Source organism: Hordeum vulgare, chromosome 7H (assembly GCF_904849725.1).
Source record: "Hordeum vulgare subsp. vulgare chromosome 7H, MorexV3_pseudomolecules_assembly, whole genome shotgun sequence".
NCBI classification, from domain to species: domain Eukaryota; kingdom Viridiplantae; phylum Streptophyta; class Magnoliopsida; order Poales; family Poaceae; genus Hordeum; species Hordeum vulgare.
In genome coordinates this window covers 31,921,791-31,993,879 of record NC_058524.1, presented here as the reverse complement: position 1 = coordinate 31,993,879, position 72,089 = coordinate 31,921,791, and the positions used below count along the sequence as shown (strand labels likewise).

The following is a 72,089-nucleotide window of genomic DNA, read 5'->3' as shown; positions in this document are numbered from 1 at the left end:
CCCCGACAGTGGCATCATGAGCTAGGTTCATGCGTAGATGTCTTCTCGAGTAGAACACAAAAGTTTTTATGGGCGGTGATGTGCGTCTTGCTGCCCTCCTTAGTCTTTTCTTGATTCCGCGGTATAGTTGGATCGAAGCGGCTCGGACCGAAATTACTCGTACGCTTACAAGAGACTGGTTTCATCGCTACGAGTAACTCCGTTGCTCAAAGATGACTGGCAGGTGTCGGTTTCTCCAACTTTAGTTGAATCGGAATTGACCAAGGAGGTCCTTGGATGAGGTTAAATAGCAATTCATATATCTCCGTTGTGGTGTTTGCGTAAGTAAGATGCGATCCTACTAGATACCCATGGTCACCACGTAAAACATGCAACAACAATAAGAGGACGTCTAACTTGTTTTTGCAGGGTATGCTTGTGATGTGATATGGCCAACGATGTGATGTGATATATTGGATGTATGAGATGATCATGTTGTAATAGTTAATATCGACTTGCACGTCGATGGTACGGCAACCGGCAGGAGCCATAGGGTTGTCTTTAAACTAACGTTTGTGCTTGCAGATGCGTTTACTATATTGCTAGGACGTAGCTTTAATAGTAATAGCATGAGTAGCACGACAACCCCGATGGCGACACGTTGATGGAGATCATGATGATGGAGATCATGGTGTGACGCCGGTGACAAGAAGATCGTGCCGGTGCTTTGGTGATGGAGATCAAGAAGCACGTGATGATGGCCATATCATGTCACTTATGAATTGCATGTGATGTTAATCCTTTATGCACCTTATCTTGCTTAGAACGACGGTAGCATTATGAGGTGATCTCTCACTAAAATTTCAAGACGAAATTGTGTTCTCCCCGAATGTGCACCGTTGCGACAGTTCTTCGTTTCGAGACACCACGTGATGATCGGGTGTGATAGACTCAACGTTCACATACAACGGGTGCAAAACAGTTGCACACGCGGAACACTCGGGTTAAGCTTGACGAGCCTAGCATGTGCAGACATGGCCTCGGAACACATGAGACCGAAAGGTCGAGCATGAATCGTATAGTTGATATGATTAGCATGCTTACCACTGAAACTATTCTCGACTCACGTGATGATCGGACTTGAGATAGTGGATTTGGATCATGTACCACTCAAATGACTGGAGAGATGTACTTTTTGAGTGGGAGTTCTTAAGTAATATGATTAATTGAACTAATTGTCATGAACATAGTCTAATGATCTTTGCGAATTACGATGTAGCTTGCGTTATAGCTCTACTGTTTTTATATGTTCCTAGAGAAAATTTAGTTGAAAATTAATAGTAGCAAACTTTGCAGACTAAGTCTGTAAAACCGAGGATTGTCCTCGTTGCTGCGCAGAAGGCTTATGTCCTTAATGCACCACTCGGTGTGTTGCACCTCGAGCGTCGTCTGTGGATGCTGTGAACATCCGACATACACGTTTCTGATGACTACACGATAGTTCAGTGCAAAATACTTAATGGCTTAGAAGCAAGGTGTCGAAAACATTTTGAAACGTCACGGAACATAAGTGATGTTCTAAAGAGATGAAATTTTGATTTCATGATTGTGCCCTTGTTAAGAGGTACGAGACCTCCAACAAGATTCTTTGTCCACGAAGTAAAGGAGAAAAGCTCAATCGTTGAGCGTGTGCTCAGATTGTCTGAGTACGACAATCGCTTGAATCAAGTGGGAGTTAATCTTCCAGATGAGATAGTGATGGTTCTCCAAAGTCACTGCCACCAAGCTGTGAGAGCTTCGTGATTAACTATAACATATCAAGGATAGATACAATGATCTTTGAGGGATTCGCGATGTTTGACACTGCGAAAGTAGAAATCAAGAAGGAGCATCAATAGTTGATGGTTAGTAAAACCACTAAGTTTCGAGAAAGCAAGGGCTAGAAGGGATACTTCGTGAAACGGCAGAACAGTCGCTGCACTAATGAAGAGACCCAAGATTAAACCCAAACCAGAGACTAAGTGCTTCTGTAATGAGGGGAATAGTCACTGAGGCGGAGCAACTCTAGATACTTGGTAGATAAGAAGGCTGGCAAAAGTCGAAAGAAGTATATTTGATATACATGATGTTGATGTGTACTTTACTAGTACTCCTAGTAGCACGAGGGTATTGTATACCGGTTCGGTTGCTAAGTGATTAGTAACACGAAATGAAAGCTACCGCATAAATGGAGACTAGCTAAAGGCAAGGTGACGATACGTGTTGGAAGTGTTTCCAAGGTTGATATGATCAAACGTCGCACGCTCCCTCTACCATCAGGATTGGTGTTAAACCTAAATAATTGTTATTTGGTGCTTGCGTTAAGCATGAACATGATTGGATCGTGTTTATTGTAATACTATTATTCATTTAAAGAGAATAATGGTTACTCTATTTGCTTGAATAATCACCTTCAATGGTTTATTGAATCTCGATCATAGTGTTACACATGTTCATGATATTGGTGCCAAAAGATACGAGGTAATGATGATAGTACTACTTACTTGGGCACTGCCGCTTGAGTCATGTTGGTATAAATTGCATGAAGAGGCTCCATGCTGATGGATCTTTATACTCACTTGATTTTGAATCACTAGTGACATGCAAATCATACCACATGAGCAAGGCCTTGTTTTCATTGAGATGAAACGAGATAGTAACTTTTTGGAAGTGATACATTTTGATGTATGCAATCCAATGGGTGCTGAGGCACACAGTGGATATCATTATGTTCTTACTTCAATGACGATTTGAGTAGATACAAGAGTATTTACTTAATGAATCACAAGTCTGAAATATTGAAAAGTTCAATTCTGTTTCAGAGTGAAGTTCGTCGTAACAAGAGGATAAACTGTCTACCATATGATCATAGAAATGAATATCTGAGTTACGAGTTTTGGTACGCAGTTAAGACAATGTGGAAATTGTTTCGCAGTTCATGCCACCTGGAACATCATAGTGTGATGATGTGTCTGAACGTCATAGCCACGCACTATTTGGTATGGTGCATGCTATGATGTCTCTTATCGAATTACCACTATCGTTTATGGGTTATGCATTAGAGACAACCGCATTCACTTTAAATAGGGCACCGTGTATTTCCGTTGAAATGACACAGTATAGACTGAGGTTTAGAGAAATCTAAACTGTCGTTTCTTGAAAGTTTGGGGCTTCGACACTTATGTGAAAAAGTTTCATTCTGATAAGCTCGAACCCAAAGCGGATAAATGCATCTTCATAGGATATCCAAAACAGTTGGGTACATCTCCTATCTCAGATCCGAAAGCAAAATGTTTGTTTCTAGAAACGGATCCTTCCTCGAGGAAAAGTTTCTCTCGAAAGAATTGAGTGGGAGGGTGGTAGAACTTGATGAGGTTATTAAACCATCACTTCAACCAGTGTGTAGCAGGGCGCAGGAAGTTGTTCCTGTGGCGCCTACACCAATTGAAATGAAAGTTGATGATGGTGATCATCGAGCATCGGATCAAGTTACTACAAACCTCGTAGGTTGACAAGGTCGCATACTACTGCAGAGTGGTACGGTAACCCTGTCTTGGAGGTCATGTTGTTGAGCAATAGTGAACCTACGAGTTATGAAGAAGGCAATGGTGGGCCCGCATTCCGACAAATGGCTGGAGGCCATGAAATCCGAGAGAGGATCCATGTATGAAAACAAAGTGTAGACTTTGGAGGAACTACTTGATGGTCATAGGACTATTGAGTAAAGATGGATCTTTAAAAGGAACACAGACGATGATGTTGAAAAATCACCATTAAGAAAAGCTCGACTTGTCGCAAAGATGTTTCCGACAAGATCAAACGATTGACTATGATGAGACTTTCTCACTCGTAGCGATGCTAAAAGTCTGTTAGAGTTATGTTAGTAGTTGATGCATTGTTTATGAAATATTGCACGTAGGATGTCAAAACATTGTTTCCTCGACGGTTTCCTTGAGCAAACATTGTATGTGATACAAGCGGAAGGTTTTGTCGATCCTAAAGATAATAACAAGTATGCAAGCTCCAGCGATCCTTCAATGGACTGGTGCAAGCATCTTGGAGTTGGAATATACACTTTGATGAGATGATCAAAGATTTTGGGTTTGTACAAGGTTTATGAGAAACTTGTATTTCCAAAGAAGTGAGTGGGAGCACTATAGAATTTCTGATGAGTATATGTGGTTGACATATTGTGGATCAGAAGTAATGTAGAATTTCTGTAAAGCATACAAGGTTGTTTGAAAGGAGTTTTCAAAGGAATACCTGGATTGAGCTACTTGAACGTTGAGCATCAAAGATCTATGGAGATAGATCGAAAGCGCTTAATGGAAGTTTCAACAAGATGCATGCCTTAACAAGTTTTTGAAGGAGTTCAAAATAGATCAGCAAAGAAGGAGTTCTTGGTTGCGTTGTAAGGTGTGAATTTGAGTAAGACTCAAAACCCGACCACGGCAGAATAAAGAGAATAGACGAAGGTCGTCTTCTATGCCTTAGCCGTAGAATCTAAAGTATGCCATGCTGAGTACCGCACCTGATATGTGCCTTGCAGCAAGTCTGTTAAGAGGTACACAGAGTGATCCAGGATTGAATCACTGATCAGCGGTCAAAGTTATCCTTAGTAACTAAATAGGCTAAGGAATTTTTCTCGATTATGGAGGTGGTTAAAGAGTTCGTCGTAAAAGGTTACGTCAATGCAAGCTTTGACACTAATCCGAATAACTATGAGTAGTGAAACAGATTCGTATAGTAGAGTAGATATTTGGAGCATTTCCGAATAGCACATAGTAGCAGCATCTATAAGATGACATAAATGTTTGTAAAGAACACACCGATCTGAAAGTTTCTGAACCGTTGACTAAAACCTCTCTCACGAGCAAGACGTGATCAGACCCCATAACTATATGGGTGTTGGATTCGTTGAAATCACATGGTGATGTGAACTAGATTATTGACTCTAGTGCAAGTGGGAGACTGTTGGAAATATGCCCTAGAGGCAATAATAAATTAGTTATTATTATATTTCTTAGTTCATGATAATCTTTTATTATCCATGCTATAATTGTATTGATTGGAAACAAAGTGCATGTGTGGATACATAGACAAAACACTGTCCCTAGTAAGCCTCTAGTTGACTAGCTCGTTGATCAAAGATGGTCAAGGTTTCCTGACCATAGGCAAGTGTTGTCACTTGATAACGGGATCACATCATTAGGAGAATCATGTGATGGACTAGACCCAAACTAATAGACGTAGCATGTTGATCGTGTCATTTTGTTGCTACTGTTTTCTGCGTGTCAAGTATTTCTTCCTATGACCATGAGATCGTATAACTCACTGACACCGGAGGAATGCTTTGTGTGTATCAAACGTCGCAACGTAACTGGGTGACTATAAAGATGCTCTACAGGTATCTCCGAAGGTGTTCGTTGAGTTAGTATGGATCGAGACTGGGATTTGTCACTCCGTGTGACGGAGAGGTATCTCGGGGCCCACTCGGTAATACAACATCACACACAAGCCTTGCAAGCAATGTGACTTAGTGTAAGTTGCGGGATCTTGTATTACGGAACGAGTAAAGAGACTTGCGGGTAAACGAGATTGAAATAGGTATGCGGATACTGACGATTGAATCTCGGGCAAGTAACATACCGAAGGACAAAGGGAATGACATACGGGATTATATGAATCCTTGGCACTGAGGTTCAAACGATAAGATCTTCGTAGAATATGTAGGATCCAATATGGGCATCCAGGTCCCGCTATTGGATATTGACCGAGGAGTCACTCGGGTCATGTCTACATAGTTCTCGAACCCGTAGGGTCTGCACACTTAAGGTTCGACGTTGTTTTATGCGTATTTGAGTTATATGGTTGGTTACCGAATGTTGTTCGGAGTCCCGGATGAGATCACGGACATCACGAGGGTTTCCGGAATGGTCCGGAAACGAAGATTGATATATAGATGACCTCATTTGATTACCGGAAGGTTTTCAGAGTTACCGGGAATGTACCGGGAATGACGAATGGGTTCCGGGTGTTCACCGGGGGGGCAACCCACCCCAGGGAAGCCCATAGGCCTTGGGGGTGGCGCACCAGCCCTTAGTGGGCTAGTGGGACAGCCCAAGAAGGCCCTATGCGCCATAGAAGAAAATCAAAGAGAAAAAGAAAAAAAAAGGAGGAGGTGGGAAAAAGGGGAAGGACTCCACCTTCCAAACCTAGTTGGATTCGGTTTGGAAGGGGAGGACTCCCCCCCTTGGCTCGGCCGACCCCCTTGGGGCTCCTTGAGCCTCAAGGCAAGGCTCCCCCTCTCCCACTGAAATATACGGAGGTTTTAGGGCTGATTTGAGACAACTTTGCCACGGCAGCCCGACCACTTATCTCCACGGTTTTACCTCTAGATCGCGTTTCTGCGGAGCTCGGGCGGAGCCCTGCTGAGATTAGATCACCACCAACCTCCGGAGTGCCGTCACGCTGCCGGAGAACTCATCTACCTCTCCGTCTCTCTTGCTGGATCAAGAAGGCCCTGATCATCGTCGAGTTGTACGTGTGCTGAACGCGGAGGTGCCGTCCATTCGGCACTAGATCGTGGGACGGATCGCAGGACGGTTCGCGGGGCGGATCGAGGGACGTGAGGACGTTCCACTACATCAACCGCGTTTCTTAACGCTTCTGTTGTGCGACCTACAAGGGTACGTAGATCGGAAATCCCCTCTCGTAGATGGACATCACCATGATAGGTCTTCGTGCGCGTAGGAAAATTTTTGTTTCCCATGCGACGTTCCCCAACAACACACTCAAAGACTTCCAGCCAATCTTGCTACTCCATAGCCTAATTAAGATCTTCACCAAAATTCTCGCAACCACAATGGCACCAAAGCTATCAAATCTAGTAGACCAATGCCAAAGCGCATTCATCAAAAAATGCAGCATACAGGAAAATTTCCTGTATATTCAGAGCATGATGAGGAAGTTGCATAAGGCGAGGAAGCCTTCAATTCTTCTAAAGCTAGATATCGGCAAGGCCTTTGACTCGCTTTGTTGGCCTTAGATACTTGACATGCTTCAGGCGCGAGGCTTCGGCGCACATTGGCGGAACTGGATTACCATGTTGTTTCGGTCGTCAACTTCTTGGATGATCATCAATGGAGAGCTAACAGATGCCATCCAGCATCGGCAGGGGCTGCGGCAGGGTGACTCGCTATCCGCTTCCTCTTCATGCTTGCAATGGACCCGCTCCAATGGATGTTCAGTATTGCAACCGCATGAGGCTTGCTCACTAAAATTCCGAGGCGCATCCCAATGATACGATGCTCCTTCTACGTTGTCGATGTTGCCATGTTCATGAACCCAAATGCGAAGGACGCAAGAATGACACAGCTGCTCCTCGATTGCTTTGCTCTAGTATCGGCGTTGAAGGTTAATGCGGATAAGAGCATGGCCTTGCCAATTAGGTGTGCATCTATCAATCTCCAATCCGTCCTAGCACCCCTTCCTGGTCATCTACTTGGTATGCCACTGTCCCGAAAAATCCTAACCAAGGTGGACCTGGATCCATTTCTCACAAAATTCATAAATAAAACGACATCATGGAAGGGTGGTAGGATGGCCAAGAGAGGATGCTTGGTTCTACTAAAATCAGAACTCATTGCACTTGCATATACTTGATGACAATTCACAAGTTGCCTGCATGTGCCATTAAAAGACTAATGCAATTTTGTCGCTCTTGGCTCTGGAAGCGGTGAGGACAAGTGCAGTGGGGGCAAGTGCAGAGTGGGATGGAATTGGATTTATTGCCCGAAGAACCTTGGAGGACTTGGGATACTAGACTTGCGTCAGTTCGGAACGACTTTGAGGCTTAGATGGTTGTGGATGGCCTGGCAGGAACCCCCTCATCCATGGGCGCGATCACCGGTGCCATGCGATGACAAGGAGAGCATCTTCTTTGCCATGCCAATCGAGATCAAGCTCGGGAATGGGCAAATAAATAGCTTCTGACCTGATCGGTTGCTCGGGCGACAGTGCCCCAAAACAATTGTGCCCTCCCTATATACCGCGTCCGCTAGGAAAAAGCGCACGGTGCATGAAGGGATGATAGGACACTCCTGGTTGGCAAACCTTGCAAATGGGCTGATGGATGACTTCATACGTGAGCTAAATAGTCTTGCAGAAAACTGGACAATGTAGTGCTACGGCCAAACCGGTCACATTAAGTTGAATGGCGGTTCACACGAAACCACGAGTACTCTGCTCACTCGGCACATATGTTACAGTTCGAAGGCTCGGTGGCCCAGGAGGGTTACAACCTGATCTGGAAGGGTTGGGCACCTCGCAAATGTCGCTTCTTCTTGTGGACAGCCGTGTTTAGGCCTGGGCGTAAAAACCGAAGACCTAACCGACACCAAAACCGAATAAACCAAAGTTTTGGTTTTTAATGTTAGTTTAGAGAAATTCGGTTTCTAGCTTTGTGAACTGAACTTAATTCACTCGGTTCGATTTTAGCACGGTAACCGAACAACAAAATTGAACGTGTACATACAACCAAGAGGAACGCCTACATATGCGAACTAACCCATGGTTGGAAGGTTAGGAGGACTATGGTATCCCGTATTCACAAAGAGTTCAAAACCCAGATTTGACATTGGTGCTTGCATTTTTCTTGGATTTATTCCAGCTCTTCTGGCGATGTGCATTCCGTGGGAGGAGACGTTCCCCTTGACTACGAAGGCGTTTATGATGACTTCGTCAATCTCAAGTTGATGTGTCGGCTTAGTCTCTCGAAGGTGTTCATAAGGGTAGGATGTACGTGCATGCGTTCATAGTGATGAATATATGCTTATGTATGTGAGCGATTTCGATTGTACTCTGCTAAAAACACTAGTAGAAAAGGGCCTTTAGTCCCGGTTCGGTTGGGTCATTAGTCCCGGTTCGCGAACCGGCACTAATCAACCGGGACTAATGTTGGCCCCGGTTCGGCCCCGAACCGGGGCTAATGGCCTTCCATGTGGCGGGGCTGGGAGCGAGGGGGGAGGGGAATTAGTCCCGGTTCGTATTACGAACCGGGGCTATTTCTTCGCTGTTTTTTGAGCAATTTTTGGGTTTAGGGTTTTGCACTAAATTGGATGGGCTATTTTGCTGCCCCCTATTTTCCCACTTATTTGTTATATATATATTTTACATCGTCACGAATATATTACACCATCTCATCTATCCTGCTTTGTCGAACATATTTACAAAATGTAGACACGAGTTACATGCACATATATGCTTCTTTTTTACACTATATTATTTCATATCATTTCCGTCGAATGGCAATAGTATTCTTCTCGATCATCTAACAACTCATCATCATCTTAATCATATACCAAGTTATCATATGATACACATAAAATAAAACAGAGAAACATCATAATATATAGTCACCATATGCATGCAGCCTAATCGATCATGTAAAGTAATAATATAAACGAGAATAACTTGTCTCTCATCAGACCTAGTCCTCGCTCTTAGGTATAATGTCATAAAACATAATAACACTTATGTCTCCATGATGAAGCACAGAGATCCAACGGTCTTCAATTTGTGGCTTGCGAACCTTCTTTATTTCTCTTCATGCTTCAATTTGGAGACTTTTTATCTTGATTTGAGGTTACTCGAGTATGGAGCATCGAACTCAGCCCTCAGCGGGCTTCTAATTTTCATTTCACCTTCTGGGAGCATCATCAGAGGCACTACATCATGTGACAGTTGTTGTTGAAGCACATAATAATAACCTAGTTAGTAATGTAATCAACACCATTTATGCAATAGTAGAGTGTACTTAATTAGGAAACTCTTATCAAGATATTTCGGCGAATGTCATCCGGCCTCAACCTATGCACTAGTGGCATGTAAAATGTATAATTTTGGCCAGTTCCAAAATTATACGGGAAGGTATCCCTAGAAACCAGAGCACCAGCAACAAGAAAGTGGAGAAGAACATCCTTCTCCTCCCAAGTTAGATGTGATCCATACGTGCAGTGTGTCGTGTCAATTAATTTCCGTAATTCAGTCGAAGAAACGGAATAAGCTGTAAATTATAATTTAACAAATTTAGTATATGGATGAACACCAACTATTTCTAAATATAAATGCAAATTACTTGGCAAATATGGTTGAGACACTCACATGGAGGTAAAACAGGAAGCATATCATCGACAACCACCCAAATGTCGATGTTGCCTGGCATATTATCTTTAGGACGAAGATTGAAGGTTATTTCCATACCCTCCTGATATCCATATGCCTTACAAATATCTTCCCACTTTGGGCACCCAAATCAAGTTTGAAAAACTGAATTAAATACTTTGATAACAAATGTGTGACCATGTATAGTCCTCAGGTTAGCGCTCCTCGTCTCAATTCTCTCGTGGTCTTCGAAACCGAGCCTCTCCAACACATATCTTCTTGCATGGCAAGGGAGGACCAAATATCCATTCTCGTCAAGCTTCATGCTAAAGAACCTATCGTCTCGCAGGTAAGGCGTGTCACACATACCCCGACAGACGTCGCAATACTCACACTCCCAATATTCATCGTCAGACATTTCCTGTTTTAATGTGGTAAATGTATAAACAACAATCGTGACACTATATCGAAAGAATTGAACATCTATATATAAACATAGCAGTAGGCACTGAAATTATCATTGAAGAACACTCTCTTATAATAATTCAATTTATGGAATACTATTTGTAACTATATACCATATGTAGTAGGCACTAGAATTATCATTGAAGAACACTCTGTTATAATAGTTCAGTTTATGCAATACTATTTGATGCTATATACATTATCTTAAAAAAATGCTAGCCCATATTTTATAAGCTTGTGATTCACACTTTGTCAAGTAGTAAGTGAGTGTATGTGCATATTTCAACCAACTTATATTGAGGGGTACCATATAAGCTACCATGTGGATAGAATTCTTATGTATTTTTTTCTAAGTCAAGCAGACGTGTATATACCTAGCCATAAGGATCGAATTAATACACATTTTGTCCGGTCCTTCCTTCTTAGGTGGGTGAAAATTCACAATATGTACTTCTCACAATGATGGGAAGGATTCATTTCTATCAATTATGGTAGATTCTGCCAAATAAACAGAAAATGGAGGTAGTACGTCTAATCATGAAGCCTACCAATAAAGGTGTTTATATTGCGTTATCATTGTTTGAATACCAAAGAATTTGTTCTTCAATATGTTGTTTGCAATTTATAATATTGCATATATTTTACATGTTATTAGAGTTGTGTTAATAATTCCGTATCCATATAATATCTAGGCCATGCTGACGCACGGGTTTATGACTAGTATAGGCCACTTGGACATTCCGGCAAAACTTAGCACAACTAATTAGCAAGCAAAAGTGAGTAACTAACTACTGTTTTATGCATTAACACCAACAAAAGGATGATATTTGTAGGTTGGTGAAATATGTATGTGCCCTTTTTTTCCTCTCCAAAGTTTAAATAAGTTGTTTGAAATCATTGGTTGTCTAATTCAAACCTAATGTGCCTACTTACGTGAAATTTAAAAACATGATTTTTTTCCTTCTTTCTAGTTAGTCCACCAAAAGATCTTCAACAAACATGTCTTGATTTTCTTATTAACATATATGCATCTGAAGATGACATGCATCTTCAACCGATCGGTGGCCCTAAAATCAAAATGACAGCAGCCAGGTGCCTAGAGCAGGAGGGGAGGGGGGAGGCGGCGCCTGGAGGGCGGTGGGCTTACCGGAGCGGGATGGGGCCGGCTTACCGGAGAGGGGAAGGGGGCTTGACGGTCGGGAGGGCAGGGGGCGGCGGCGACGGCGAGGGAGGCGGTGGCGACTACGACGACGACGACGGCGAGGGAGGCGGCGGGGAGGAGCGCGGAGATGGCGACAGCGTCGGGGAAGATCGAGTCGCGCGGCCTCACGGCGTCGAGGGCGTCTCCGTCGCGAGGACGAAGAATAGATCGAAACCGCGATTTGGACATCACGAAATTCCAACTCCCGCTTATATAGACGGAGCTTTGGTCCCGGGTCGTGGCTCGAACCGGGACTAAAGACCACCTTTAGTCCCGGGTAGAGCCACGACCAGGGACTAAAGACCGCTTTTCGGCACGCGGAGTGGCGGGAAACGAGGGTCTTTAGTCCCGGGTCGTGGCTCGACCCGGGACTAAAGGGGGGTCTTTAGTCCCCGTTCGAGCCACGACCCGGGACTAAAGGCCTGGGGTGGCTCCGGCGTGACGCAGTGCAAACCTTCAGTCCCACTCGCCTAGTGAGGAGCGCCCGCAGTGCTTTACAAGCACCGCTACGCGTGCTATTTCGAGCTCCTCTCTAAAGTAGGCTTATGGGCCTAAACGCACTCTAAATTTAAAAAAAGAAATATATGTGAAATTAAAGACAAATTTCAACCTAAATTCAAATCACTTTGAATTTGGGTTGAAGTTTCTCTATAAATTCACATATAATTTCAATTTTTTCCATTATTTTTTATTTGTTCTTTGCTTTATTTATTTTGTTTTTTTCAACTTACACCTAAAATTTAGTTTTCAAATTTTAATTCTTTAGGTTGATTTTTTTTCTCTTCTATTTTATTTTTCTGTTAAAGATTTTAACCAAAAAACTTTATGAAAATTCTTTTGAGTTGATCTTTTTTTTTATTTCTTTTTAGTTAATGTTTTACTTCATTCTTTTTAACAAATAAGCACTTTGATAATTTTAGTTGATTATTTTTAATTCATTCATTTTAGTTAATGTTTTAGTTGATTCTTTTTAGTTGCTCTTTCTTTTTGTTTCCTATTAAATATTTTAACAAATTTTCAAAAATTTGTGACTTCATTTGGTAATTTTCGTGCATTTACTTTTTTTTTGAGCTAGTTGACCCTGAAATTGAAAAGCACTACAAATGAACTTTGAAAATGTTGAAATTGGCATGGTATCATCGTTTCACCCACATAGCATGTGCTAAAAAGTTGAGAGGGTTACGACAAAAACTGGATGCACTTCGTGTACAAAACGGACAATCTCTCTCGAAGTATCACGATTTCGAACGAGAACTCATATGTTACAAAGGGATTTCATTTTTTGTAACTTATTTGAAATCCATGCTTTTTGTGTGTTCAAAATGCACCATTCAAAGGCACATCACAAAATTTTCAATATTTTCTGACTTCATGTGGTATTTTTCGTGCATTTACTTATTTTTTGAGCTATATGACCATGAAATTGAAAAGCACTACAAATTAACTCTGAAAATATTGAAAGTTAGCATGTTATCATCATTTCACCCACATAGCATGTGCTAAAAAGTTGTAAGGGTTACGACAAAAACTGGATGCACCTCGTGTACAAAACGGACAATCTCTATCACGGTTTCGAGCAAGAACTCATGTGTTACAAAGGGATTTTATTTTTTAAAACTTATTTGAAATCCATACTTTTAGTGCGTTCAAAACGCACCATTCAAAGGCACATCACAAATTTTCAACAATTTCTGACTTCATTTGGTATTTTTCGTGCATTTACTTATTTGTTTTGAGCTAGTTTACCGTGAAATTGAAAATCACTACAAATGAACTCTGAAAATGTTGAAAGTTGGCATGGTATCATAATTTCACCCACATAGCATGTGCTAAAAAGTTGAGAGGGATACGACAAAAACTGGATGCACTTCACGTACAAAACGGGCAATCTCTCTCGAAGTATCACGGTTTTGAACTATAACTCGTATGTTACAAAGGGATTTCATTTTTTTGAACTTATTTGAACTCCATACTTTTTGTGTGTTCAAAATGCACCATTCAAAGGCACATCACAAATTTTCAACAATTTCTGACTTCATCTGGTATTTTTCGTGCATTTATTTATTTTTTAAGCTAGTTGACCCTGAAATTGAAAAGCACTACAAATGAACTCTGAAAATGTTGAAAGTTGGCATGATATGATCATTTCACCCACATAGCATGTGCTAAATAGTTGAGAGGGTTATGACAAAAACAGGATGCACTTCGTCTACAAAACGGACAATCTCTCTGAGTATTAGAGTTTCGAACGAGAACTCATCTGTTACAAAGGGATTTCATTTTTTTGAACTTATTTGAACTCCATATTTTTGTGTGCTCAAAATGCACCATTCAAAGGCACATCACAAATTTTCAACAATTTCTGACTTTAGTTGGTATTTTTGGTGCATTTACTTATTCGTTTTGAGCTAGTTTACCCAGAAATTGAAAATCACTACAAATGAACTCTGAATATGTTAAAAGTTGGCATTATATAATCATTTCACCCACATAACATGTGCTAAAAAGTTGATAGGGTTATGACAAAAACTGAATGCACTTCGTGTACAAAACGGACAATCTCTCTTGAAGTATCAGGGTTTCGAACGATAACTCATCTGTTACAAAGGGATTTCATTTTTTGAACTTATTTGAACTCCATACTTTTTGTGTGTTCAAACTGCACCATTCAAAGGCACATTACAAATTTTCAACAATTTCTGACTTCATTTGGTATTTTTCATGCATTTACTTATTTGTTTTGAGCTGGTTGACCCTGAAATTGATGGAGAATTAGGAGAAGCGACGCCCACAACAACAATCGGCATTCTTCTTCTCTCATATATGGTGGACACTCCCTCACCTGATTTTTCGACTGTCGATGACGGTCGCTACTCCTACTTCTCCTAGTGCATAACAAATATCTAGCACAAGGAGAAGAAGGAGAAGCGACCCCCACAACAACAGTCGGCATTCTTCTTCTTTCATATATGGTGGACACTCCCTCACCTGATTTTTCGATCATCGATGGTGGTCGCTACTCCTACTTCCCCTAGTTCATAACAAATATCTAGCACAAGGAGAAGAAGGAGAAGCGACCCCCACAACAACAGTCGGCACTCTTTTTCTCTCATATATGGTGGACACTCCTCAACTGATTTTTCGACCATCGATGATGGTCGCTACTCCTACTTCCCGTAGTGCATATCAAATATCTAGCACAAGAAGAAGAAGGAGAAACGACCCCACAACAGCAGTCGGCATTTTTCTTCTCTCATATACGAGTTGTTCCCGCACTAGGCAACCTTGAGCATGCGTGTTCGCTTCAAAAAAATCATGGGCCAGCCGGCCAGGCCGCATGCGTGTACACGAGGCCCAAGCTGGCAAGCTGTTGCGGCTTGCTTTTCTGGCCAGCTTGTACGTGTATACGAGGCGCTGCCGGTTGGTGCTTGATGTTTAAGTCCCACCTCGGCCAGTTACAAACAATGGGATGGATAGTTAGTCTATATAATAGTCTAGATGAAGAGAATGCAAGCCACACAGTTAATTTGTTGGTATATTTGGTGAATACGATATAAACTGATTACCAAACCGAAGAGCTTGGTTAACCGAATTTTCAATTTTCTATTTTGTGTTTACTTTTTCAGTTTCATTTTTGCAAATTGAAGTTTCAAAAAAATCAAATGATATAATCCTAAGTTTTGGTTTATACTGAATGCCCAAGTGTGGCCTAGCTGTGTTAGGCAGAATCTTGACTGCGGATGGGCTGGGAGAAAAATCATTTCTGCCCACTTTGTGCAAGGAACCTAGAAACATCGACCAACCTTCTAATAGAGTGCCCACAACCAATAGCTAATAGCTGGCTCACGGCATGTCAAGGCAAGGCTGGGGACTGTTAATGTCGTGGATCTACTAGGCATAGATAGATCCGGTACAAACCCGTGTATTTACCTTGTCCTGAGTCGGATGAGCTTGCACCGGTCTTCATTTGTGTGGTAGCGACGGCGGTGATGGAGAAGAAGGGTTAGGCGTAGGTGGAGCTTCCCGTGAGCATCACGCTTAACCTAGATCGGATAGGTATGTCGCTAGGGGTGTGACCGCGGCGAATCTCGTAGTTCGTGCCCCGGCACCCCATCGTCCTTTATATAGCGCGGGTCACACGGGCCCACCAACCATAATGGGTTGGGTGCCCCCGATCAGGGCACATAGATCAAGGCCCGGTGGGCCGTTGGGCCCACGCAGTGAGAGATCAATCTAACATTCCCCCCCTTGATCTTGACTTTTACTTTTGACTTTATACCTTTTATTTGTTCCATCACATATAGGCATGTAGAGTATGTCTCATCGTCACAGCTTAATTGTCGATAGAATTATACAGCTACAACACACTTTTGCTTTGAAACAAATTCATTTACTTTTGGGCCTCTTATGATCCAGGAATCATAGGCTTTCCATCAAACCCATGCCGGCTAAGTGTTCCTTGAACACAGTGGGTGGTAAGCCTTTCGTTAGCGGATCCGCAAGCATATACTTTGTACTTATAGGCTCGAGACTTATAGTTTGAGCCTGGTATTATCTTTCACAACATAATACTTTATAACTATTGTCTTGGAAGCATTACTAGACTTGTTGTTCTGAGCATAAAATACTGCGGGCTGGTTGTCACAGTATATCTTTAGTGGCTTGTGAATACAATCTACCACTTTCAAGTCGGGTATGAACTTCTTTAACCATATCACCTGCCCGGTGGCTTGAAAACATGCTATGAACTCTACTTGCATCGTGGATGATGAAACTATGGTCTGTTTGGAGCTTTTCCATGAAATAGCTCCCCTTGCGAGAGTGAACACGTACCCACACGTGGATTTTCTATCATCTCTATCTCCCGCAAAATATGCGTCTGAGTACCCTTTTATCTCTAGGGACTCAGATCTCCTATATGTTAGCATGCTTTCTTTTATGCCTTGCACATAACGCAAAGCTTTCTTTGCCATCTTCCAGTGCTCTTGGCCTGGATTTGCTTGATATCTACCGTGTACCCCGGTGATAAATGCCATGTCAGGGCGTGTGCACACTTGTGCATAATGTAGACTTCCAACAGCCGAAGTATACGATACTGTTTTCATTTCTTCGAGCTCGTACTTATTCTTGGGACATTGGTGATTCCCAAAACTATCGCCCTTTATTATTGGAGCAGGTGTGGCTTTACACTTATGCATATTATACTTTTGGAGAACTTTCTCTAAATATGCTTTCTGTGAGATTCCTAAGACTCCACTTTTTTCTGTCTCGGTGAATTTCAATGCCCAAAACATATCATGCATTACCAAGGTCTTTCATGTCAAAGTTCGAGGATAAAAACTTATTTGTCTCTTGTAGTAGACTAATACCATTGCTTGCAAGCAAGATATCATCCACATACAAGATTAGGAAAATATATTTCCCATGTTTAAACTTTGCATAAATGCAGTTATCCTCAACATTTTCTTGAAATCCAAACCTTTTAATAGTATCATTAAACTTTATGTACCACTGCCTAGAGGCTTGCCTTAGCCCATAATTGGATTTCTTTAGGTGGCATCCCATATTTTCCTTGCCTTCCATGATAAAACCCTTGGGTTGTTTCATGTAGACATCTTCCACTAAATCTCCGTTTACAAATGTCGTCTTTACATCCATTTGATGAAGCTCTAAATCAAAATGAGCAGCTAGTGCCATTATGATTCGGAAGGAATCCTTACAAGAGACTGGAGAAAAAGTCTCATTGTACTCTATCCCTTCTCTTTGCGTGAATCCTTTTGCCACAAGTCGTGCTTTATACTTATCTACATTCCCATTAGAGTCATACTTTGTTTTGTAGACCCATTTGCAGCCTACTGTCTTTGCTCCTTTAGGAATTATCTCTAAGTCCCAAACATTATTGGAACTCATCGATTTCATCTCATCTTCCATTGCCTCTAGCCATTTTGATGAGTGAGGGCCTTTAATGGATTCTTCGTATGTGGTGGGATCACCTTCCATATGAACCATTTCTGTGTTATAGACTTTATAAATAGTAGAAATAGGAGGTCTTATTTTTCTATTAGACCTGCTAAGTGCCTCATTGTGTGGCACACTTTCTACTATTTCTTGCTGCACTTCCCTTCCATGATCAACAATGGGTTTAGTCGGTTCCTGAAGGACAGGTTCCAGGTCTTCTCCCATAGTTGTCATCGTTGGAGTTACAACGGGTAGCGAGAAAAATGGCTCTTGAATCATTAGAATCGGTGCATGCACCCTTTTCTCCTCAAGATCAATTTTCTGAGTTACCATGCCCCCCTCATCATTTCGTCCTCTAAGAAGACAGCATGTCTCGTTTCCACAAACTTTGTGTATCTGTCCGGATAGTAGAAACGAAAACCTTTTGATCTATCAGGGTAGCCAATGAAAAGGCAACTCACTGTCTTTGGGTCTAACTTACCAATGTTTGGATTAAACATTTTGGCCTCAGCTGGACATCCCCACACCCTGAAGTGTTCCAGGGATGGCACTCTTCCTGTCCATAGCTCGTGCGGGATTTTGGGCACCGACTTTCTTGGTACTCTGTTGAGAATGTGAATGGCGGTTTTAAGCGCCTCGATCCACAATCCCAATGGCATGTCGGAATAGCTCATCATGCTGCGCACCATATCCATGAGGGTACGGTTACGCCTTTCAGCTACTCCATTTTGCAGAGGCTCGCCTGGCATTGAATACTGGGCGACAATGCCAGTCTCCTGCAAGAACTTTGCAAAAGGTCCAGGGACTTGGCCATATGGTGTGTGTCGACCGTAGTACTCCCCCCCATGGTCTGACCTCACAATCTTAATCTTTTTATCAAGCTGATTTTCAAATTCAGCTTTGAATATCTTGAATTTATCCAATGCATCATTTCTTTCTTTGATTGGATAAATGTAACTGAAGCGGGAGTAATCGTCTATGAATGTTATGAATGAATCATAACCATCCACACTTTTCATCGGAAACGGTCCACAAATACTAGTGTGGATAATTTCCAGTGGTCCTATGCTTCGGTTTGCACCTTTCTTTATCTATTTTACATATTTTCCTTTAATGCAATCTACGCATTGTTCTAAGTCAGAGAACTCCAACTTTGGAAGAATTTCGCTTTTGATTAATCTTTCCATTCTCCCCCTGGAAATATGGTCCAATCGACAGTGCCATAGTTTCGACGAGTCGTGAGTTCTCTTTCTTTTCTTTTGTTCGTTGTTCGATGAAGAACTTTGCACATTCACATTATTTGCATAATTCACTTTGTCACGAATTGATAACAAATAAAGCTCATCATGAATAAAGGCATTGCCTACATAATCATTATTGTACCACACGGTACTTTTACCATGTCCAAAAACACATTGATAATTTTCTTTGTCTAAGCATGAACACTTATTAAGTTCCTATTACATGAAGGCACAAAAAGTACATCTCTAAGCAAAAGCTTGAATCCTTTGATTAGCTCCAAGGATACGTCACCTACACCTTCAACTTCTGCTTGGACACCATTTGCGACTTCAATACTTCTTTCTTTTTGGCACATGGTCCTCGTCGAACTGAACCCCTGTAAAGAGTTTGCAACATGAACAATTGCACCTAAGTCAATCCACCAAGTAGATTTGGAAAACTTTACATACAGAGATTCATTTACTAAGGAAACAATATAGTTACCTCTCTTTGCCATGAAGACCTTTAGCCAGGCAGCACAATCCTTCTTGTATTGCCCTTTCTCCTTGTAGTACATGCAAGTGTCCTTGTCTACTGTTATTGGCTTCGGCTGATAATGAGCGGGAGCCTTGCCTTGAAGTTTGCCTTGTGGCTTTGAGGGAGAATTCTGCTTAGGTGGGAAAACCTTTTTCTTTTCCTTCACATAGTTAAGGGAGCCATCATGTGAAGCCTTGATCATCTCCTCTTCTTGTGAGCACATTGCGATGACCTTTTCTATATCCCATGTCTCGGGTTGCATGTTGTAGTTTACTACAAAGGTCTCACATTCTTTAGGCAGCGAAGCCATCACGAGGTGGACGAGGAGAGCTGGTTTGATCTCCAGATCCGCATCCATGGGCTTAAGCTTGGCTGTCGTGTTGCTCATCCTAAGGATGTGCTCCCTTATGCCATGGCCACCTCCATTATAGCTCTCTGTCACCAGTTATTTGATCAACTGGGTGGCATAGGTCTTAGAAGAGCGAGTCAACTTACTCTTTATCTTGTTGAGCATCTCCTTTGCAGTAGGGCACTCTGCTATCGAGCCCACGATGGTGGTCTCAATGGTGTTCTTAATAAACGCCAAACATTTCTTGTTGGCATTTATCCATAACCTGTTATGTATGGAGTAGGACATCTCCTCTTTGCCACAATCCCATTGCTTTTTCTCCCAGCTCTCATCATCCTCGTCAGCATCTCTAACTGGTTCTGAGGGTGCAACTGGCTGTGGTTCCTCCATAACCCAGTCCACCTCAGCAATGCAAAAAGCCATGTCAACCTTCTTCCTCCACTCAGAGTAATTATCCCCTCTGAGTGTAGGAACGTCCTTGAGGCAACTCATCAGGTGAAAACTTCCTGAAATCACCATATAAGCGAAGTCAGTACGACAATTATATGCATTAAATAAGGTTGGTTAAAATAATCATACAATTGTCTATGCAAATTAATCTACATTACTGTTGGGCAAATGATAGAAATAAATGCACCTTTTGCAATATGCAACATGATCATGTTACTAAAACAACGTTGGTCAGAATAATAGCATGACCACATTTCATATTTTACTTAGCAGCAAAAAATGTGAAATTAAAATTTCATATGCCTTTTAACTTTGCAGAAAATAATGTTGTCATTCAATATAAAATTCGTGAACTTTATTAATGCTTTTATAAAGATCATGAACTTTTCCTTTTCTGAGAAAACTATTTTATTCTCAGAAATCTTTTTTACTTTTATTTTTAGAAAAATAATATAACAATTCTGCCTAAATTAACAGAAACTTTGAACATTTTTATTTCCTCTTTTCTAAACATATTTTCACAGAAAAAATGCATAGAAAACCATTTTTAAATCTGCCTTAAATAGACAGAAATAAAAATTCAATAAATAACAGCAAATGGCCGACTAGGCCGGCTTGTTGCTTTCTCCTTTGGGCCGGCTTTGGAATGGGCCAGCGCCCTCTTGTGTCCAAGCGCTGGCGCCCCTTCGGCCTGGACTGGGCCGGCTTGCCTCTCGCCGGCCTCGCACGGCTAGTGGCCTGGAAGCCTCGGCGCAGTGCGGCTTCGGCCCAAGAGGCCCACCCGCCCTAGGGTTTTCGGCGGAGGGGTGATCTTCTTGGACTTATGCCCTAGAGGCAATGATAAATAAGTTATTATTATAATTCCTCTATAAAGATAATCGTTTATTATCCATACTATAATTGTATTGAATGAAGTCTTAGATACATGTATGGATACATAGACAAAACACTGTCCCTAGCAAGCCTCTAGTTGGCTAGCCAGTTGATCAAGGATAGTCAAGGTCTTCTGACTATGTACAAGGTGTTGTTGCTTGATAACTGGATCACATCATTGGGTGAATCATGTTATGGACTAGACCCAAACTAATGAATGTAGCATGTTGATCGTGTCATTTTGTTGGTACTGTTTTCTACATGTCAAGTATTTATTCCTATGACCATGAGATCATATAACTCACTGGCACTGGAGGAATGCCTTGTGTGTATCAAACGTCACAACGTAACTGGGTGACTATAAAGATGCTCTACAGGTATCTCTAAAGGTGCCCGTTGAGTTAGTATGGATCAAGACTGGGATTTGTCACTCCGTGTGACGGAGAGGTATCTCAGGGCCCACTCGATAATACAACATCACACACAAGCCTTGCAAGCAATGTGACTTAGTGTAAGTCACGGGATCTTATATTACGGAACGAGTAAAGAGATTTGCCGGTAAACGAGATTGAAATAGGTATGCGGATACTGACGATCGAATCTCGGGCAAGTAACATACCGAAGGACAAAGGGAATGACATACGGGATTATATGAATCCTTGACACTGAGGTTCAATCGATAAGATCTTCGTAGAATATGTAGGATCCAATATGGGCATCCAGGTCCCGTTGTTGGATATTAACCGAGGAGTCCCTCGGGTCATGTCTACATAGTTCTCGAACCCGCAGGGTATGCACACTTAAGGTCCGGCGATATTAACCGAGGAGATGTTCAAGGAGTTGAAGTTTATCTTTCAGAAGAACGCTCGGATCGAGAGGTATGAGACCTCCGATAAATTCTATGCTTGCAAGATGAAGGAGAATTCGTTTGTCAGTGAACATGTGCTCAAAATGTCTGGGTACTCAAACAGTCTAGTTGAGCTGGGGATTGAACTCCCGCAAGAGGCTATCACTGACAGAATTCTTCAATCACTGCCACCAAGCTATAAGGGCTTTGTGTTGAACTATAACATGCAAGGGATGAACAAGTCACCCGGCGAGTTATTCGCGATGCTAAAAGTCGCAGATTCAGAACTCCGTAAAGAGCATCCAGTGTTGATGGTGAATAAGACCACTAGTTTCAAGAGAAACGGCAAAGGAAAGAAGGGTAATTCAAAGAAGAGCGGCAAGCCTGTTGCCAATCCGACGAAGAAGCCCAAAGCTGGACCTAAGCCTGAAACGGAGTGCTATTATTGCAAGGGTATGGGTCACTGGAAGCGCAACTGCCCCAAGTATCTGGCTGATAATAAGGCGGCCAAAGAAAAATCAGGTATATTTTATATACATGTTATTGATGTGTACTTAACCAGCTCTCGTAGTAGTGCCTGGGTATTCGATACCGGTTCTGTTGCTCATATTTGCAACTCGAAATAGGAGCTGCGGAATAAGCGAAGGCTGGCGAAGGATGAAGTGACGATGCGTGTGGGAAATGGTTCTAAGGTTGATGCAATCGCCGTCGGCACAGTTTCGCTTCAGTTACTATCAGGATTAGTTATGAACTTAAATAAATGTTATTTACTACGTGCGTTAAGCATGAACATTATATATGGATCTTGTTTATTGCGAGACGGTTACTCGTTTAAGTCAGAAAATAATGGTTGTTCTATTTCTATGAGTAATATCTTTTATGGTCATGCACCCATTGTGAGAGATTTGTTCATATTGAATCTTGATATTGATAATACACATATACATAACATTGAGACCAAAAGAGTTAGAGTTAACAATGTTAGCGCCATGTTTTTATGGCACTGCCGCTTAGATCATATTGGTGTAAAGCGCATGAAGAAACTCCATATCGATGGACTTTTGGAGTCACTTGACTTTGATTCACTTGACATGTGCGAACCATGCCTCATGGGCAAGATGACTAAAACTCCATTCTCCCGAACAATGGAGCGTGCAAGTGACTTGTTGGAAATCATACATACCGATGTGTGTGGTCCGATGAGTGTGGAGGCACGCGACGGATATCATTATTTTCTCACCTTCACTGACGATTTGAGTAGATATGGTTATGTCTACTTGATGAAGCACAAGTCTGAAACATTTGAAAAGTTCAAGGAATTTCAGAGTGAAGTTGAAAATCATCGTAACAAGAAGATCAAGTTCCTACGGTCTGATCGTGGGGGTGAATATCTGAGTTTCGAGTTTGGTGCTCACTTAAGACAATGTGGAATTGTTTCACAGTTGACACCGCGTGGAACACCACAGCGTAATGGTGTGTCCGAACGTCGTAATCGTAATTTATTAGAGATGGTGTGATCTATGATGTCTCTTATCGATTTACCGTTATTCTTTTGGGGTTATGCATTAGAAACAGTTGCATTCACTTTAAATTGGGCACCATCGAAATCCGTTGAGATGACACCATATCAGCTGTGGTATGGCAAAAGACCAAAGTTGTCGTTTCTTAAAGTTTGGGGATGTGATGCTTATGTCAAAAAACTTCAGCCTGAAAAGCTGGAACCCAAAGCGGAAAAGTGTGTCTTCATAGGTTACCCAAAAGAGATAGTTGGGTATACCTTCTATCTCAAATCCGAGGGCAAAGTGTTTGTTGCTAAGAACGGAGCTTTTCTTGAGAAGGAGTTTCTCCCGAGTGAATTGAGTGGGAGGAAGATAGAACTTGATGATATTGTCGAACCTCTCATCCCTCTGGATGGTGGCGCAGGGCAAGGGGAAACCCCTGTCGTTGCAACGCCGGTTGAGGAGGAAGTTAATGATGATGATCATGAAACTCCGGATCAAGTTTCTGTCGGACCTCGCAGGTCGATGAGACCACGTACTACTCCAGAGTGGTACGGTAATCCCGTCTTATCAATGATGTTGTTGGACAACAATGAGCCTGCGAATTATGAAGAAGAAATGGTGGGCCCGGATTCCAACAAATGGCTGGAGGCCATGAAGTCCGAGATGGGATCTATGTATGAAAACAAAGTTTGGACTTTGGAAGTACTACCTGAAGGCCGCAGGGCTATTCAGAACAAATAGATCTTTAAGAAGAAGACGGACGCTGACGGTAATGTGACCGTTTATAAAGCTCGACTTGTGGCAATGGGTTTTTCACAAGTTCAAGGAATTGACTACGATGAGACATTCTCATCGGTAGCGATGCTTAAGTCCGTACAAATCATGTTAGCAATAGCTGCATTTTTCGATAATGAAATCTGGCAGATGGATGTCAAAACAGCGTTCCTTAACGGTTTCCTTAAGGAAGAGTTGTATATGAAGCAACCCGAAGGTTTTGTCGATCCCAAAGTTGCTAACAAAGTGTGCAAGATCCAGTGATCCATTTATGGACTGGTGCAAGCATCTCGGAGTTGGAATAAACGTTTTGATGAGGTGATCAAAGCATTTGGGTTTATACAGGTGGTTGGAGAATCCTGTATTTACAAGAATGTGAGTGGGAGCTCTGTGGCATTTCTAATATTATCTGTGGATGACATATTGTTGATTGGAAACAACGTGGAGCTTTTGGAGAGCATAAAAGGTTACTTGAATAAAAGTTTCTCTATGAAGGACCTAGGAAAAGCTGCTTACATTCTAGGCATTAAGATCTATAGGGATAGATCGAAACGCGTGATAGGACTTTCACAAAGCACATACCTTGATGAAGTTTTGAAGAAGTTCAAAATGGATCGGTCCAAGAAAGGGTTCTTGCCAGTATTACAAGGTATAAAATTGAGTAAGACTCAGTGCCCAGCAACTGAGGAAGATAGAAAGACAATGAGTTCCGTCCCCTACGCTTCAGCCGTAGGTTCTATCATGTATGCAATGCTGTGCACTAGACCGGACGTTAGCCTGGCCATAAGTATGGCGGGCAGGTTCCAGAGTAATCCAGGAGTGGATCACTGGACGGCGGTCAAGAATATCCTGAAGTACCTGAAAAGGACTAAGGAGATGTCTCTCGTATATGGAGGTGACGAAGAGCTCGCCGTAAAACATTACGTCGATGCAAGCTTTGACACAGATCCGGACGACTCTAAGTCGCAGACCGGATACGTATTTATTCTTAATGGGGGTGCGATAAGCTCGTGCAGTTCCAAGCAAAGCGTCGTAGCTGATTCTACATGTGAAGCGGAGTACATGGCTGCCTCGGAGGCAGCTAAGGAGGGTGTCTGGATGAAGCAGTTCATGACGGATCTTGGAGTAGTGCCGAGCGCACTGAATCCAATAACCCTGTTTTGTGACAACACGGGTGCCATTGCCTTAGCAAAGGAACTGCGGTTTCACAAGAAGACCAGACACATCAAACGACGCTTCAACCTCATCCGCGACTACGTCGAGGAGGAGGACGTGAATATCTGCAAAGTGCACACGGATCTGAATGTGGCAGACCCGCTGACTAAACCTCTTCCACGGGCAAAGCATGATCAACACCAGAATTGTATGGGTGTTACATTTATTACAATGTAATTCGCATGACGATGTGAGGACTAGATTATTGACTCTAGTGCAAGTGGGAGACTGTTGGAATTATGCCCTAGAGGCAATGATAAATAAGTTATTATTATAATTCCTGTATCAAGATAATCGTTTATTATCCATGCTATAATTGTATTGAGTGAAGTCTTAGATACATGTGTGGATACATAGACAAAACACTGTCCCTAGCAAGCCTCTAGTTGGCTAGCCAGTTGATCAAGGATAGTCAAGGTCTTCTGACTATGTACAAGGTGTTGTTGCTTGATAACTGGATCACATCATTGGATGAATCATGTGATGAACTAGACCCAAACTAATGAACATAGCATGTTGATCGTGTCATTTTGTTGCTACTGTTTTCTGCGTGTCAAGTATTTATTCCTATGACCATGAGATCATATAACTCACTGGCACCGGAGGAATGCCTTGTGTGTATGAAACATCACAACGTAACTGGGTAACTATAAAGATGCTCTACAGGTATCTCCGAAGGTGCCCGTTGAGTTAGTATGGATCAAGACTGGGATTTGTCACTTCGTGTGACGGAGAGGTATCTCGGGGCCCACTCGGTAATACAACATCACACAGAAGCCTTGCAAGCAATGTGACTTAGTGTAAGTCACGGGATCTTGTATTATGGAACGAGTAAAGAGACTTGCCGGTAAACGAGATTGAAATAGGTATGCGGATACTGACGATCGAATCTCGGGCAAGTAACATACCGAAGGACAAAGGGAATGACATATGGGATTATATGAATCCTTGGCACTGAGGTTCAATCGATAAGATCTTTGTAGAATATGTAGGATCCAATATGGGCATCCAGGTACCGCTGTTGGATATTGACTGAGGAGTCCCTCGGATCATGTCTACATAGTTCTCGAACCCGCAGGGTCTGCACGCTTAAGGTTCGGAGATGTTTTATGCGTATTTGAGTTATATGGTTGGTTTCCGAATGTTGTTCGGAGTCCCGGATGAGATCACGGACGTCACGAGGGTTTCCGGAATGGTCCAGAGACGAAGATTGATATATAGGTTTGCCTCATTTGATTACCGGAAAGTTTTTGGCATTACCGGGAATGTACCGGGAGTGACGAATGGGTTCCGGATGTTCACCAGGGGTGCAGCCCACCCGGGGGAAGCCCATAGGCCTTAGGGGTGCCGCACCAGCCCTTAGTGGGCTGGTGGGACAGCCCAAGAGGCCCTATGCGCAGGAGAAGAAAAAAGCAAAGGAAAAAAGAAAAAAGGGGGAAGTGGGAAGGAAGGGAAGGACTCCACCTTCCAATCCTAGTTGGACTAGGATTGGAGGAGGAGGACTCCTCCCCCCCTTCGGCCGACCCCTTGGGGCTCTCTTGAGCCTCAAGGCAAGGCCCTCCCCCTCCCTCCTACATATACTGAGGTATTAGGGCTGATTTGAGACAACTTTGCCATGGCAGCCCGACCACATACCTCCACGGTTTTTCCTCTAGATCGTATTTCTGGAGAGCTCGGGCGGAGCCCTGCTGAGATAGATCATCACCAACATCCGGAGCGCCGTCACGCTGTCGGAGAACTCATCTACCTCTTCGTCTCTCTTGCTGGATCAAGAAGGCCGAGATCATCGTCGAGCTGTATGTGTGCTGAACGCGGAGGTGCCGTCCGTTCGGCACTAGATCGGAGCGGATTGTGGGACGGTTCGCGGGGCGGATCGAGGGACGTGAGGACGTTCCACTACATCAACTGCGTTTCTTAACGCTTCCTGTTGTGCGATCTACAAGGGTACGTAGATCCAAATGCCCTCTCGTAGATGGACATCACCATGATAGGTCTTCGTGCGCGTAGGAATTTTTTTTGTTTCCCATGCGACGTTCACCAACAGATCTGTCCTTGATCTTGATCTGACGGCTCCCCTCAGGGATCGGGGAAACAAAAAGGGGCAATCGAGCCGGCTGCAGCCCTAATCCTCTCATCCCCCCCCCCTTTAGCCCGCCGCTCTCTATGCCCGACGGCTCCTCTCGCGCGGGGGCGTTGCAGTCCCACCGAGGAGATGGGGATCGCCGCTGGCAGTGGTGACCGAAGGTCCAGTGCCACGCGCGTTGGCTTTCCCCTCCCTGGAGTCGTGGCCCGCCTCTCGTGGGCTGCGCACACGCCTTTCGGTGGGTGCGCCGCCATCAAGCGGTCGGTTGCTGTTCCACTTTTCCTCCTTTTTCTTTTACCTTAGACCACCACAACCGAGAACCATGGCCCAGGTTGCGTGACTCTACGACGCCGCCTCCGTCCCCTTCGCTGGCGGCGCGAGCACCTCTAGCGTGAACGTGCCGCCGTCAAACGGCTCAGTGTTGGCGCCCTTTGCCCCGGGAGGCCTTACTTTGTCTTTTGTCGTGTCTTGGCTTGTTCCTCTCCCCCTTTTTTTTGCCTTTTCCGGATCTGATCCATTTTTTCTTTGTTTTCTTGTTGGATCTTGATCCGTTCTTAGCCTCCGAGGAAGTAGGTTCTTCTTCCCCACACCTCGGCTTGTCGATGCGTGTGGGGATCGAGAGGAACAGGCACGACCTTGTGGCGGCGCTTCTTTTCCGACGAGGCCCTAGGCCATCTTCGGTACCTTGCCCATCTAGGGTACATGTTGGGGTGGGGAAAAAGGAACTTGCTTTTCGATTTCATTCAACCGAATAAATATGTCGCCTAGTGGCTCATGATACTGTTGTTAATGTCGTGGATCTACTAGGCATAGATAGATCCGGTACAAACCAGTGTATTTACCTTGTCCTGAGCCGGATGAGCTCACACCGGTCTCCATCGGTGTGGTAGAGACAACGGTGATGGAGAAGAAGGGTTAGGCGTAGGTGGAGCTCCCCGTAAGCACCGCGCTTAACCTAGATCGGATAGGTATGTCGGTAGGGGTGTGACGGCGGCAAATTTCGTAGTTCGTGCCTCGGTACCCCACAGTCATTTATATAGCTCGGATTACAGGGGCCCACCAACCATAATGGGTTGGGCGCCCCCGATCAGGGCGCATAGATCAAGGCCCGGTGGGGCGGTTGGGCCCACGCGGTGAGAGATCAATCTAACAGGGACAACAGTAAGAAAGGGACCATATCCATCACATAGCTCATGACATGGGAGATTTTGAAGGAAAGGAATAGACATTTTTCAGAAAGAACACTTGGGCTGGGAGAGTTTCATGCAAAATACTCCCTCCGTTCCAAAATATAAGACATTTTAGGTATTTTACTAGAAGACTACATACGGAACAAAATGAGTGAATCTATACTTTAAAATATGTCTATGTACATCCGTATGTAGTTTATAGTACAATCTTTAAAAGGTGTTATATTTAAGAACGCAGGAAGTATAAGAGAGGAAATCATTCTCTGGAACATGGCAGGAGCTGGAAATCCGTTCGACCCAGGCGGAGTCTCCGGCGATGTTACATTCCTTTTCCTTTCCTTTCTTCCCTTCTTTTTTGTTAGCTGGTTGTTTTCTTTTGCCTTGGGTTTTCCTGAGCCCACTAGCTGTATAATCATCTTGTGTACGCTTGTAGCTCGTTGTTTCTCTATCTAATCAAAGAATTTGGTAACAAGAAGCTATCAACATTAGTAAAAAAAAATGCATGTGGCAGAGTACAGTCACTTTCATGGAGAGCAAAGCAAGCTACCCAAAGCTCATCGCAGCTGCCATGCATGGTGCCAAAAGCACGCATCTGTTATTGGTGGTGGTGCAATGGTATAATTGTTTCTGATGATTTAATTACGTCATGACATTCCGGCGGGACAATCTCATGCAAAGAAAAACACACACTGGATGATACCGAATAAAGCAACCAACAATGACACGGCTAGCTAGCTACCCACATAGTACTACTGCTTTGTCTGAAATTAATTGTCGTACAAATTAATAAAAATAGATGTATCTAAAACTAAAATACATATATTCTTATAACAAGTATTTTAAAACAGAGGAAGTACTAGATTAGAAAGTACTCCCTCCGGTCCTTTTTATTCCGCATATTAGAATTGTATCAAGTCAAACTTTATAAAGTTTGACCAAATATATATTAAAAAATATCGACATCTACAATACCAAATACACATTTCGTGAAACTACATTTCGTAATGAATCTGACAGTATTAATTTGGCATTGTGAATGTTGATATATGTTTCTATAAATTTGATCAAAGTAAAGATACTTTGATTACGCATAAAGTTAATATGCAGAATAAAAAGGACCGAAGGAAGTAGGTATAGGTAGATCAGAATGAGGCTGAGCGTTCCCGCATGCATGCATGTGCATGCCGCCTGCATGGGTGGTGGCATGGCCATCGGCCCACCACCTGCTGCGTGACTTTTGTGGCACCAGGGCCCACTAGCCAATCCCGTTCCGTGGTTGTTTGTATGGCCTGTAAGGCAACGTCTGCCGCCTGGTTATGTGGCGGCAGGGGCTGCCGTCTCCTTTGGGGGTGGCAGGTGTCACGTGTCGGTTGACGCGTCTGCCGTCACAGTTCAGGTGGTCTTTTTTGGCAGTCTGATTCGGAAGTGATCATTTTTGTTAATTTTACTCGCTAGGTGGTCCTTTTGGACTAAAATTCTTGCGACGGTGTGTGTGTGAAAAAGTGGAGACGGAGGGTTCGGGGGGATACGGAGCTCGGTTGTCGCAGGCCAGTGGCACTACACATGGTCTGCGAGTCTCGGGAAAACCTGAGATCCATCTGGACCCGTCGATGGTGGCGCTTCATGCGTCGCTCCCCTCAGAGGTATCGTTTTGAGAGCCCCTCTGCTTGTCGGTTTGTTCACATTGTTGAGGGTCAGGTAGATTGTATGTGGTGGTGTGATTGCTCTTCTTCACTGGTGGCTCCTTTTTCGGGTGTGGTTCGGTGGTGCCAAAGTTTTCCTTCTACTATCACAATGGTCGATGAGCATGATGAAGTGATTCGGGTGTAGACTAGACTCCTTGATACCCTCCATTTTCGTGAATATGCAAAGATTGCATATCTTTTCATTGATAGAAGTGGAGTTTTGTAGCAAGGGATTACATTCGTTCACACGGCCATTTACGCATAAAACATGATAGTGATTGATGCAGCGGAATAGAGAACAAGGGGGGTGCTCGGCCCCGATGGCTAGTAGGTCTACGTCTCGGGTAGTATGATCTTTAGCCGATTGGCGCCAGCCTTAGCCCATTGGTGCGACTCATCCTTGATGCCTGAATATATGCCGGTAATGGATGGTTGGTCCCCATCGAAGATGCATCCATTGTGGTGTTTTCAAAGCCACCGCGCCGTGAGGATCATGAGGGAGGGTAAGCCCTTGCGACATAAAGTAGGGGCGTGGCTGCACGATGTTGGCCACGAGGATTGGAACTCCATGGCACCATCGGGTAGATTGGCCGTAGCCCTCACCCAACTCAGGATCTGATGCCATACCTCTCGAGAGAAGGGACAGCCTGCGTTAAGGTGGCGCATGGTTTCTGGCACTTGGTCTCAAAGTGTGCAGATGGTGTTGTCAAGGGGGGTGTCATGCCGCATGAACCTGTCCGACATCCAACATCGCTCTTGCATGGCGAGCCACATGAAGAACTTGGTTTTGAGCGGCGCCCATGGTCGCCAAGTGAGCTTCCAGTGGGGTTCATCACACGAGCCGATGAATAGTGCCTTGTAGCACGAGCGGGCTGAGTATGTCATCGATGTGGTCCAATGCCAGATTAGGGTATCGAGCTCTCCTGTAAGCTTTATGTGGCGAACTCGCCTCTAAAGGTCTATGTATTGAACCATAGCCTCGAGCCCGAGTGCTCGTGGAATGTCATGCATCCATGATTCAAGATGAAGTCCTGCTTGGACGGTGCGCTCCTTGCGGCAGCGTCATGGGACAAATGCGAATATAAGCGGGGCAAGCTCGGCCACTAATCTCCCGACGATCTAGTGGTCTGTCAAGAATATGCTTGTTGTCGCCGCGGCTGACGTTCCAAGTGGTGGAGGACCTGAAGATGGCGCTCGTGCTCGAGTCATGGGTGATGTGAAGGTGGCTCTATGGGTGACTAGCATCCGTGTGCTATAGCCATAACCATCTGGTATAGAGAGCGATGCCACCACATTCAATATCTATGATGCTGAGGCCTCCAAGTGAAGTGGGCGACATACCCTCTTCTAGTTCACAAGGCATTGGCCACCAATGGCCTCCTTGCTCTCGGCCCAAAGGAAGCCATGGATAATCCGGTTCACCTTTTTGAGAATGGATTGGTTGAAGGCGATCGCGATGAGGAGATGCGTCAGAATGGCGCATAGGACATGTCGCACCAATGCGAGGCGATCTCCCTTGGAGAGCATAGAGACTCGCCAAGTGGACAGCTTTCGCTTGAGCTTCTTGACTAAGGGTAGGAGACTAGCGGTAGAGGCCTTCCGAATGGAGAGGGGCGGACCAAGGTATGTGATGGGGAATTGGGTCACCGGGCAGCGCATTTTGACCGCGATTGTTGGGATCTGCTCGTCAGTGTACTGGTTGGGGTGGTAGAGCATTTGTCGAAGTTCGTGTGGAGACTGGAAGCCTTCCCTAACAGACAGAGAAGCTCGCACACAATATAGGTGTCACGCCGCACTAGTGGAAAACAGGCTTCAGTCCCGGTTCTAGAGGGCCTTTAGTCCCGGTTCTGCAACCGGGACTAAACAATCGGGACAAAAGGCCAAAACTTTTAGTTCTGGTTGTGTTACGAACCGGACCTAAAGGTGCTTCATGTGGCCGATGTGGAGTGCGAGGAAGGAGGACCTTTAGTCCCGGTTGGTGTTACCAACCAGGACTAAAAGGCAGCCACGCGACAGCAGCTGCGAGATGCTGGATTTTTTGTTTTTTTGTGAAAGGAGGGGTTTATGGGTTTCATATTGTGTTCCACCCTTTTCTTTTTGTGTTTACCCTTCAATTTTTTCACATTTAGGGTTTCATTTTTATTTTATATTGTTCATTCAACTTGACGCTAGCTACTACATATAGCAATGAAGGGACCATTAATTACACAACATCGTGAACATATATAGAGAGAAGTGACCTCCCTTTCTCCGTGCTTGGTCAAACAACTCGACCCTACTACATATAGTACAGGATCATGCATATATACAATATATAACATCTCTTGCCATCTCTAACTAGCTAATATCTATCCACCAAGATCGATAAGGAAATCCTGATGATATTCTCTATCTATAGGTATGGCATGCCCAACAATGAATCCCGCCAATTCCTCTTGAATTGCTCGTATGTGGTCAGTTGTTAGGAGGTCTTCCGGCATCCGCATGATCTAATTTATATATATATATATATATATATATATATATATATATATATATATATATATATATATATATATATATATATATATATATATATATATGAAATTCAACACAATTGATGGTAATAAAATAAAAATGTGAATATTGTTTACATGCTTCAAGTTTTTTAAAAGATCTGCCCTTCTCAGAGGTCGTCTAGTGAATCCACTCACAAACGTAGTATGCACATAAATTATTCCCGGATCCCTGCCTCGGGCAGTACTTTACGAGAATAGAATTCAATCAAAATAATAATCAAGCATGATAATGGTATTGAAACTAGAATGAATGAGAGATACGCGAAACTAGCTAGTACTACTTACTTTGTGAAGGAAAATCACAGCTCCTTATTCCATTCACCCCTAGCGGTGCGGGTGAACTTTTTCCAAACCCTGCACGACAAAGAAAATGATTACTTGATATCAGGAAATGAAAGAAAGCTATGGATATGGTGCGATAATGATTGAACTTACTTCTGGAGCATTTCCATAATCGACGCCAACTCTGTAGGGTCTTTACGTAATGAGTCCAAGATAATTACTAGTCCCTCATCAAGCCTAATGATTAGCAGAACAAAGTGAAACCTACACATATCGACGGTTTGTGTGATTTCCTTCTGAACATATGGTATCGTGCTCTGATGGTTCATGTCACTTTCCATGCAGGGCGCCGACGGGTTTTATATCGACCCATTTGGAGTTTGAAAAAACATTCTTAGCATCAACTGACCCGCTGAAGAAAAAGGTTTCTGTATATGCTAAGTAAGACTTGGGAAACGATCAACGTTGTATGTCATTTGTAAATACAAGGCTAATATAGACGCAACACGAACATAATCACTTGTTGTTTTTGCGAAATACATCATTCAGATAGTTTGCCTAAGTTCTCTATTGCATTTGTATTTTCGCCTTTGCGGGTCATTCATAGACTATGTTGTTCACAAGTTACTCCGATTCTTGGATCCAGTCGGTCTTTGCACCAAGGGCACAATGGTCATCTATTCTTATTCATGTTGATGCGCTTTGGGATGATTTATAAAACAAACATTTATTTGACGTCTTGTTCATGGCTTGCTTAACTTCCTGGTCATAGTTCTACTTTGCGCCAATGGCGCAACCGATCATCTAGTGTTGTTAAGAATTAATAGAGGCGGAGGCGTGTAGCTTAAGGCATAACAGACTTTACATGTGAGATTTTCAAGAGGCCCAAGTTAGCTGATTTTTTAACCCCAAAACTTCTCCAAATTTTAGGCTACAAGCATGATAGTGGATATCTTAGAATTTGGCCCTAAAATCCAAATGGAGGAAGTAGCTCGTTGTCAAGTTGCAATTATTGTTTTCACAACATATCATGTATTATATGACCAGTTCTAGATGGCATGGTTCCTAGTAGAGGATTTGCATGTAACCATGTTGATCATTAAATTGTTTAAATGTAATCATTATATGATTTTAAATATAATAAATGGTTCCTAAAGGATTTGGCTGCAATTAATAATCAAAAGGATGTATTTGTAATTGTGTCATGCATTGAAATAAAACTATATTAGATTTAATCCTTATTAATTGCTCAATGCTCTTGGGTGAGAATGTGGATGTGCTCACATAGGCGTGATTTAATGATTCTAATTTTCTAATTTGTTTGGAAGTGTGTTAATGGTTCTAAATAAGGATGTGAATACATGCATATAGCAAACCATATAATTATCGGTTCCAAAAGAGATGTTAATGTCCTCATATATGAATAGTTTGGTTAACAATCAATATTATATAAAATTATCATCTTTAAAAATTATGTATGTTACTATTTACTAAAGATTTGCATGGCCCAGTGATGCTTAAATAGCAACGGTTATGTATCAATTGCTACTAAATTTTGATATATGGATAAGGATGAACTTTAATATCTTCCATGTCACGCAAAAAATTATCGAGCACCAAAGTTTCTTGTACATCTAAATGTGTCTCTGACAATTGGACCTAACATGACTATACATAGATGAAACTCTTTTGAGTGAACTTTGTAGTATTAGTCAGACCCTTTCTGGAAAATGGACAAGTTTTATGGTCCTTGGGGTGATAATTTTGTTTATAAATGCCCACTTCTATATAAGGCAGGTACATCTCCACATATCTCCCACTAATATGTCATTAGCCAACGGTTTCAGTAAATCTTGTAGGTACTTTTGATTCCTACTTATAGTAGTAAATTTACTTGTCGTTATAGGATTTGCCATGCCAAGGAGGGGTAGGCGGACGGGTGTCGCTTACGTCCATGATGACAAAGAGCGTGATGTCACCTTCTTCAAGCGGCGTCGTGGTCTCTTCAAGAGCGCTTCTGACCTCAATGTCATCACCGGTGCTAGGGTTGCTGTCATCCTGGAGACAGGAAATAAGAAGATGCACTCATTCGGGACGCCATCAGCTGGCCCCATTGTAGATGCTTTTTTGTCAGGAGCTCCGCTAGGAAATCGACTCACTGACAGTGAGACGAGTGCCAAGATTGCCCGACTACAAAGTGAGGTGGCTCAACTTGATATGGAGCACGGGGTGGAGGATAAGAGAAACCAACTCTCCATCCAGCATGCGAAACAGATCCAAGAACAGTACCCAGGTATGGTGGCAAACCTTATCTTCTCGAAGGAACAAGATATCAACCTTGAAGATGCTAAAAAGCTCTTCAATGAACTCTGTCGTGTCCATGAGGACACTAGACATCGGCTTCCTCAGTTGCATCATAGCTACAAAGCCATAACCGGTGGTGTAAGCGTGATTCAAGACATGCTACCATCAAGTGGTCCACTGGCGAAGAGCTTGAAGACCATCCCTTCATCAGGTCACTCAATGCAGGCTTACCATCTTCCCCAACACCATATGCCTTCTGCTCCAATACCATCACCACCAGAACACAATGTGGAACCACTTTTTCCTCAGGTACCACAAATGTGCCATGTTGCATCAGTAGCTTCAGCCTCACAGCTTGCTCTCGGGCTACAAGCCATACCTAATCAGGTACAGGATCTACCTCCAACCGATTTGCATGTCGAGGACTATATAAGCCCTTGCGACACAGTGCACCCACAACAAAACTATGCAAGCCCGATCTCAACAACTGAGCATAATATGGCCTCTCCAATGTTGGTCTACTCAAGTAGCAATGATTTTGTTGTGGATGACCCATTTGGCCATGATCAATGGGGTTTTGCTCTTCCAGAACAACAATCCTACAATAGATTTCTAGAAATGGATGGTTACTTGGACTATAATGGTACCGATGTAGGACAATCTACTATGGGTAATGGTGGATGGGTTGATGCTCCGCCGGAATCTACTTCTGTCAAGCAAGATGTTGATGATCGTAACAAGTATGGAGGATTTCCTTAGATGCTAATTAGCACTTAAATTTTAGTGCTATATTGAAATAAAATCTATTTCTATTTCTATTTGGAAAATTGGCAACATTTGGACAATTTACTCAGGCCCATTCGAGGCAATAATGCGCATGTACGTGTTCCTTGTCTCAAATAATGAAGATTATTTTATCTCTGTGTATCTTAGTGTTTTCATAATAATCAAACATTTTATTTTTCTTGTTGAGATGCTATGCATCATATGGACGACAGAAGAGGAACATGGATATAGAATAAATATTTTCTTCAAATATTGTTATCCAACCATTAGTAAAGATGGCAATGAATCGGGTTTGGATCAGGCTGAATAATATAAAATCCATATCCAAATTCATATCCATGAAGACAGTTTCTGCCCGCCCAGGAAAAAACCATCGACGAAAAATTGTATCTTAACTCCATGGATATTCATTGGGTCCTCTCAAAACGTATACATAAGACATAACACAACGTTCATATAAACACTTCACCTCATGGCAGGCTAGACTTCACTTATGGAAATCAACGTCTACTAATAACCTAACCTCATTTTGTATTTTCTTCCTTTTGGGAACAAGGTAGACCTTTCCAGACTGCAAAGTTTCATTGAATCTTAATCCTTCACGTCCCTCTTGATTCACATTAAGTGATATGACAAAACATAATTACTAATTACATTGCATATATACAGATCATGTCATGTGTCCAAAAGTGAATTGTTACTCCCTCCGTTACAGTTTAAAAGGTATACATTCAAAATCGTTGGGATTAAGAAGGTGTTTGTTTCCAGGGACTTTTTGGTGTAGGGACTAAAAAAGTCCCTTTTAATCTCATGTGAAACAAACATGATGGACTTTTAGGGACTAAAAAGGGGTATTTTGGACTAAAGGAAGAAGTCCCTATGGAAGGGTCTTTTTGGCACTTTTTTCAACAGTGCCCCTACTTTTAGCATGTCATTTAATAACTTCTAGTACATTAGTAGGGGTAACATGGTCTTTTTTGCATGTCATTTAATGACCTCTAGTCCCTGTTTAGTCCATGAAAACAAAGGGGTAGGGACTAAAAACTTTTTAGTTGGGACTAAAAAAGTCCTGGGACTTTTGAAACAAACAGGGCCCAAGCTGATTTGTAATTGGCTCAGTTTTCTTTTGTTGATGACTAAAAACTAGCAACGTATTAATACCACCTAATTAGCTGAGAATTTAATGCACAATTAATCATTCACTAGTAAACGTCTCTCCTCATGCATGCAGCTATGAAGACCGATTCATATTATGCATGCAGCTAAGAGTACTAGTACTAATTAGCTAAGAGTAAATGTAATCGTTTTAATCTTATCTATTATGAAAACACACGTAAATTTAACTATGTTTTCTAAACTGTGATGGAGGGAGTACTGATTTTGCAAATGATAAGAAAAGGTCCATTTTTCTACTGCCACCAACCAACCAACGAATTGCCCACCTCTATAAATCAACGCTCCAATTACTTACACATAATTGCAGGAAATACTTGTAAAAACTCACGAACAAGCATGTGTTGAACATCCGTGTAACAAAAAACAATATCGCCAGTGTGCCTCCACGCTCTGCACAACGTGTGCTCCGGTTGCCGTACCTGCTCACTGCCCTGCATTGTAGAGTTGCACACTGCCCTGCATTGTAGAGTTGCAGTTCACAGCCTTGCGTCATCCCGCTGCTGCACCTTTGCGACTCATCCCGCTGCTGCATCTTTGCGACGGGAATTTTTTTTCCCAAAAACCACGTGTACAATGCAATTGACAGAAAAAATCATCCTAAATTAAATTGTTAAAAAAGTTCACCTAAGCCGTGACGACAAGCGCGCCAGCCGACACGTGGCATCTACCGCCACGCATGGAGGCGGCAGCACCTGCCGTCACAGGATCAGGCAGCACGCGTTGCGTTAGGCATAATGGACATAATTGACCTGTGGACGATAGTATTTTACAAACTTAATCGTGTCTGGAAAAATTTCATCCAGATGAGGGTGGGGTGGCCCTGGGCGCCACACATTACTGGGGGATGGGGTCGGTCTGCCACGAGGCGCCAACGTAGCCGAGGGTGTGGCATCTTTGTCTTAAGCGCCACGTAATGTAGTGTGACGCATGAATGTTGGGCGCCACACGAAAGGATCAGTTGAATGAACTATTTTCAAACTCGGTTCAGCTTGTGAAATACTATCATTCACGGGTTAATTGTGTTCATTTTGCCGCTGCATTACAGACCCACGCAAAGGCCGACAGAATAGGATCGATTGGTGCACCCTGTCGCCACACAACCAGGCGACATGTAGTGGGCCGGTGGGTCATGCCACCACGCACCAGGGCGACATGCACCTGCATGCGGCGATGCTCATTCTGGGTCACGCAGCCGGGCTGCATGAGAGCTGGGAGACAACGACGCTGCACCGGGGCCCTTGCTGGCTGCATGAGAGCTGGGAGACAACGACGCTGCACTGGGGCCAGGCTCAACTCAACAGCCAATGTTGGGAGCCCGACTGTGCAACCGGACCGGACGTCTTTGGGCCCGGTGTTACGGCAGCTCACATGCAACCGATGCACATACAAGCCTCGGAGCATATCCCATCAGTGGAAGAAACTAGAGCGAGGAATGCTTTGACGGAAGCAAATCTGTTCGTGCGGGACTCCTAACAGCCATCACTGCCAAGGTCTTTGAACTGCAGAATGATAAAGAGCAAGCCTTCATCAGCAAGATTGCTCCGCTGCTCTCCGACTCGCTGCTAGGGGCACCAAACACGATGTCACGACCACTCAAGCAGCGCCTTCTTGGTGTCATAAAGAGCTCAAGGCAGAGTGCCAGGCTGTCAAGGCAGCGCTCCGACTTCTTGTCTTCAAGGCGCTCACACGCAGCGATCTGTGTCAGGCTCGGCTTCATCACACGTGTGGGGGACTTCACCGACGACACGCTGCTCCAATACCTCCACTTCTTCCGCACACCGATGCCCTCGGAGAACGTGGAGAAGTTAGCTGAGATTGTCGGGCTAACCTCCCCGGCGCAGTTGCACCTTCTAGAAGATGAGCACCAGGCCATCCTAGAAGAGCACGCTGAGTAGTGCATTTGTTAGCGTTTTATCCATCGAGTCTGTTAGTTCCTATGATTAGTTGTATTCCGAACCTGATCAGCTTCGAGCGCACGTGTGCCCCCGGAGGGCTGCCCAGCAGCCGTTCGCTGCTAGTTGTACCCGGCCTGCCGTGGCAAAGTATGCCTTGCAGACGATTATGCATGTCCTTAGTGTTTCCCTATGAATGAACAGCTCTCTTTGATTAACTGGAATGTGAGAGGTCTGAATGATAGAGCACGTCGTGCGGCTATGCGGGCCATGATCGTGTACCAGGTGTTCCATCCTATGTATCCAGGAGTCCAAACTCTTCGCCACCTCCGTCAAGGATCGCAGAGAGATTGTTGGCCCGAGTTTTGACGACCACGCGGCACTAGATTCTGACGGACCGAGAGTAGGGATACTTTTGTGTTAGCGATCCAACCGTTTCAGAGTCTGCAACATCGCGCTGAGAAATTTATCAATCATTGCAACTTTCATGCCAGAGGTAGGAGGTCCGGCAAGGTGCTAGACCATGGTCTACGGACCACATGATGATGCCCGGAAAAAGGTATTCCTAGCTGAACTAGCAGCTATTCATAACTCCATGAATGAACCATGGATGGTTATTGAAGACTTCAACCTAATTAGAGACCCCCAAGACAAAAAAAACGGTAGGATTAACCGTACATGGATGAAGAAATTCCGTCGCGCCCTCAATAGTTTGAGCTTGCATGAGATACCACTCATTGGACGTCATGTCACTTGGAGAAACGAGCAAGACTCACCAACCCTTGTTAGACTAGACTGTGTGTTCTGCAATCTAGATTGGGAGTTACTCTTCCCTGGCGCAAACTTACTACCACAATCTCCATCGGTCTTCGATCACTGTCACTTGCTCCTTGTCAATGACATGATCATCAAGACAAACAAGAGATTCCATTTCGAGGCATATTGGCAGCACATCCAAGGGTTCCTCGAGGTGGTCGCTCAATCCTGGAATCGGCAGGTGCGGAACAACTCCGCAATCATGAGACTAAACTTCAAACTACATCGGCTCAGTAATGATCTGAGAGCCTGGAGCAAATCGCTAATAGGAGATATACACAAACAACTGCTGATGGCGAACAAAATCATCTTGCAACTGGACACGGCTAAGGACCTTAGACCACTTACACCGGCTCAGAAGGACCTGAGAGTTAAGCTCAAAACTAGAAGATTGGGGTTGGCTGTACTGCTCAGAATAAAGCTCAGGCAGAGAAGCAGAGTGCAGTGGCTAAAGGCCGGCGATGCTAACACCAAAAAAATTCAGAGGAAAAGGAGTTCACGCTTGAGGAGATTAAACATGCAATCAACGACTTCCTGGTAGACAAAGCACCACGGCCGGACGGGTTCTTAGGAGGCTTCTTCAAATCGTGTTGGGAAAATATTAAGGCGGACATGCTGGAAGCAATGAACCAACTATACAATTTGGACAGGCGGGGTCTGAACAGTATGAATACTGCTAGTATTTTGGTTCTAATCCCAAAGAAGGATGGAGCTGACACACTCAAAGACTTCCGGCCAATCTCGCCACTCCATAGCCTAATTAAGATCTTCACCAAAATTCTCGCAACCAGAATGGAACCAAAGCTATCAAATCTGGTAGACCAATGCCAAAGCGCATTCATCAAAAGACGCAGCATACAAGAAAATTGCTTGTATATTTAGAGCATGATCAGGAAGCTGCATAAGGCGAGGAAGCCTTCGATTATGCTAAAGCTAGATATCGCCAAGGCCTTTGACTCGCTTTCGTGGCCTTACATACTTGACATGCTTGAGGCGTGAGGCTTCGGCGCACGTTGGCGGGACTGGATTACCATGTTGTTTCGGTCGTCAACTTCTTGGGTGATCATCAATGGACAGCTCACAGATGCCATCCAGCATCGGCAGGGGCTACGGCAAGGTGACTCGCTACCCCTTCCTCTTCATGCTTGCAATGGACCCGCTCCAACGGATGTTCAGTGTTGCAACCGCATGAGTTCTGCTTACTAAAATACCGGGGCGCATCCCAATGATGTGATGCTCCTTCTACGCTGACGATGTTGCCATGTTCATGAACCCAAATGCGAAGGACGCAAGAATGACACAACTGCTCCTGGATTGCTTCGCTCGAGTATCAGGGTTGAAGGTTAACGCGGATAAGAGCATGGCCTTGCCAACTAGGTGTGCATCTGTCATTCTCCAATCTGTCCTGGCACCCCTTGGCATTCCGTGCATGTCCTTCCCGGTCACCTACTTGGTATGCCACTGTCCCTCAAAAGCCTAACCAAGGTGGACCTGGATCCACTTCTCACAAAATTCGGAAATAAAGCGGCATCATGGAAGGGTGTTAGGATGGCCAAGAGTGGACGGTTGGTTCTACAAAAATCAGGACTCATTGCACTTGCCATATACTTGATGACACTTCACAAGCTACCTACCTGTGCCATTAAAAGACTAATGCAAATCTGTCGCTCTTGGCTCTGAAGCGGTGAGGACGAGTGCAGTGGGGGCAAGTGCAGAGTGGGATGTAATCGGATTTTTCGCCCGAAGAACCTTGGAGGACTTGGGATACTAGACTTGCGTAAGTTCGAAACGGCTTTAAGGCTTAAATGGTTGTGGATGGCCTGGCAGGAACCCCCTCGTCCATGGGCGCGGTCACCGGTGCCATGCGTTGACAAGGAGCGCATCTACTTTTCCCAGGCAACTGAGATCAAGCTCGGGAATGGGCAAAAAGACAGCTTCTCGCTTGATCGGTGGCTCAGGCGATAGTGCCCCAAAACAATTGTGCCCTCCATGTATACCGCGTCCGTTAGGAAAAAGCGCACGGTGCATGAAGGGTTGATAGGACATTCCTGGTTGTCCAACCTTGCAAATGGGCTGATGGATGACATGATATGTGAGCTAAATAGTCTTGCAGAAAAGTTGGACAGTGTAGTGCTACGGCCAGACCGATCACATTAAGTTGAATGGTGGTTCACACGAAACCACGAGTACTCTGCTCACTTGGCACATATGTTACAGTTCGAAGGCTCGGTAGCCCAGGAGGGTTACAACCTGATCTGGAAGGGTTGGGCACCTCGCAAATGTCGCTTCTTCTTGTGGACAGCGGTGTTTAGGTCTGGACATAAAAACCGACGAACTGAAGACCGAACCGACACCAAAACCGAATAAACCGAAGTTTTGGTTTTTAATGTTAGTTCACAGAAATTCGGTTTCTAGCTTTCCAAACTGAACTTAATTCGCTCGGTTCGGTTTTAGCACGGTAACCGAACAGCAAAACCGAACGTGTACATAGAGCCAACAAGAACACGTACGTATGCAAACCAACTCATGGTTGAAAGGTTAGGAGAACTGTGGTATCCTCTATTCACCAGAGTTTAAATCCCAGATTTAACATCGATGCTTGCATTTTCTTAGTTTTATTGCAAGTCTTCCAACGATGTGCGTTTCGTGGAAGGAGACGTTTCCGTCGACTACGAAGACGTCTGTGTCAACTTCGTGAATCTCAAGATGATGTATCGGCTTAGTCTTTCAAAGATGTTCATAAGAGTGGAATGTACGTACATGCGTTCATACGGATGACTATATGCTTATGTATATGAGCGACTTTAATTATACTCTGGTAAAAAAACACATAGGTACATCCAAAAACGAGTTATTCCGGCACTAAGCAGCCTCGAGCGTGCCGTTCGCGACAAAAAAAAAAGAAGCATGGGCCAGCCGGTAAGGCCGCATGCACGTACACAAGGCCTAAGCTGGTACGTGTATACGAGGCGCTGCCGGTTGGTGTTTGGTCATTTAGGATGTGTTTGGTTGGAGGGATAATTTTTTAAAACATTATTGTTGGATGCACGTATGTGAGAGTTGTGTGTCTTACCGTTGGCTAGAAATTTAAAGGTTTAGATGAGGTTTCCGTGGTTATTCCTGGTGGCATTGCCGTTGTAAACTTCGCCGGCTCTTTACATTTTTATGAGCATGATGTATGTGCTTTCTGTGAGAGTAAGGTAGTAATACAATGCCAGATGATGTTGCCTGCCATTGTGTATGCGTTGTTTGGGAGTGAGGTAGTAAGGACTCCAATCTTAAAAAGAGTATACATGCACTTGCTCGACTAACAAAGCTTGGACCTAAGACTAATCTGCTTCTACTGGAACGCTTGAGGTTTGTGTGGCCAATTTTTGTCAACTGGTTTTGTTATTCATCCGATAATTGGCTATAGATGGTCACATTTGGAGAAGTTTGGACAACTGAAAATGCAGAGAGGACACGATGTTCTGCCGTCTCCAGAGAGGACACGATGTTCTGCCACCGTCAACATGGTTGCTTCTGGATTCAAGTCTGCACACCTCCTCGGCGTTCTGTTTACCCACAAAGAGTAGAGGAGAACCAGGTGAGAGCAATGGCGCCGGTGCGGGAGCTTGCCCTGGCAGATTTTGATCCTAGGGAGAAGTTCTGGACGCGGTTCCCTCCTGAGGGGTCAAAAGTCAGGCCACCACATTCCTCCCCAGATTTCCGGTGGAAGGACTACTGCCCCATGGTGTTCAGGTGCTTCCTTGCTTGCCATTCCTTGTAATCAATGTTCTCTGGATTGCTTTGTTTAGTTACTGTATCATTGACTGGGATGCTGGATTATGCACACATTTGAGGAAGTTGTTTGCTGTCGACCCGGCGGATTACATGCTTGCTATCTGCGGAAATGATGCCCTGAGGGAGCTGTCATCGCGTGGAAAGAGCGGAAGTTTCTTTTACCTCACCCAAGACGACCGATTCATGATTAAAACTGTGAGAAAATCAGAAGTCAAAGTAAGTTTCTTGTTCATGCCATCGTTATTAACTGCACTTGTTTATAGCATGTATGAAGTAGGTGGTAACCTTTTATATGGATGTTCTATCGTTTGTGAAATGATTTGAAGTGTTGTTTGAATTGCATTGTCGAAATGGCATTAAATTAGGAGTTCACTTTTGTGATGATGTCTCTGCCTCGAAGATGGGATTATCTACTTTTACTGCTTCTCCAAGTAAGTTCCTTGTTCTTTACCCAGAAAAGTTAAAAGATTGCCCATATGTGCTAACCTAACCCAAGAGCCCTATTATTCTGTATCTCATGTAGAAGATTATAGGGAGTCGTGTGCAGCTGAGTGAGTTGTAGTTGAGGACCAAGTCATGTACGCTAACAAAAAAAGCCCTCTCTATTTTATTGATCCGTAACCATAGGGAGCCCATATTATATAATATGAAAATATGTTTATCACTAATGACACACGTATACATGCTATTATGCTCCTCTGATCAAACACCTTATCTTAACACCCTTGTCGTGACATCGGGTAGTTCCATGCCCTTTGATCTTCCCATGCACGGGTAAATTTTATGCAAATCAATGTTTGATCTTATACATCCCTCTTTTCCAAAATAGTGTTAATAATGCGGATATGGTGAATCATCATAATAATCCTCAAATCAAGTTACGATTTCAATTTTTAAGTTTGAATCATGGTTTTTTTATGTTAGCCAACACGTGCATTGCACGTGCACGATTACTAGTAATAACCTAGGTGAAGAGAATGCAAGCCACACAGTTGATTCGTTGGCGTATTTGATGAATACGGTATAAATTGATTACCACAAACCAAAAAACTCGGTTAATAGAATTTTTGGTTTTCTATTTTGTGTTTACCTTTTCAGTTTCTATCTTTGTAAAATGAAGTTTAAAAAAAATTGAATGGTACAAACCGAATTTTTGGTGTATACTGCCTGGCCGTGTTAGGAAGAATTTTGACTGCGGATGCACTGCTGTGTTGGAGCTGAGAGAACAGCTACTTCTGCCCCCTTTGCATGAGGAACCTAGAACACCCCTGATCACTGATCACCGTACACCTGGAAGAAAATTGCACGTCTATCACACATGCCGGCGTTGCTACCGGAAACATGGAAGGCCTTGTCAATAACAACGCACGAGCTCTTTTGCTAGTTTCTTCAAACAAAAGAAGGCATTACACTGTGTGTACTAGTAGACAACACTGATCTACAACTAATGACTCCATGTCATGTGAATTTTAGGCCAACTCCAACGCACACCCTCAAATGGTCCAGCCGCGTTCGTTTTGGTCCAAACAGATGGATGAATCATCCGAACATGCTATCCCATTCTTAGAATGTGTCTGTTTTTGGTTCGACTCAATTCATTTCAGACGCAAAGTTGAGTCAGTTTTGCAGTTGCGCGGACAATGAACTGACAGGCACGCAACCTCTTCGCGGCCGCCTCGGGCTCACGTGTCGGACGTCCAACTACCTCCCACCGACCATAGTCAACGCGCACGGGTGGTTGGGTCCCCAAGTTAGCCATCCAGACGACCCCGTCCCCATCCACTTCCCACCATCTCGCTCCCTCCGTCGGGACACGAAAACCCTAGCCTAGCGTCGCCGCCCACCTCGCTTCCCGTCGGCCATGTGGTTCTAGATGTGCCATCCTGGCAAGAAGACCAAGCAAGACCACGAGGCTTCCTCGTCGTCCGCTTCGTCTAATAGCACTGCCAGCCACTCGACCTCTACGGCGTCCTTCTTCATCTCCCCTCCGATGGTGACGCCACGCTTCCGGCCCTATGTCAAGGTCGAAGTGTGCCGTCGGTACTGGGAGACCGGCACCCTGCTGCCGTGGTCAGATGCCCACCTCCCTAATGGGTGGCATCTGAGCCTGAATAGGGTGCCCATTCCCCCGTGCCAGCGGCCAGCCGTGCCCGCCTCCAGGAGCTCGCCCGTCGCCACGCCAGGATTCTGCGCCAAATCCTCGCCGACTGCATGTACGTCATGCACTCGCCACTTTGGGACACTTGGTTCCATGACTAGCACGACATGTGTTGGGAAACATTTTTTGTCGGGCGTGGTAGTGGCCCATCTCGTGCGTCCCAGAGTGTGCGGCCTAAGCCTCATGCACATGCATCGAGCACACAAATCGAGCCTGCCAAAACTGTGCGGACGCACGCGGGTCCACGACTTGACGTCGACATCGTCTCCATTCTGCATAGCCGCCACCCCCTCAACCTCCTACCATGACGGCCGAGGAGGAGGAGCGGCTCCTGCATACCGTCATGGAGGACTCTGAGAGAGAGTACAGACACCAACAGGAGGAGGAGTGGGAGAGCATGCATGGGATGTTGGAGTTGTTGGCCTCCGGTGCGTGTACATCTCGGAGCTGGATGTCAAGCAAGAGATGAAAGAGGAGCCCGCGAAGGAGCGTGCATGAGCATCGTGGTCACCACCCCCAACACCGTCACCCCCGCCTCCCCCGCCGCCTGCACAACATGTGCCTGGCCCAATCTCGAAGCCGTCGCCGCACCTCTGGATGCCCCCATCCTACATCGACGTGACGAGCGACGACGGGGATGGTGACGCATGAAGACGGCGACTATGACGACATCAATGACGACGACGAGGGCTTTTGCGGTGCGAGGTGGCCACATTTTTTTTGGATTTTATTAATTTCAACTCTGGTTGAACCGTGAGGAAGGCAGACTTTTAAATAAGTTATTTTATGTACTAGCAAAAGGGCCCATACGTTGCAACGGGAGAAAGAAATACCACACGGCACACGCTCTTAATTTATAAAAAATGTCTATAATTTAAGAATTTATAGTTATGATACAAATAAAGATGGTCTTATCCTACAAAAATGCAGTTCAAAATTTCACAGGTCTTCTATTTTAACACGGCTTGCATGTAGATTTAATACGTACAAAGAATCAGTCAAGTGACCTTCAGTTTCATCTCTAATCCTGATTTTGTTGACGTGTTCATTCCCAACCCGGATGAGTACCGGTACGAAAGAAAGACGAATAATGACTTATTTATTAAGATTGCACCCTAGATAGTATTTTTATTAAACGTTTAACAGATAAAATAATATCATATTTAAATTTTACATATTTTTCTAATCAAATTCCATGTATAATATGTTAAATTTGGAGTTACGGTTTAAAAGATATGAGCATTTAAAAAAATATTTAATACATATACTACGAGTTTAATGTCATAAACAGTAAGGGCTTTTTCGTAAAATCACATCGGTGGGTTTTCCGACGGAAGCGATAGCCTTTTTATTATTATTATTATTATTATATATTATATATATATATATATTATTATTATTATTATTATTATTATATTATTATTAGGTAAAGATTACCGATTCTACAATGCATTGTTTTAATTTTTACATGTATTTTTTATCTTTTTATCTATGTCCACCACAACAGACAAGTTAGAATTGATGCGGCATGTTGGTCGCCTCGGCACTAGGCTGTCCGGCTCGGACATGAGCGTCCGTTTTCCCATCCCAAACACACCAAATCATAGGATGGCGCGTTGGGTTGGCCGTAGAGCTCGTCCACCAAACTTTGTTGAGTGACATCGTAGATTGGTTTCGGTGTCACTTCCGGTTCATTTTTCATTCACAAGTAGATCAGTATGCCTAACGAGCAATTTGGAGTTACAAATATCGTCTGACTAATGGAAAAAAGCAACCAATACTTACGTTGTTGTTTATATGTTCAGATCAGATGAGTTACGGAGAATCTGTTGCTCTAATTTCTGCATCTCAAAAGACTTCATTCCTTTCAAAATAACTGTTTCAAACTTAATACAATTTTATAATAAAATCTAGAATTTTAAACTTGACACACTAATTTAGGGCCGGACGGAATAGAATTTTAGTTCTAGTATTACCAATGAGCTCTACAAGTTACAGAAATTCTAGAGAACCACAGCACTGCTCACCGGAAGCTCAGAGACGAGAGCCGTGGGGCGCCTCGAACCCCAGGCTCGCCGCGGTCACCGGCTTCAGCAGGCTCTCCGGGACATTCTCCACCACCTCCACCAGCCGCGGCCACAGCCTCGTGCCGCCGACGAACCACGACCCGTCCCCGCCCGGGCAGGGCACGACCGTCACCGACGCCGACCCCAGCCGGCCGTGCCGCAGCCACGGCAACACCAGCCTCGGCTTCCCGAACCCCAGGTCCCCGTCGATGGCGAACGGGAGCAGCCCGGAGATCACCAGCGCCGGGCTCCCCAGGCCGAGGTTCACCGCCTCCGTCCACTTCCCGCCGTCCTTGTACGCCGTTTTGTTCGCCTCCACCCAGTCCACCAGCTCCTGGAACCTGTCCCTCGTCGTCACCGACGCCATGGCCGCGCGCGCGGCGGCCGCCACGTCCTGCAGCGGCGCGCGCAGCAGCTCCGCCACGGGAGCCTCGCGGGACGTGTAGGTGACCACGTTCCCCATGTACATGTCCAGCGCGCCCTCCGACGGCTCGACGCACTTCCGGCCGTCGACGATCCACGCCATCCGGCAGTTGGGGTCGGAGTCGCCGACCGCGCGGGCCAGGAGCTTCCAGACGTGCGCGCACAGCGCCACGAAGCGCGAGGTGCGGCGGCCTGCGGACGACGCCGCGTTCTGGAGCGCGACGAGGTCGGCCGCGTCGATGCGGTAGAGGCGCCGCTCCATGGCCGCGGCCAGGAGGGGATTGATCATGGTGGCCGGCGTGAACCTCGCGAACTCCGCGTCCAGCGACGGGCCGTACACCGGCGGAGACCGCGGGGCGAGCAGGGACGACCGGTCGAGCAGCGGGCCGCGGGAGAGCCCCCCGCCGCCGCCGCGGACCATCTCCGCGAGGCAATTGAGCAGCAGGACGAACGCCCGGCCGTCGGCGAGGAGGTGGTTGGTGGCAACTGTCAGCGCGAACCCCCCGCACGCGAACCGCACCACCTGCAGCGACAGCGCGAACGCCGGGTCGAACGGGATCTGGATCATCCCGAGGGAGCGGTCGACGCGCGCGAAGTCGACGGCGGCGAGGGGGACCCCGGCGGCGTCGGCGACGACGAGCTCGGCGCCGGCGTTGTCGCAGGCGACCTCGGGGACGTTGGTGTCCGGGTCGCGCACGACGCGGCCGGCGAAGGGGAAGAAGCGGGAGAGGTAGGCCGGGAGGGCCGCGCGGACGGCGGCGAGCACGGGGCCCAGCCCGCGCGGCGGGGGCGGGTAGATGCTGACGAGGTGGATCGGGAACGGGCCGAGGACGAGGTCGAGGTTGGAGACGGCCTGGACGGCGGGGAAGCCCGGGGGAGGGTCGGAGGCCCGGACCAGCTCCCGGGAGGCGATCCGCAGGTCGAAGCGCTCCAGCGGCATCTCGCCGGGCGGCCGGCGGCGATCTCTGTGCTTATCGTGGGACAGACGAGAGAGATTCCGAACAGAGTGCTCTGCTTCAGCGTCAGCGATGACTCCACTCTTGTTCTTGTTTGCATAAAAAAAAAAGTCCGGTCGATGGTAATGGTAAAAGATCGGGTGTTTAATGTATCTACGGGTAATTTGTGGCGTTGGTTCGACCACGCCAGCAAGCTCTGTGTTTAATGTATCATGTCTAGGCTGCGAACAATGGTGATCAGAAAAGAGTTAATACCACTATTGATACACAAACTTGTAATGGTGGGAACAGAATTATACAAGAACTAAAAAAACCTAAAGAAATGGTCCTTCAACTTACCCAACAGAAACACTTACATACAATTCCGTTAAATCCGACGACGCATGGTGTCTACTTTTTGTTAAGGGAAACGTTTTCATACGGCGCGCCGGCGAACTGACGCGCCGATCGCTCTCTCGCCGCGCGCGGGTCATGCAACATTTTTCACACGCGCGCGCTTCGCTGGTGAGTGGATGCAATATTTTTTTCGTCTAAATTTGTTGCAACCAGCGTCATATTTGCTGTAATTGTTTTTTTGGCTACATTTTGTCCAGTAAAAAAGCTGCATATACGTTTGGTTGCAACTCCAGTTCGTCGGATTTTTCGTTACAATCGATGTTTTTACTTTTGCTACAACCATGTTAATTTTTGTTACAACCGGCATCATTTTTTACTGCAATCGTTCACTAAAAAAGTTGCATACACGTTCACGTAGATATTTGTTACAACCGGCGTTTGATTTTTGCTACCACACACCATCAGCTTTGTTTTTTTCTACGATCCCGTAGATATTTTTTTTGCTACAATTTTTTTTTGCAACCGTTGAAAAATTGCTGCATCGAAAGAAAAAATGTTGCATGAATTTCTAACGGTGCGGACGCGCGGGGGTTGGTGGATCGTGCGGCCCGCACGCGGACGGCCGAAAGTTTCGACCGGCGCGCCGGCGCAGAGCACTGGCCTTTTGTTAACGGCACATGCTGCCCCACGATCTCTCTCTCCTTATTTAGGAGGGACCCACTTGTCAGGCGTATCAGGAGGCGACAAAAAGAATACATAAATGTTAAAAAATAATGCTTGAGAGAGACTCGAAACTAGACGTCGCATTGAACTACTTAAACGTCAACACTTGGATAACCGCCAACACAGACAGACATTATGTTCAAATATACGTAAACTATATACACTTGTTACAGGACAGAGAAACAAGTAAAAAAGAAAAGAAAAATGTACTTAGACAAATGTTTGACACGCGACCTAAAGCGTTGTTTTACGTTGAGTTACCAAGAAGCATCACTTTATATGCAAAGCAGAGGCATCTATTTTTCTTGTAAAATGATATTTTGTGGTGTACTTCAGCGAGGTGCTAATTTTCTTGTGCTCGAAACAGTTTACTGAAATTGTTGTTGAAATTTTTATGTAGTCTGAAAAACAGTTTATTGACATTACTGAACTCTGAAACTGTTAGGCGTTGAGAATTGTCTGCAACTACTGTCATAATCTTTTAGATAAATAAAAGACTACTTGTAGTTGGGGGAATAAGTCGTTATGAAACATTAAACTCCAAGCTAGTTGATTCACCACTTCTCAGCCTTAACAGAGAATTATCACATTGAATAACACGTGGACATAATTCATGGTTCAACAAAACCAATAAATCTTGTTTTTGTATGATGGCACAAATTTATTATATCAAATAATGTTACCGTCCCTATGTGATATACATGGTCAATTTTCATTATTCAAATTGAACATGTGAATAATAATTTTTTTTTCTATGTAATTTTTCACTAACTAATAGTCGCAGATCTTTAGAGATAGATCTAGCACCAAATTAATGATATCAGTTTTATGTCACATAATTAAACAGTATATGTATAGGTTTAATTTTATAGAAAGTAAAATAAAATTGAATAATAAAAATATATTATTTATTGGCCAAGGTTTGAATTTTACTATCAAAGCATGATTTATATATCTAATTAAGGCAGATGGATTATTATTCTATTGCACATTATGAGAAAGAAGTTAGCAATAAGTCGTCTAGGACAATCATCTAAATATGCATAATTCTATTTTGGAAATAAACTAAAGTAAAAAAAGGATAATTATTTAGAAGAGGTTGCTCATGCATGTCGCGGGCCACCATTCTGGTTAATATAGCAGAATGTACGATATTAATTCTTGTTTAATGGCATACAATTCTAATAATCTTAATTTTAGTAAATCACACTTCAAAAATGTTTAATTCTTAATTTCAGCAAATCACACTAACTAATAAGTTGTGTTGCTTGTCATGGCCATTGATCATATTTTATTAATATAAAAACTATCGGTCTCTGCTTTGAATGTGAAGAAATGCAAGTTCTCATGGTAACACGCAGGAAAATCATACCAGAGATCTTTTGTTCGAAGCTGCGCCTCAGCGCATTGATTTTCGTCTTCTATTTTTTTCATCTCTATGCCTCAGATAGTAAGATTTTATCTCAGATTTTAACAGTTAGTCCCTTCTAGTTGGCTGATTTTTTTTTTGATAACACACAAACTTTATAGATCATGGCATAATGTCCATACATATAGTTTCCCGGATGCATTTCGAGGATACACCACGCCAAACACGACATTCTAGCCGATTACATGATCTAGCTAATAATGTGCAGCAACATTTTGTTCTACTTGCCTCAGCGCATTGATTTTCGTCTTCTATTTTTTTCATCTCTATGTCTCAGATAGTAAGATTTTATCTCAGATTTTAACAGTTAGTCCCTTCTAGTTGGCTGGTTTTGTTTTTTGATAACACACAAACTTTATAGATCATGGCATAATGTCCATACATATAGTTTCCCGGATGCATTCCGGGGATACACCACGCCAAACACGACATTCTAGCTGATTACATGATCTAGCTAATAAATGTGCAGTAACATTTTGTTCTAGTTGGCTGATTGTGTGCAGCAGCTGTAGTTTTTTTTTTGGCGAGGGACAGCATAAACATTGTGCGTCGGATTTAATGGAATTGTATAAAAGCGTTAGGTAAGCTGAAGGGTCAATTCTTTGGAGTTTTTGAGTTTTTGTATGATTCTGTCCCCACCACTACAAGTTTTTATATCAACTGTGGTATTAGGGTGTGTTTGGTTTTAGGATGAGGTGGTATCGGACGGGTTGGTTCCATCCCTAGCAGCCGTTCTCGTGTTTAGTTGGGTTAGGAACCGGAATTGGGCATCCACATGCAGGGAATATTCCCTCCAGATGCTTCACCAACTGATTCCATCGATTTGGAGGAATCGACTCGTTATTCGTCCGTGAAAGCAAAGAAAAAAAGAAATAATCAAGCAATTCTCACTGCGCTCACCCCCGCACCCGAACAAAAAATTTCGTGGTTATTTTTTTTGTGGTTATTTTTTCGTGATTATTTTTTCTCGTTTTCGTGATTATTATTTTTCGAGGTTATTTTTTCATTTCGTGATTATTTTTCGTAAATATTTGATATGTACTCATGATCATATATTTTTATTTGCATATGTTGAAAATAGAAAGAAAACATTGCTAAAAATTTAAATTATAGGCATGTCAAATGCAAATAACTCTATTTGTTGAGAGATGTAATCTCATCATTTATATCGAAGAGGTGAGTGACATCAGATTCTTCTCATTTCATCTCTTCAACTAAACACCGGGACGGAACCAATCCATGACTTTTTTATCATCAACTGAACACAAGGATGGAACCAATCCATGACTTTGGAATGGAACCATGACATTCCATGACTTTTGATCCTCAAACCAAACACACCCTTAACTCATCAGAAAAATAGGACGGCATCTTCTGTGTTAACAGAACAAGTGATTGTTGGTGATCAGGCGATCAGCGCCGTTCGCTTTGCCTCTTGGTGATGGTGACACCGATTACCGATGATCTGATCGGTTCACTTTGGAGTTTTGCACCGTGACATGTGGACGGAGACACACGCACACCCACATCTCATGCTAATCCCGTGAGGGCATCTCCAATGGTCGTATAATCTTCGTTGGTAGAATTGTCACATAGATGATTTTGATGACATGACGCATAATTAAAAAAATGAAACCGGATGAACTTGAAGCAACGGTTCATGCACAAACTTTGAGGCAAACATGGTTATTTCTTCAACATTTAATGGACCCACTTGATTATTTTACATACGGTTAACATACACTCTATTGAAGAGCTTGTATGATGTGCTGTTGGTTGATGATGTGGACACTTATACCAACGATTGAACATACGGACTGTTGGAAATGCTCTGAAGAAGGCCGTGTGTGCGTTTCTTTTGTTTGTCTTCAGGGAAGGGAGAGGGTTGAGAGCAACTCTAGCATCGAAACGCATTTTTTCGGTCGTTTTACAAGATCAGCGAAATTAACGACCCTGAATAGGTCGGTCAAAAAAGGCCCAGTTCGTAAAAGTTTTGCGGGAGCGTAAACCGGCCCCGAATCCCACATATATACAGATCCGAGCGCGTTTAGGGTTCCACTTCCTCATTTTCCTTATCCTCTCCGCCACGTCTCGTCTCATCTCTGACAAGAAATCCCTCTCCACCGGCACCCGTTTGCGCCACGGGTAACCATCGTAACAAATTCGTGATATCGTGCGCTGATGGCAAAAGTGATGGCTTAGGGGTGTTCGGCGGACGCGTCGGTGATCTGTCTCGCAGCTCCTCCCTCCGCCCGCCGGTGAAGGATTGATGCAAGGAGGAGGCGTACAAGCGCGTTACCGTCTCCCGTAGCTCCGGTCGTTGATCATGACGCAACTTTGAGAGGCTCGACTGCATCTTAAGTTAGCTCCCTAGTCACTACCCCCAAAAGCACGTTCGTCTCGAACGTAGCCATGATGATGCCGACCGGAGAAGTGATATTCACCCGCACGCCTATAACATAATTTCAAAAGAATCACTTCATTGCCACACACTAGTGGGGACGGGGCCTTTAGTCCCGGCCCGTAAGGGGCTTTAGTCCCGGTTCACCAACCGGGACTAAAGGGGCAGGACTAAAGGCCTAACCTTTAGTCCCGGCCCTGTTCCAAGCCGGGACTAAAGGTGCTCCACGTGGGCGCCTCGTAGCGCCCCAGGGGCAGGCCCTTTAGTCCCGGTACGTTACACGGACCGGGACTAAAGAGTTTCATATTTTGTTTATTTTTGGGTTTTTTTGGAATGAAATTATTTTTGGGTTTTAGGTTTTAGGGTTTAGGTGTTCGGGAGATTAACGTGATGCCTCGTTTGGTGTTCGGGAATTAGTTTTCATATAATTTAAATAGAAATAATTATGCATATATATAAGATTAACTTATCTTACAAGCGAGCATATATATACAATTATATGGAGATCTGAATTATTGGGACTAGAGCCCGTCTATTCAATTACATGGACGAACATCAGTAATGGCCCCTAGCTACACTAAATCGTCCTTTGTCATCTATAGCTTCCGTCCTCAGAAAGGTCGCAAGCTCCTCTGCAACAGCAATCGCGCGTTGCTCTGGTAGGACCTTCGTCCTCATGGACGTGTACTATATAAGAAGAGGAGATGAATATGAATATCAATCATGATAACAAAGAATGACGGGTAAAAATAGAGGTGTGAATGTTCATTGCTTACGTCGAATCTGTGATCCTTGTGCTCAGAGGTAAACGTGCGAATGGTCTCGCAAACATAGTATCCGCATAGATGCGTTCCTCGTGGCTGCTGGTCGCACTTTACGAGAATAGAATATATATAATCAAAATAATAATCTAGCATCATAAATGTATTGAAAATAGAAGTATATCATACTACTACTTACCTGAGCCGCTCTAAAGGTCAGCTTCTCAGACTCGATACCGGGAGTCACGCACTTGAACCGCTTCCAAACCCTGCCCGACAAGGATAATGATTTGCTAAGTTTTTCATTAATTGATATATCAAAAAATCATCGAAAGAGACCGATAGAGCGCAAGAATGATTGAAATTACCCTTGGAGCATGTCCTGCAGGCTTTGGAACTGTTCCAAGGGTCTCGATAATGGGTCGAAGGCATCAACTCTTCCCTTATCAATTTGAATGTCCAACAGAATCCAATGGAAGCTGCACATGTATATATATATATATATACATATATATATATATATATGTGTGTGTGTGTGTGTGTATGTCAGTAACTTATCAATTACACTTATAAGTGAATGGACACGACAGAGTAAAGACCCTCACCTGAAGTTGTATGGAAACAGTATGTGGTCACAGAAATTTTGATCTGTTAGAAACCTTAGAAGGTTTTGTTGGGGAACGTCGCATGGGAAACAAAATTTTCCTACGCACACGAAGACCTATCATGGTGATGTCCATCTACGAGAGGGGATGAGTGATCTACGTACCCTTGTAGACCGTACAGCAGAAGCGTTAGTGAACGCGGTTGATGTAGTGGAACGTCCTCACGTCCCTCGATCCGCCCCGCGATCAGTCCCACGATCTAGTACCGAACGGACGGCACCTCCGCGTTCAGCAGACGTACAGCTCGACGATGATCTCGGCCTTCTTGATCCAGCAAGAGAGACGGAGAGGTAGAAGAGTTCTCCGGCAGCGTGACGGCGCTCCGGAGGTTGGTGATGATCTTGTCTCAGCAGGGCTCCGCCCGAGCTCCGCAGAAACGCGATCTAGAGGAAAAACCGTGGAGGTATGTGGTCGGGCTGCCGTGGAAAAGTCGTCTCAAATCAGCCCAAAAACCTCCGTATATATAGGTGGGAGGGAGGGGACCTTGCCTTGGGGCTCAAGGAGCCCCAAGGGGGTCGGCCGAGTCCAAGGGGGAAGGTCCCCCCCCCCCCAAACCCAGTTGGACTTGGTTTGGTGGGAGGGAGTCCTTCCTTCCCTTCCCACCTCCTCTTTTTTTTCTCCTTGATTTTCTTCTCTAGGCGCATAGGGCCCTCTTGGGCTGTCCCATCAGCCCACTAAGGGCTGGTGTGCCACCCTCAAGGCCTATGGGCTTCCCCAGGGTGGGTTGCCCCCCCGGTGAACTCCCGGAACCCATTCGTCATTCCCGGTACATTCCCGGTAACTCCAAAAACCTTCCGGTAATCAAATGAGGTCATCCTATATATCAATCTTCGTTTCCGGACCATTCCGGAAACCCTCGTGACGTTCGTGATCTCATCCGGGACTCCGAACAACATTCGGTAACCAACCATATAACTCAAATACGCATAAAACAACGTCGAACCTTAAGTGTGCAGACCCTGCGGGTTCGAGAACTATGTAGACATGACCCGAGAGACTCCTCGGTCAATATCCAATAGCGGGACCTGGATGCCCATATTGGATCCTACATATTCTACGAAGATCTTATCGTTTGAACCTCAGCGCCAAGGATTCATATAATCCCGTATGTCATTCCCTTTGTCCTTCGGTATGTTACTTGCCCGAGATTCGATCGTCAGTATCCGTATACCTATTTCAATCTCGTTTACCGGCAAGTCTCTTTACTCGTTCCGTAATACAAGATCCCGCAACTTACACTAAGTTACATTGCTTGCAAGGCTTGTGTGTGATGTTGTATTACCGAGTGGGCCCCGAGATACCTCTCCGTCACACGGAGTGACAAATCCCAGTCTTGATCCATACTAACTCAACTAACACCTTCGGAGATACCTGTAGAGCATCTTTATAGTCACCCAGTTACGTTGCGACGTTTGATACACACAAAGCATTCCTCCGGTGTCAGTGAGTTATATGATCTCATGGTCATAGGAATAAATACTTGACACGCAGAAAACAGTAGCAACAAAATGACACGATCAACATGCTACGTCTATTCGTTTGGGTCTAGTCCATCACGTGATTCTCCTAAATGACGTGATCCAGTTATCAAGCAACAACACTTTGTTCATAATCTGAAGACACTCACTATCTTTGATCAACTGGCTAGCCAACTAGAGGCTTGCTAGGGACGGTGTTTTGTCTATGTATCCACACATGTAAATGAGTCTTCATTCAATACAATTATAGCATGGATAATAAACGATTATTTTGATACAGGAATTATAATAATAACTATATTTATTATTGCCTCTAGGGCATAATTCCAACAGTCTCCCACTTGCACTAGAGTCAATAATCTAGCCCTCACATCATCATGCGAATTACATTGTAATAAATCTAACACACATACAGTTCTGGTGTTGATCATGCTTTGGCCGTGGAAGTGGTTTAATCAGCGGGTCTGCTACATTCAGATCTGTGTGAACTTTGCATATATTTACGTCCTCTCCCTCGACGTAGTCGCGGATGAGGTTGAAGCATCGTTTGATGTGTCTGGTCTTCTTGTGAAACCGTGGTTCCTTTGCTAAGGCAATGGCACCCGTGTTGTCACAGAACAAGGTTATTGGATTCAGTGCGCTTGGCACCACTCCAAGATCCAGCATGAACTGCTTCATCCAGACACCGTCCTTTGCTGCTTCCGAGGCAGCCATGTATTTCGCTTCACATGTAGAATCTGCTACGACGCTTTGCTTGGAACTGCACCAGCTTACCGCACCCCCATTAAGAATAAATACGTATCCGGTTTGCGACTTAGAGTCGTCCGGATCTGTGTCAAAGCTTGTATCGACGTAACCTTTTACGGCGAGCTCTTCGTCACCTCCATACACGAGAAACATCTCCTTAGTCCTTTTTAGGTACTTCAGGATATTCTTGACCGCTGTCGAGTAATCCACTCCTGGATCACTCTGGAACCTACCCGCCATACTTATGGCCAGGCTAACATCCGGTCTAGTGCACAACATTGCATACATGATAGAACCTATGGCTGAAGCATAGGGGACGGAGCGCATATGCTCTCTATCTTCATCAGTTGCTGGGCACTGAGTCTTACTCAATTTCGTACCTTGTAAAACTGGCAAGAACCCTTTCTTGGACTGTTCCATTTTGAACCTCTTCAAAACTTTATCAAGGTATGTGCTTTGTGAAAGTCCTATCAGGCATTTTGATCTATCCCTATAGATCTTAATGCCTAGAATGTAAGCAGCTTCTCCTAGGTCCTTCATAGAGAAACTTTTATTCAAGTAATCCTTTATGCTCTCAAAAAACTCCACGTTGTTTCCAATCAGCAATATGTCATCCACATATAATATTAGAAACGCCACAGAGCTCCCACTCACTTTCTTGTAAATACAAGATTCTCCAACCACTTGTATAAACCCAAATGCTTTGATCACCTCATCAAAACGTTTGTTCCAACTCCGAGATGCTTGCACCAGTCCATAAATGGATCGCTGGAGCTTGCACACCTTGTTAGCATTCTTAGGATCGACAAAACCTTCGGGTTGTATCATATACAACTCTTAAGGAAACCGTTAAGGAACGCCGTTTTGACATCCATCTGCCAGATTTCATAATCGAAAAATGCAGCTATTGCTAACATGATTCTGACGGACTTAAGCATCGCTACGGGTGAGAATGTCTCATCGTAGTCAACTCCTTGAACTTGTGAAAAACCCTTTGCCACAAGTCGAGCTTTATAAACGGTCACATTGCCGTCAGCGTCCGTCTTCCTCTTAAAGATCCATTTGTTCTGAATAGCCTTGCGGCCCTCAGGTAGTACCTCCAAAGTCCACACTTTGTTCTCATACATGGATCCTATCTCGGACTTCATGGCTTCTAGCCATTTGTTGGAATCTGGGCCCACCATTGCTTCTTCATAATTTGCAGGTTCATTGTTGTCTAACAACATGATTGATAAGACGGGATTACCGTACCACTCTGGAGCAGCACGTGGTCTCGTCGACCTGCGTGGTTCGACAGAAACTTGAACCGGAGTTTCATGATCATCATCATTAACTTCCTCCTCAACCGGCGTCGCAACGACAGAGGTTTCCCCTTGCCCTGCGCCACCATCCAGAGGGATGAGAGGTTCGACAACCTCGTCAAGTTCTATCTTCCTCCCACTCAATTCTCTCGAGAGAAACTCCTTCTCGAGAAAAGCTCCGTTTTTAGCAACAAACACTTTGCCCTCGGATTTGAGATAGAAGGTGTACCCAACAGTCTCTTTTGGGTAACCTATGAAGGCGCACTTTTCCGCTTTGGGTTCCAGCTTTTCAGGCTGAAGCTTTTTGACATAAGCATCACATCCCCAAACTTTAAGAAACGACAATTTTGGCCTTTTGCCATACCACAGTTCGTATGGTGTCGTCTCAACGGATTTTGATGGTGCCCTATTTAAAGTGAATGCAGCTGTTTCTAACGCATAACCCCAAAACGATAACGGCAAATCAGTAAGAGACATCATAGATCGCACCATCTCTAATAGAGTACGATTACGACGTTCGAACACACCATTATGCTGTGGTGTTCCAGGCGGTGTTAACTGTGAAACAATTCCACACTGTCTTAAGTGAGTACCAAACTCGAAACTCAGATATTCACCCCCACGATCAGACCGCAGGAACTTGATCTTCTTGTTACGATGATTTTCCACTTCACTCTGAAATTGCTTGAACTTTTCAAATGTTTCAGACTTGTGTTTCATCAAGTAGACATAACCATATCTACTCAAATCGTCAGTGAAGGTGAGAAAATAACGATAACCGCCGCGTGCCTCTACGCTCATCGGACCACACACATCGGTATGTATGATTTCCAATAAGTCACTTGCACGCTCCATTGTTCCGGAGAACGGAGTCTTAGTCATCTTGCCCATGAGGCATGGTTCGCATGTGTCAAGTGAATCAAAGTCAAGTGACTCCAAAAGTCCAACAGCATGGAGTTTCTTCATGCGCTTTACACCAATATGACCTAAGCGGCAGTGCCACAAAAATATGGCGCTATCATTATTAACTCTAACTCTTTTGGTCTCAATGTTATGTATATGTGTATCGCTATCAAGATTCAATATGAACAATCCTCTCACATTAGGTGCATGACCATAAAAGATGTTACTCATAGAAATAGAACAACCATTATTCTCTGACTTAAAAGAGTAACCGTCTTGCAATAAACAAGATCCAGATATAATGTTCATGCTCAACGCACGCACTAAATAACAATGATTTAAGTTCATCACTAATCCTGATGGTAACTGAAGTGAAACTGTGCCGACGGCGATTGCATCAACCTTGGAACCATTTCCTACACGCATCGTCACTTCATCTTTCGCCAGCCTTCGTCTATTCCGCAGTTCCTGTTTCGAGTTGCAAATATGAGCAACAGAAACGGTATCGAATACCCAGGCACTACTACGAGAGCCGGTTAAGTACACATCAATAACATGTATATCAAATATACCTGATTTTTCTTTGGCCGCCTTCTTATCTGCCAGATACTTGGGGCAATTGCGCTTCGAGTGACCCATACCCTTGCAATAGTAACACTCCGTTTCAGGCTTAGGTCCAGCTTTGGGTTTCTTCGTCGGATTGGCAACAGGCTTGCCGCTCTTCTTCGAATTACCCTTCTTGCCTTTGCCGTTTCTCTTGAAACTAGTGGTCTTATTCACCATCAACACTTGATGCTCTTTACGGAGTTCAGACTCTGCGACTTTCAGCATCGCAAACAACTTGCCGGGAGACTTGTTCATCCCTTGCATGTTGTAGTTCAACACAAAGCCTTTATAGCTTGGCGGCAGTGATTGAAGGATTCTGTCAGTAATAGCCTCTTGCGGGAGTTCAATCCCCAGCTCAGCTAGACGGTTTGAGTACCCAGACATTTTGAGCACATGTTCACTGACAGACGATTTTTCCTCCATCTTGCAAGCATAGAATTTATCAGAGGTCTCATACCTCTCGATCCGGGCGTTCTTCTGAAAGATAAACTTCAACTCCTGGAACATCTCAAATGCTCCATGACGCTCAAAGCGACGTTGAAGTCCCGGTTCTAAGCCATACAAGACTGCACATTGAACTATTGAGTAGTTCTCCTTACGTGCTAACCAAGCGTTCTTAACATCCTGATCAGCCGTAGCGGGTGGTTCATCTCCTAGCGCAGCATTAAGGACATAATCCTTCTTCTCAGCTTGTAAGATTAGCTTAAGATTACGAGCCCAGTCTACAAAGTTGCTTCCATCATCTTTCAACTTAGCTTTCTCTAGGAACGTATTAAAATTCAGGGTGACTGTCGCGTGAGCCATGATCTACAACACAAATATATTCAAAGTGGACTTAGACTATGTTCAAGATAATTAGAGTTTAACTTAATCAAATTATTTGCTAAACTCCCACTCAAAAAGTACATCTCTCTAGTCATTTGAGTGGTTCATGATCCACTTACACTAGCTCAAGTCCGATCATCACGTGAGTTGAGTATAGTTTCAGTGGTAAGCATCCCTATGCTAATCATATCATCTATATGATTCATGATCGACCTTTCGGTCTCATGTGTTCCGAGGCCATGTCTGCACATGCTAGGCTCGTCAAGCTTAACCCGAGTGTTCCGCGTGCGCAACTGTTTTGCACCCGTTGTATGTGAACGTTGAGTCTATCACACCCGATCATCACGTGGTGTCTCGAAACGACGAACTGTAGCAACGGTGCACAGTCGGGGAGAACACAATTTCGTCTTGAAATTTTTAGTGAGAGATCACCTCATAATGCTACCGTCGTTCTAAGCAAAATAAGGTGCATAAAAGGATTAACATCACATGCAATTCATAAGTGACATAATATGGCCATCATCACGTGCTTCTTGATCTCCATCACCAAAGCACCGGCACAATCTTCTTGTCACCGGCGCCACACCATGATCTCCATCAACGTGTTTCCATCGGGGTTGTCGTGCTACTCATGCTATTACTACTAAAGCTACATCCTTGCAAAATAGTAAACGCATCTGCAAGCACAAACGTTAGTATAAAGACAACCCTATGGCTCCTGCCGGTTGCCGTACCATCGACGTGCAAGTCGATATTTTCTATTACAACATGATCATCTCATACATCCAATATATCACATCACATCGTTGGCCATATCACATCACAAGCATACCCTGCAAAAACAAGTTAGACGTCCTCTAATTTTGTTGTTGCATGTTTTACGTGGTGACCATGGGTATCTAGTAGGATCGCATCTTACTTACGCAAACACCACAACGGAGATATATGAGTTGCAATTTAACCTCATCCAAGGACCTCCTCGGTCAAATCCGATTCAACTAAAGTTGGAGAAACCGACACTTGCCAGTCATCTTTGAGCAACGGAGTTACTCGTAACGATGAAACCAGTCTCTCATAAGCGTACGAGTAATGTCGGTCCAAGCCGCTTCAATCCAACAATACCGCGGAATCAAGAAAAGACTAAGGAGGGCAGCAAAACGCACATCACCGCCCACAAAAAATTTTGTGTTCTACTCGAGAAGACATCTACGCATGAACCTAGCTCATGATGCCACTGTTGGGGAACGTCGCATGGGAAACAAAATTTTCCTACGCGCACGAAGACCTATCATGGTGATGTCCATCTACGAGAGGGGATGAGTGATCTACGTACCCTTGTAGACCGTACAGCAGAAGCGTTAGTGAACGCGGTTGATGTAGTGGAACGTCCTCACGTCCCTCGATCCGCCTCGCGAACAATCCCGCGATCAGTCCCACGATCTAGTACCGAACGGACGGCACCTCCGCGTTCAGCACACGTACAGCTCGACGATGATCTCGGCCTTCTTGATCCAGCAAGAGAGACGGAGAGGTAGAAGAGTTCTCCGGCAGGTGACGGCGCTCCGGAGGTTGGTGATGACCTTGTCTCAGCAGGGCTCCGCCCAAGCTCCGCAGAAACGCGATCTAGAGGAAAAACCATGGAGGTATGTGGTCGGGCTGCCGTGGAAAAGTCGTCTCAAATCAGCCCTAAAACCTCCGTATATATAGGTGGGAGGGAGGGGACCTTGCCTTGGGGCTCAAGGATCCCCAAGGGGGTCGGCCGAGTCCAAGGGGGAAGGTTCCCCCCCCCAAACCGAGTTGGACTTGGTTTGGTGGGAGGGAGTCCTTCCTTCCCTTCCCACCTCCTTTTTTTTTTTCTTTTCTCCTTGATTTTCTTCTCTAGGCGCATAGGGCCCTCTTGGGCTGTCCCACCAGCCCACTAAGGGCTGGTGTGCCACCCTCAAGGCCTATGGGCTTCCCCAGGGTGGGTTGCCCCCCCCCCCCCGGTGAACTCCCGGAACCCATTCGTCATTCCCGGTACATTTCTGGTAACTCCGAAAACCTTCCGGTAATCAAATGAGGTCATCCTATATATCAATCTTCGTTTCCGGACCATTCCGGAAACCCTCGTGACGTCCATGATCTCATCCGGGACTCCGATCAAACATTCGGTAACCAACCATATAACTCAAATACGCATAAAACAACGTCGAACCTTAAGTGTGCAGACCCTGCGGGTTCGAGAACTATGTAGACATGACCCGAGAGACTCCTCGGTCAATATCCAATAGCGGGACCTGGATGCCCATATTGGATCCTACATATTCTACAAATATCTTATCGTTTGAACCTCAGTGCCAAGGATTCATATAATCCCGTATGTCATTCCCTTTGTCCTTCGGTATGTTACTTGCCCGAGATTCGATCGTCAGTATCCGTATACCTATTTCAATCTCGTTTACCGGCAAGTGTCTTTACTCGTTCCGTAATACAAGATCCCGCAACTTACACTAAGTTACATTGCTTGCAAGGCTTGTGTGTGATGTTGTATTACCGAGTGGGCCCCGAGATACCTCTCCCTCACACGGAGTGACAAATCCCAGTCTTGATCCATACTAACTTAACTAACACCTTCGGAGATACCTGTAGAGCATCTTTATAGTCACCCAGTTACGTTGCGACGTTTGATACACACAAAGCATTCCTCCGGTGTCAGTGAGTTATATGATCTCATGGTCATAGGAATAAATACTTGACACGCAGAAAACAGTAGCAACAAAATGACACGATCAACATGCTACGTCTATTCGTTTGGGTCTAGTCCATCACGTGATTCTCCTAAATGACGTGATCCAGTTATCAAGCAACAACACTTTGTTCATAATCAGAAGACACTGACTATCTTTGATCAACTGGCTAGCCAACTAGAGGCTTGCTAGGACGGTGTTTTGTCTATGTATCCACACATGTAAATGAGTCTTCATTCAATACAATTATAGCATGGATAATAAACGATTATCTTGATACAGGAATTATAATAATAACTATATTTATTATTGCCTCTAGGGCATAATTCCAACAGGTTTTCCTCCGTCTCCTTGGGTTTATCAGTTAGCATCGCTATATGTATTTTATCTGGGTCAATAAACCCAATATTTAGGATGTTCTTACTTTTACAATCCAAAATCTTCATTCTGCATAATAGAGTACAAGTTATATATAGAGAATGAATTGAAATAACTAAACAAGTTATATGTAGACAACGATTTGAAAAACTTACAGACAATAGCAACTCATAAGCGATTTGTCGAGGGCGTCATCATTGTACATCTAGAAGAGTTCATCAAAGTCGATATGGATTTCTTCGGGGCGGACATAGTACTCCCGTGGGACACTCAGCACGATCATCGTTCTCCCATTCTTTGATTCACTTAAGTACCATGTATGCAAGTAACACATATTTGTTGGGAGATCATCTTTGCTGACCAAAGGCTCTCCCATGACAAACTGTGGCTTAGGGGCTACCACAGCCTTGGGTAACCTGTCGTCTTGGGAAGCCAGAACATCTTCAACCGAGATACACCATTCAGCCACCCACTTCTTTGCTAATTCCAAATCTTGCCCCTGCACCGGAGGGGGAACATTCTCGGTTAACACCTTGAGGGGTGGGATCGACTTTTTGGCCTGTTGTCCAAGCTGAGGAATGTCTGATTTTTTCTTGCTTGTAGTTGAACTTGATTTGCTCCCACTTGCACTTGCACGTGATCTGCTCTTTTTCACTTCCTTCTGCAATGTGCGTGTATAGTCATCAGGCTTATGGTGTAAGTCATATTGTGATGGAAGGGTCGTGAAGTATTTTGCAAATGCTATTTGCTTCTCGGTGTATTCCGGGCGGGGCTCGGGTTCCTTCTTTTTCATCTGTGCATCATGATGTTCCTTTGCTATCCTGGCGTTTTCCTCGGGGGTACGATCATAAGGTCTGATAGGAAGATTAGCATGAGGTACCTTTGGGAGGGGCGACCGTTTGCGCTTTGGGGGGCTCCGTCGCTTAGAAATCGTCGGCGGAGCGTTCTTGTTGGCACGCTTCTGCTTAGTATCTGGAGCGGGCGGCGGCGGAGACGGACGACCCAAGTCCGGCGGCGGTGATCGAGATGGACTCGTGTTGTGCTGGCCGACGTCGTGTGGAGGGCTTGGAGGTAATGGAGGTGTAGGTGACCTGCGACGACTCGGAGGCGGTGTTGTCCTTGGGGCCGAGCCTGGAAGCTTGATGTAGTTCTTGTCCCATAGGATGACTCCACCCAGTACTTCTCCGAGTGTCCTCTCATCTTCGGGTCCAGCTATGTCGAGCTCCATATCATGAAACCCCGCCATGATTTCATCCACCCCGACTTTAGCAAAGCCAGTTGGAATCTCACGGCTATGCAATATACAATAGCAAAATTAAACTATTAACACTTAAGCATATACAATAGCAAAATTAAGCAATAATCTAATAAACACTATTAACACTTAAGCATATACACTATACAATAGCAAAATTAAATGACAAAAAAAATATTTCTTCTTCTTGTAACCCTAAACTAATTTTTCCTCTCCTTCTATTTCTCCTCTTCTTCTACTTCTTCTTCTACTTCTACTTCTCCTCTTCTTCTACTACTTCTCCTCTTCTCTTCTTCTACTTCTCCTCTCCTCCTCTTCTAATTTTTTCTCTTCTTCTACTTCTCCTCTTCTTCTATTTTTCCTCTTCTTCTCCTCTCCTCCTCTTCTTATTCTCCTTTTTCTACTTTTCTTGTCCTCCTCTTCTTATTTACTTTTTCCTAATTCTAAATATTACTAACCCTAATAATCTAGCACAAATCTAATAACAATAGGAATTAAATGACAAAAAAATCTTTTTCTTCTTTTCTTCCCTTTTTCTTCCTTTCTTCTCCTTTTTCTTCCTTTCTTCTCCTTTTTCTTCCTTTCTTATCCTTTTTCTTCCTTTCTTCTCCTTTTTCTTCTTTTCTTCTCCTTTTTGTTCTTTTCTTCTACTAGCCGGAGTGTTGGGGAGGAGGGGCGGGGGGCTTGCCGGCCGGAGGTGTCGACGGCGCGCGGCGAGGAGAACGGCGGCGCGCGGCGAGCAGGATGACGGCGACGGCGAGGAGGACGGCAGGCGGCGGCGAGCAGGACGGCGGGCAGCCTGACGGCGTCGTCGAGTTCGTCACTGTGTCGCGCCGGGCAGGAGAACGAGGAAGAAGGAGAGAAGGAAATGCGATTTGGGTTGGAAATTTTCTAACTCCCGCTTATATAGGTGGATCTTTAGTCCCGGTTCGGGGCTCAATCCGGGACTAAAGACCCCCTTTAGTCCCGGATGGAGCCACGACCCGGGACTAAAGGCCCTTTTTCGGCAGACCAGAAGGCGGGAAGCACTGGCCTTTAGTCCCGGTCGGGGCTCGAGCCGGGACTAAAGAGACCCTTTAGTCCCGGGGCGTGGCTCCACCCGGGACTAAAGCCCCTCCTCGGTTGCACGATAAGTTTAGTCCCACCTCGCCCAGCGAGGGGGACTAACACTTGTTTATAAGCCCCGTCGCAGCTTCTCCATCGAGCTCCTCTCTACAGCAGGCTTACGGGCCTAAACTCACTGAAAATTGAAACTATATTCAAAATTATGGAGAAAATTCAACCTGAATTCAAAGTGAGTTCACTTTGAATTTAGATTGAATTTTCTCTATAAATTCTCATATAGTTTCAATTTTTTTCTATTTTCATAATTAATAATTTTGACTATCCAAACTATTATCTATTTTGTTATTTTCAATTAAATATGTTTATTAAAAATTATTTTTGCATATTTGAGAATTTGACAAAACTATGATAATTAAAAGTGTTTGAAATTGAATAAATAATGCAAAACTATTTTCTATTTTCAAAATTAATTATTTTGACTATCCAAACTATTATCTATTTTGCTATTTTCAATTACAAACTTTGTTTATTAAAAATTCTTTTTGCATATTTGAGAATTTGACAAAACTATGATAATGAAAAGTGTTTGAATTGAATAAATAATGCAAAACTATTGTCTATTTTCAAAAGTAATTATTTTGACTATCCAAACTATTAACTATTTTGTTATTTTCAATTAAAAACTATGTTTATTAAAATTCTTTTTGCATATTTGAGAATTTGACAAAACTATGATAATGAAAAGTGTTTGAAATTGAATAAATAATGCAAAACTATTTTCTATTTTCAAAAATAATTATTTTGACTATCCAAACTATTAACTATTTTTATATTTTCAATTAAAAACTATGTTTATTAAAATTCTTTTTGCATATTTGAGAATTTTACAAAACTATGATAATGAAAAGTGTTTGAAATTGAATAAATAATGCAAAACTATTTTCTATTTTCGAAAGTAATTATTTTGACTATCCAAACTATTAACTATTTTGTTATTTTCAATTAAAAACTATGTTTATTAAAATTTCGCAAAATACACCATTCAAAGGCACATCACTAAATTTCAACAATTTCTGACTTCATTTGGTATTCTTCGTGCATTTACTTATTTTTTTGAGCTAGTTGACCCTGAAATTGAAAAGCACTACAAATGAACTTCGAAAATGTTGAAAGTTGGCATGCTATCATCATTTCACCCACATAGCATGTGTTAAAAAGTTGAGAGGGCTACGACAAAAACTGGATGCACTTCGTTTACAAAACGGACAATCTCTCTCGAAGTATCAGCGTTTCGAACGAGAACTCATCTCTTACAAAGGGATTTCATTTTTCTGAACTTATTTGAACTCCATACTATTTGTGTGTTCAAAATGCACCATTCAAAGGCACACCACAAAATTTCAACAATTTCTGACTTCATTTGGTATTCTTTGTGCATTTTTTTTGAGCTAGTTGACCCTGAAATTGAAAAACACTACAAATGAACTCTGAAAATGTTGAAAGTTGGCATGCTATCATAATTTCACCCACATAGCATGTGTTAAAAAGTTGAGAGGGCTACGACAAAAACTGGATGCACTTCGTGTACAAAACGGACAATCTCTCTCGAAGTATCAGCGTTTCGAACGAGAACCCATCTCTTACAAAGGGATTTCATTTTTTTGAACTTATTTGAACTCCATACTTTTTGTGTGTTCAAAATGCACCATTCAAAGGCACATCACAAAATTTCAACAATTTCTGACTTCATTTGGTATTGTTCGTGCATTTACTTATTATTTTTTTGAGCTAGTTGACCCTGAAATTGAAAAGCACTACAAATGAACTCTGAAAATGTTGAAAGTTGGCATGCTATCATCATTTCACCCACATAGCATGTGTTAAAAAGTTGAGAGGGCTACGACAAAAACTGGATGCACTTCATTTACAAAACGGACAATCTCTCTCGAAGTATGAGCGTTTCGAACGAGAACTCATCTCTTACAAAGGGATTTCATTTTTTTGAACTTATTTGAACTCCATACTTTTTGTGTGTTCAAAATGCACCATTCAAAGGCACATCATAAAATTTCAACAATTTCTGACTTCATTTGGTATTCTTCGTGCATTTACTTTTTTTTAGCTAGTTGACCCTGAAATTGAAAAGCACTACAAATGAACTCTGAAAATGTTGAAAGTTGGCATGCTATCATCATTTCACCCACATAGCATGTGTTAAAAAGTTGAGAGGGCTACGACAAAAACTGGATGCACTTCGTTTACAAAACGGACAATCTCTCTCGAAGTATCAGCGTTTCGAACGAGAACTCATCTCTTACAAAGGGATTTCATTTTTCTGAACTTATTTGAACTCCATACTATTTGTGTGTTCAAAATGCACCATTCAAAGGCACACCACAAAATTTCAACAATTTCTGACTTCATTTGGTATTCTTTGTGCATTTTTTTTGAGCTAGTTGACCCTGAAATTGAAAAGCACTACAAATGAACTCTGAAAATGTTGAAAGTTGGAATGCTATCATAATTTCACCCACATAGCATGTGTTAAAAAGTTGAGAGGGCTACGACAAAAACTGGATGCACTTCGTGTACAAAACGGACAATCTCTCTCGAAGTATCAGCGTTTCGAACGAGAACCCATCTCTTACAAAGGGATTTCATTTTTTTGAACTTATTTGAACTCCATACTTTTTGTGTGTTCAAAATGCACCATTCAAAGGCACATCACAAAATTTCAACAATTTCTGACTTCATTTGGTATTGTTCGTGCATTTACTTATTATTTTTTTGAGCTAGTTGACCCTGAAATTGAAAAGCACTACAAATGAACTCTGAAAATGTTGAAAGTTGGCATGCTATCATCATTTCACCCACATAGCATGTGTTAAAAAGTTGAGAGGGCTACGACAAAAACTGGATGCACTTCATTTACAAAACGGACAATCTCTCTCGAAGTATGAGCGTTTCGAACGAGAACTCATCTCTTACAAAGGGATTTCATTTTTTTGAACTTATTTGAACTCCATACTTTTTGTGTGTTCAAAATGCACCATTCAAAGGCACATCATAAAATTTCAACAATTTCTGACTTCATTTGGTATTCTTCGTGCATTTACTTTTTTTTAGCTAGTTGACCCTGAAATTGAAAAGCACTACAAATGAACTCTGAAAATGTTGAAAGTTGGCATGCTATCATCATTTCACCCACATAGCATGTGTTAAAAAGTTGAGAGGGCTACGACAAAAACTGGATGCACTTCAATTACAAAACGGACAATCTCTCTCGAAGTATGAGCGTTTCGAACGAGAACTCATCTCTTACAAAGGGATTTCATTTTTTTGAACTTATTTGAACTCCATACTTTTTGTGTGTTCAAAATGCACCATTCAAAGGCACATCACAAAATTTCAACAATTTCTGACTTCATTTGGTATTCTTCGTGCATTTACTTATTTTTTTTGAGCTAGGTGACCCTGAAATTGAAAAGCACTACAAATGAACTCTGAAAATGTTGAAAGTTGGCATGCTATCATCATTTCACACACATAGCATGTGTTAAAAAGTTGAGAGGGCTACGACAAAAACTAGATGCACTTCGTGTACAAAACGGACAATCTCTCTCGAAGTATCAGCGTTTCGAACGAGAACTCATCTCTTACAAAGGGATTTCATTTTTTTGAACTTATTTGAACTCCATACTTTTTGTGTGTTAAAAATGCACCATTCAAAGGCACATCACAAAATTTCAACAATTTTTGACTTCATTTGGTATTCTTCGTGCATTTACTTATTTTTTTTGAGCTAGTTGACCCTGAAATTGAAAAGCACTACAAATGAACTCTGAAAATGTTGAAAGTTGGCATGCTATCATCATTTCACCCACATAGCATGTGTTAAAAAGTTGAGAGGGCTACGACAAAAACTGGATGCACTTCGTGTGTACAAAATGGACAATCTCTTTGGAAGTAGAAGCGACCCCCACAATAAGAGACGACATTCTTCTTATCTCATATATGGTGGACACTAGCTCACCTGATTTTTCAACCGTCGATGATGGTCGCTACTCCTACTTCCCCTAGTGCATAACCAATATCTAGCAAAAGGAGAAGAAGGAGAAACGACCCCCCACATCAACAGTCGACATTCTTCTTCTCTCATGTATGGTGGACACTCCCTCACCTGATTTTTCGACCGTCGATGATGGTCGCTACTCCTTCTTCCCCTAGTGCATAACAAATATCTAGCACAAAGAGAAGAAGGAGAAGCAACCCCCACAACAACAGTCGACATTCTTCTTCTCTCATGTATGGTGGACACTCCCTCACCTGATTTTTTGACCGTCGATGATGGTCGCTATTCCTTCTTTCCCTAATGCATAACAAATATCTAGCACAAAGGAGAAGAAGGAAAAGCGACCCCACAACAAAAGTGGTTCCGCGGCACGCCACGTGGTTCCGCTGCACGCCACGTGGGACTAATGGTCTTTCATTTTTAAATGACTATTTTAATCAAAAACAGATCTGTTACAAAAGGGATTTCATTTTTTGAACTTATTTGAACTGAAGACTTTTTGTATATATATGTGGTCGAAATGCATGATACCATGAAGTTAGAAAGGGCTAAACCATTCAAAAGTAGCAATTGAAGTTAGAAAGGGCTAAACCATTCAAATTTGGAAACTATAATGGCACAAACAGAAACTAGACATATATAAATTAGTCCAAGCAGTACATGATACTAGTCCAAACAGTACATAA

At 43.7% G+C, this 72,089-nt stretch overlaps 2 protein-coding genes across 2 annotated transcripts; one reads left to right on the top strand and one right to left on the bottom strand.

Annotated features, from left to right (window-relative positions):
- The first annotated feature begins 35,102 nt into the window (after nt 1-35,102).
- On the top strand, nt 35,103-36,441 carry LOC123408132. Its single transcript, XM_045101317.1, has 2 exons — nt 35,103-35,169; nt 35,255-36,441. Exons 1-2 carry the CDS (start codon nt 35,103-35,105, stop codon nt 36,433-36,435), a joined length of 1,248 nt encoding a protein of 415 aa, XP_044957252.1. The 3' UTR covers nt 36,436-36,441.
- An 11,684-nt stretch (nt 36,442-48,125) lies between these two features.
- LOC123409287 (rosmarinate synthase-like) lies at nt 48,126-49,804 on the bottom strand. Its single transcript, XM_045102230.1, has one exon. It carries the CDS (start codon nt 49,714-49,716, stop codon nt 48,322-48,324), a length of 1,395 nt encoding a protein of 464 aa, XP_044958165.1. The 5' UTR covers nt 49,717-49,804; the 3' UTR covers nt 48,126-48,321.
- Between the last annotated feature and the right edge of the window lie 22,285 nt (nt 49,805-72,089).

Excerpts from the sequence above, each read along its gene's own strand:
- LOC123408132 (XM_045101317.1), top strand. The coding sequence starts at position 35,103 with ATGGACAAGTTTTATGGTCCTTGGGGTGATAATTTTGTTTATAAATGC. Across the intron at positions 35,170-35,254 it reads CCCACTTCTATATAAGGCAG|TAGTAAATTTACTTGTCGTT; the intron begins GTACATCTCCAC and ends TCCTACTTATAG.
- LOC123409287 (XM_045102230.1), bottom strand. The coding sequence starts at position 49,716 with ATGCCGCTGGAGCGCTTCGACCTGCGGATCGCCTCCCGGGAGCTGGTC.